This window comes from Microcaecilia unicolor, chromosome 5 (genome assembly GCF_901765095.1).
Source record: "Microcaecilia unicolor chromosome 5, aMicUni1.1, whole genome shotgun sequence".
NCBI lineage: Eukaryota > Metazoa > Chordata > Amphibia > Gymnophiona > Siphonopidae > Microcaecilia > Microcaecilia unicolor.
The window spans coordinates 93,252,135-93,324,223 of NC_044035.1; the positions used below are offsets into that span (position 1 = coordinate 93,252,135).

The 72,089-nt window shown below is 45.0% G+C and overlaps 1 protein-coding gene across 1 annotated transcript; it reads right to left on the reverse strand.

Moving 5' to 3' along the window:
• Positions 1-1,888: 1,888 nt before the first annotated feature.
• CISD1 (CDGSH iron sulfur domain 1) lies at positions 1,889-56,159 on the reverse strand. The gene is made up of 3 exons (XM_030203101.1): positions 55,978-56,159; positions 25,317-25,522; positions 1,889-2,706 (listed from the first exon to the last, which is right to left on the reverse strand). Exons 1-3 carry the CDS (start codon positions 56,000-56,002, stop codon positions 2,617-2,619), a joined length of 321 nt encoding a protein of 106 aa, XP_030058961.1. The 5' UTR covers positions 56,003-56,159; the 3' UTR covers positions 1,889-2,616.
• Positions 56,160-72,089: the final 15,930 nt, after the last annotated feature.

Genomic DNA, 72,089 nt, shown 5'->3' on the forward strand with positions numbered 1-72,089 from the left:
AGATGGTCCAGATGAACTGGTGGTGCAACAGGATGATTCTGTCTTCCTCGTGCCTGACTCTCAGGGGGCACATTCTACAGTCCGAGCTCTCAAGACAAGCCCCTTGGTCTTGAGAGCTCTCAGGCATCAGTTTATGGACCTTTGCCCTGATTAAGCAGGAAGAGGTAATCTCTAAAAGCTTCTATAGCTTCGGCCTACGGGCCACAGTTTGGTGAGACATTGGCTGGTGATGGTTCTGCAGTACTGCAGTCATCAGAAATGGCTGGGAGCCCCAAGCATGCTCCTGGAGGCCTTGGAATGACACTGTCTTGGCAGTGGTCCCATGGGGCCTCTGCCAGCAATGGGCAAGTACCACTCATGGCTCATGATGTTTCATGGGCCCCTAGGCCTCCCCCTTCCTCTATTCAGTGGTCTTCCGTACACTTTCTAACCTTGGTTCTAGCCTCTGATTGGATTTCCTCTGACTCTTCCCGTTGTCAGGAGTGATCAAGCTTTAAAAAATAAATGAAACTGAGGGGAGAGTATTTGAACCACAGTGCAAGGAAACTAATTTATTTTATTTTTCTCTAATACAGCCCAAGTGTTTCTTTTCCACATATACATAGTTGTGGATCTCTCTACTTTGTCTTACTTATAATTCACTTACTATTTATACCAGGGCTCCTGTCACCAGTCCAAATCAGGACTTCTCATTTTAGACAAGGATATCAGAACAGCACTGCCAGCACCAGCCCCCTTTTCAACCATCTAACCCTATGAAACTTGCTCAGCCTTTGTTCTTCCTACTGTGCCACTACTTGATACATTTACCATTGGAACTTGTGGACACAATCATGGCTTCTCCCCCCACCTTTTTTGTTTAAATATATATTAATACTACCCAGGACCTCTCAATCACAAGAGGCAGCTCCCTAAACATGCTGCCACTGTAAATACAGCCTCCAGCTTGGCTCATCTTTATTTATAGCAGCATGAAAAAACTGCTCCATCTGCAGGTATTTTGCCCAGCTGGACTTCCCATGAGTACTGGCCCCCAAAGTCAGTTTAATTTAAACTCTATTTTCTTTCATACAGTTACACATTGAAATGTAGCTCTTAATTGGAACCGTTAACTGCTCTGATTCACTGGGAAAAGCGGTATAGTAAGTATACTAAATTAACTAAACAAACTAAACCTCCTTTCTCATTGCCTTTCTCCTCTTATCTTTTCCTACTCCTACATACAAGACACAGACACAAAACACACAGATATACCCACAACTTCATGTAATATTTCTGAAACAGAAAAAAAATACATAAAATCTTAGTCTGGAGGTGGCCTCTAAATGACCTTCATTTTCAACTTGAAGCTTTGATTTGAATGCTAGGAATGTGCATTAAAAAAAATCAACATCATCATCCTAGATTTTCTAAGCAATATTACTTGAAATAAGAGGTCTAAAATGAGGTGAGGAAAGAAAGACTGCATAATTTACAGAGGAAGCACCATTTCCTTCCTCACCAAGTCAATGGAGATCTGAAGAAGTGGGAAGACTTACACAAGTCAAAGACGAGGATAAGAAAGCAGGCCTGGTTAGAATAAAATTAACTAGTTGGCTAGAACAACCATATTACTAATGTAGAAACAGAGAAATCATAGCAGATAAAGATCTATATAGTCTGCTTATCCATACCATGCTTTACTGAATTCAGGCATCTCCACCAACTCTATTAGTAGAGTGTTCCATGCATCCAACATCCTTTCCTAAAGAAATAGTTCCTTAAATCACTCAAGGTTATCCCCTCTCACTGTCATCTTATGACCCTCTTGTTTCAGAACTTCAATGAAATTAAAAGAAGCCACCGCTTGTGCATTTATACCATAGAAATATTTTAATGTCTCTGTTGTATCTCCTCTCTCTTGGCTTTCATCCAAAGAATACATATTTAGATATGTAAGTCTATCCCCATATGCTTTGTGAAGAACACTAACCATTTTGGTAGATGCCTTTTTGAACCAACTACATCTTATTTTTATTCCTTAAGGTGCAGTCCCAGAATTGCACATAATACTCCAAATGAGGTCTTACAAGAGATTATACAGAGGTGCTACTAAGTTTTCTTTTTGCCGGTCATTCCTCTCCCTATGCACCCATATATCCTTCTGGCTTTGACCATCACCTTTCATCATCAGATATAATCCTACTCCCTCCCATTCTTAAAACCCAATAATCAAAGAAAAATAAAGTCATCTCTTTCCAGTCTGAAACAACTTTTATCTGAGGAAATCTTAACATAATTAGAATGGCACATTTGTGCTTTTTAAATAATTTAATAGTTCAAACTTAAATGTACAGATCAGATTGCAAACTAGTGTCATTTTCATTTCGAAGAAATTAATGTATAGGCATTCATTTATATCAGAAAATTACCTAAAATCCACAAGTAACTATTCTTTTGAAACAACAAACATTCTATATACACCGTAGTGTTTAAAACAATTAATATTTGCCATGAAATACATGCCTGCAGTATTCCACATCTAAACTCAGTCAAAAACAGTTTTCACAGAGCTAGAAATAAAGCAGGCAACTTTAGGGTTTAGATCGCATTTTGGAAATCCCACAAGCATGAAGATTAAGTATCCTTTTTCTTGATAATCAGAGGTCCCACGTTGTCCCCAGTTTCATCATTGTGTTTTGTGTGAGATCCATCACAAAATGGAAACTTGGAGGGAAAAAAAACAAAACAGTGAATTACATTTCTATTTTACTTTAACAAAAACATTAAACCCAAAGTAGAATACAAAAAATTTTTTAGAATTCATTAGAAAATCAGTTAGTAATCCCCAATACAGAGAGGGGCATAATCGAATGGGGCACCCAAGTTTTCCTGAGGACGTCCCTGCGAAGGGGTGGGGAATCCCGTATTATCGAAATAAGATGGGCGGCCATCTTTCGTTTCGATAATACGGTCGGGGACGCCCAAATCTCAACATTTAGGTCGACCTTAGAGATGGTCGTTCTTAGAGATGGTCATCCCCGGTTTTCGCCGATAATGGAAACTGAGGACGCCAATCTCAGAAACGACCAAATCCAAGCTATTTGGTCGTGGGAGGAGCCAGCATTCGTAGTGCACTGGTCCCCCTCACATGCCAGGACACCAACCGGACACCCTAGGGGGCACGCCAGTGGACTTCAGAAAAAGCTCCCAGGTGCACAGCTCCCTTACCTTGTGTGCTGAGCACCCCAAACCCCACTCCCCACAACTGTACACCACTACCATAGCCCTTAGGGATGAAGGGGGGCACCTAGATGTGGATACAGTGGGTTTGTGGTTTTGGAGGGCTCACATTTACCACCACAAGTATAACAGGTAGGGGGAGGATGGGCCTGGGTCCGCCTGCCTGAAGTGCACTGCAGTACCCACTAAAACTGCTCCAGGGACCTGCATACTGCTGTCAGGGAGCTAGGTATGATATTTGAGGCTGACATAGAGGCTGGAAACAAAATTTTAATTTTTTTTTTTTAGGGTGGGAGGGGGTTAGTGACCACTGGGGGAGTAAGGGGAGTAAGAGGGAGGTCAACCCCGATTCCCTCCGGTGGTCAGCTGGTCATTTAGGGTACATTTTTGTGGCTTGGTCGTAAAAAAAAAAAGGACCAAGTAAAGTCGCACAAGTGTTCATCAGGGACGCCCTTCTTTTTTCCATTATTGGCCGAGGATGCCCATGTGTTAAGCACGCCCCAGACCCGCCTTCACTATGCTTCTGACACGGCCCCGTAAACTTTGGTCATCCCCTCGATGGAAAGCAGTTGAGGATGCCCAAAATTGGCTTTCGATTATACCGATTTGGGCAACCCTGGGAGAAGGACGCTCATCTCCCGATTTGTGTCGAAAGACAGGCACCCTTCTCTTTCGAAAATATGCCTGGAGTAACACACCCCCTACTCTCACTAGGGGCTGAAACAGACTACATCAGAGTTAAAAAAGAAAATCACATCAATACATTCTCCCCCCCCCCAAATCTCATACTTAAAAACTAAAATATAAACAACTGAATGCAGTAATACATAACAAAACATTGTAAAAAATGTCAATTTTGTAAACAGCTTTGTACTCATACAGTTTGAAGGGTGGTATATATCAAGAAATAAACCAAACCAAAGTAATGTGAAAGTTTCAAGGAAAATACATATAAAATCTCAAACTGACATATGAAAGCTAGAATTCTATACACAAACATTTAACCCTTTAGTGTCCAATGTTCCCATCTTATTACGGGAACACTGGACACTAAAGGGTTAATTTCATGGATCATATTCACAGAAGACCAAAGTGTTTATTTAAAAATATTTATATCCTCCTATTAGTATTAGTTCCGATTGATTTTTGTTAAACACATCACTAAACGGACTGGCGCCTGGGCACTCCAGAAACTAAAATTTGGTGCATCGTGCTTAGCACTGCTCCATGTTTGAGAGGAGATATATCCAGCAGCCATAGGTAAAAAGTGCTGCTCTCTTCCTACAATCTGGAAGGGAGACGGGGTAGAGGAGAGAAGGAGAATTGTGTTGTAAAGTGGGAGCACAAATTCTCTTCAGGCTCTCATTTCCCTAGGAGAAGCCCTCTGCCACTTGACTTCCTGAGAAGAACTGAAGCTCTACTCCTAAATATTTTTGCAGGTACCACTTTTCTCTAAAATATTTTTCAGCTGTACTATCAAGGACACCCATTTAATTCAAGTAAAATCTCTAAAAATAAGGAGAGAAAGAAGAAGTGAAATGGATGACTGCTGATATGTTAACCTACCTCTTGCCACAAGTTTTGTTTTCATGATACTCACAATGGATATATTTATAATACATATTTTAACACATTTGGTTAAAAAGTCTGGTTACATTGCTTATTTTGATTTACTATGAAAGCTAGGACTAGTGAAGTTATTCAAAGCATAGATATGGGAACAACTGATACAGAAAACACTTGCTATTCTATAAAGGTGGCAATATACAGGACGAGGCAAAAAAAAAAAAAAAATACAGATTTTTGCAGTTCTCAGCAACCGCTTTGAATTTCAATGAGAAATTTTATGTACTTATTTAATCATCATACTTATGTATAACTATCAGGGGTGGCCCTATAATGAGGCGGCACTCTTAAGGGAGCGCATTTGCTGCTTGTCAGCTATCTCTGCTACCCAGCGGAGGGGTGTGCATCTCCTCCCTTCCTTCCCCAACCCAACCCCCCAAGCGGCATTTCCTCCATTCCCTAGCCTCCCCCCCCCCAAGTCTACCTTCAATTTGCTCTAAAAGTCACCGGGCAGCACACATGCTGCCCTGCCGCTGGCCTCGACATACTCTCTACTGCGGCCTGCTCCAGCGAAAACAGGAAGTTATGTCAGAGAGGGCAGGCCACAGTACAGAGACGCCGGGGCCGAGTGTGTGAATCAATGCTAATGCCTGGCAACTTTCAGAACAAACTGAAGGTAGACTCGAGGGGGGGGGGGGGGGGGGGAGGAAGGTAGATGCCAGATTGCAGCCTGGTGGGTGGATGACAGAGTGTGAGTGATGCTGGATTACAGGAGGCAGAAGGAAGACATGTTGGGCTGAGGGAGTGCTACAGAGGAAGAGAGAGAGATAGACTTGGGGAGGGAGTGGGGAAGAAGAGAAATGTCAGACTTGGGGGTGGGGTAATGGGAGGAACAGATGTTAGATTCATGGGAATGGGGATAGGAAGAAATGAATAGGGAGGGTAGGGGCAGAACAGCAAGAGGGAGAGATGGACTTTAGAGAAGGCAGGGAGAGATGGAGAGAAAAATGGACTTGGTAGCAGACAGAGGGGGCTGAAGGGTGAGAGGGAAAATGGGAGTTGGTGAGGGTGGAGGGCAGAAAATGGGGAAAAAGGGAGAGATGGATGAGGTGGTGTGGAAGGGGAGAGGGAGAGACAGACTCAAGAAGAGCAGGGGGGGGGAGATATGTCAGACTCGGGAGGAGGGGTGGAAGAGCAGGAAGGAGAGATGTTGGACTGGGGGGGGGGAGAGAAGTCAGGTGGGAGGGAGGAGATGGTGGGTTATAAGTGAGGAGCAAGGGAAAAGGAGGGGAGTTGCTAGGACAGTGGATCCATGTGGGAGACACCGTGGAAGGGTTCTCAAGGAGATAAGTGAGAGGAGAATAGTGCACACAGAGGGTAGAAATGTGGCAATGGGGAACATATAAAAGGGAATTGGAGGATGGGAAATGTGAGAGCTAGGGGATGAGAGAAGGAGGAGATAAAAAGTTGATAAATTGATGAAAAGTGAAAAGAACTAGAGCAAGAGGATAAATTTGAGTGACCAGAGGTAGAAAAGAGATATTTAAAAGGAAAGATTGATATGTCAGAGATAGATGTAGTGAGGGAATGTAACAAGACAGGAGAGCACACTAATCTTTCAAAAATTTCAAGACTGCAATAAAAACCTGGCTTTTTCATCAGGCCTACAACACAACTACCTAAGGCTGGGAGTACTCACTGAGTTATCACAGATTTCTTCCCTTCCTGCTCCCCTTTTTCCTTTTATAACTTACCCTTTTATTTTTTTTGCCCCTACCTGTTTACCTCTTGTTTGTTACTCTTTTATAGTACAACTGTTGAGTTTCTATCCGTTCTTATGGAATGAACGTTGACTATCTTTCCTATTTTACATTGGGAGTTCCTTTCCATCTCCTATATAATAATTTGTCAATCTGCGTCCCTGGATGGCTGGGTTTGTAACCGTATGCAAATGAGGTATATGTAATTGGCTCGCCTCCAGCCTTCCCTTCCCTCTCAGTGTCCCACCCTCGCAGAAAGGGGAAATTACATCAGAGGAGGGCGGGAGACAGAGAGATGGAAAGGGAAGGCTGGAGGCGAGCCGAGCCTGTCACTTTCACCAACACTGCTGCGACTTCAGGTAAAATAAACACTTTAAAGGAAGGGCGGCAGGAAAGAAAGAAGGGCTGTTGTGGGAGAAGAGGGCGGACAGGTGGGGGCTGGGGCGAGTCATTGGGCATGGAGGGGAGGGGAGAATCGCTGGCATGAAGGGGAGGACAGGGGAGAGACGAGAAATCGCTTAGATGACAGCCTTCCTTGGGCCCGTTTCATTTTTGCAGAAACGGGCTTTTTTGGCTGGTCTTTTATGTTTTTATTGTACACCATTCAGGTCTGCCAGTTTGTGTGAGCGGTACATTAAGTTTTAATTGATCACTGTATCACCTTATGGAATCTTGAATCTTTAATAAAAATGATTTCAACATAAACAAACAAGAGGAGGAAAAAAACAGACAGCAGTCTTTGGAAACAGAATTAGCAGAAGAAAGGAAAGCAGAAAAGTGAAACTGGGACCAATTTGATGGGAAAATAACATGCCCAGACACACAAAGATAGAAAAGAAGTGTTATTTTGAATTTATTAACTGGAATGTGTTAGCTTTGGGACATGAACAAAAAAAGCAACACTGGGCATTGAGACAACAGGAGTATTTTATTGATAAATGACCCGACACAAGCCGTGTTTCGGCGTTAAATAACACCTGCCTCAGGGGTCGAGGATCGATTGTAAATAGTGTTAAATTTGTGTCTATCCAATGCTAAGGTTCTGTTGTAAAAAAATGTCGCAATAAGACAAGGCTAACACAGGAGTTTTCCCTATATTTCGGCTGTCGGTTCTGACAGCCTCACTTGGTTTTAAAGAGATTTTTTCCATCCCCTCTTTCGGAAGCATTGGATAGGCACACGTTTAACATTTTTTCAACAGAACCTTGGCATTGGATAGACACAAATTTAACACTATTTACAATCGATCCTTGACCCCTGAGGCAGGTGTTATTTAACGCCGAAACACGGCTCGTGTCGGGTCATTTATCAATAAAATACTCCTGTTGTCTCAATGCCCAGTGTTGCTTTTTTTGTGTACTTTCTATGTATGCTGATTACCCTCTCTGTTTGGCTTGTAGCTTTGAGGCATGTGCATTGCAGATGCTTATGTACTATGTTCAGTACAAAAGGAAATGCATTTCTTTCTGTATTTCCAGTGTGGCAGTATATGCTCAGCTTAACTTCTTAGGGTTCCCAGTTCAATATTTCTCATCGTATTTCTATCTCTAATTTGGGATCCCTTGTTCAGTATTTGGTGAGGGTCTGTCTGTGTTTTGCATGTGACTGAGGTTGGATATTTGTTTGCATATAGTTTGTGTTGAGATCTGTAGCATACCCACTTGTTCTGTTGTACTTATACAGATGTTTTGGTGTTTTAGAATCCAGTGTAATATTTGTAGAGCTGCCTATACATAAGTTACTCCTAGGGGAATTATGCACCATTGCACAATGCAGATTTTGTGCAGAATTCTGCAATTGCCTTGCAGATTCTACACAGGGAACAGAAGAGAACAAAAAATGTTCAGGTATCTGATCCCTCTCCCCTTGCAGCACACAACCATAGACTGCTCGTACAACCCCCCCCCTCCCCCAGCTTACCCTGTCCTCCCGAATCATGTTGCATAAGGAAGAAATGAGTGGCTGTGCATCAGCACTTCCTTCTCCTCTGCTGGTCTGGGCTCAACTGCTGTACGGAGTCCCGTATGGTTCAAATAAGAAATGGGCCCATTTCAGCAGAGGAAGTGGTCTGATGTGAAGCTGCTCGCTTCTTCTTTATACCACAGTATCAAGGAAGAAAGCACGGTAATGTGGAGGCAATGAGAGAATACAGAGAGGCAGAGGTTGGCGACTAAGGGGAGAAAAAGAACTAGGAGTTCAAGCTAAATCAGGGCTAGGAGGGTAGCACCTGGAAAGTAATATTACTGGTGAAGGAAGTAGCTAAGAGAGTGGTTAGGCCTTATGACTAGGGAAATTCTGCATAAAGAATTACAGACAAAGATGCAAAATTTTAAAATATTGCGCACTGAATTTCCAACATTTTCATTTTGCACCAAATTTCCCCAGGAGTAATAGGTAGGGTACTTGCTTTTTGAATCATAGCATTAATTCTACAGTTGTATAACATGTTTGCTAAATGTATGTTGAGTGGATTTTCTTTAGATTTTGCATTTCACAATGTGGCTGGTACAGAGATTTATGATGCTACTGCTCCAAAGACATGGGAATCAGAATAATTGTATTATTTCTTCCATGGAGAAATATCCTAGTTATGAACTGCACTTGTTGGGGTGGGGGGGAAGAGGTTGGACTTTTGTGGATTCAGAGCATGGCAACATTTAACTCAAAGAAATGCTATATTGTGTTGTACCAAAGGTCCCCGAGGGTCATATATGCAGTGTGTCACATACTCAAGCAGTATCCAACCAACTCATGATGTACTGTAAGCCACATTAAGCCTGCAAAGAGGTGGGAAAATGTGGGATACAAATGCAATAAATATATAAAAAAAAGTGGACAATCTTTGCCATAGAGTTTCTGCAGCACTTAGAAAGCAAAGCATGCAGATCCTTCCAAAATTTATACCCAGGATGCATCAGTAGAAAATCTTACTCAAATGTCACTCTTTGGGATGGGCCGCCCTTTTCATATTGTTGTGGTGTACCAGCCTCTTTTGGTTCCATAAGAACATTAAGAGTAGCCATACTGGATCAGACCAATGGTCCATCTAGCTCAGTATCCTGTTTTCCAAACAGTGGCCAAGCCAGGTCCCAAGACTATGGACTTTTTCTCCAGGAATTTGTCCAAACCTTTTTTTAAACCCAGATACACTAACCGCTGTAACCACATCCTCCAGCAAAGAGTTCCAGAGCTTAAATATTTGTTGAGTGAAAAAATATTTCCTCATATTTGCTTTAAAAGTGTTTCCATGTAACTTCCTCGAGTGTCCCCTAGTCTTTGTACTTTTGGAACGAGTTAAAAAAAAAATCGATTTACTTCTACTCATTCACACTACTTATGATTTTCTAGACCTCAATCATATTGCCCCTCATCCGTCTCTTTTCCAAGCTGAAGAGCCCTAATCTCTTTAGCCTTTCCTCATATGAGAGGAGTTCCATTCCCTTTATCATTTTGGTCGCTCATCTTTGAACCTTTTCTAATTCCGCTATATCTTTTTTTGAGATACGCCAAAACTTGTGCCAGCTGCTTGGTCTGGTGCCACTAAGAGGCAGATGCAGCAACCAAACGTAAAAAAATCTAAATCGTTAAAGTCCCTAACAATTTTAAAATAACGAAGAATGCACCAAAAAAAAAATCACACATGCTGGGATCAGTATTGAAACGTACAATGTATCAAAGAATCACAATACACATCGTTAATCGGCCCCCAAATCATGCGCAGAGCAGCCAAGCGTTATGTTAGCTGCTCTGCGCATGCCACAAACAGTCAAAACACAAGCACATGGCTCCCAAATCAAAACAAAAATTAAAAAAGGGTCGGGAGGGGGCAAAGGCGCTCGTCAGGAGCGTCCTGTATGGCCGTCCTTGCCCCCCCCCCACCCGAGGTCGCCGTTCCCCCTGCCCCACTTCCCCCTGCATTCTAAATTAAAAAGCAAAAGTACCTTTAGCAGCCCTGGCCCCCCTCCCTTCCTCACTACTCTGTCTCCCCTCAGCTCCGCCTCCCGACATCCTCCGCCCTGTGCCCCGCCCCCTCTTGGGGTCGTCGCCGCCATTCCCCTCCTCCATCAGGCCCCCCTCCCTCTTACCGGGCCCGTGCAGCGCCTCTCTCCTCTGTCCGAAGGCGCTGCACGGGCAAGAAGCTGATGCCTGCCTTCGCCCAGCTTCTGTCGCGTGTCTCTCTCCTCCTGGGCCCTACGTAGGTTACTGACATCAGACAGGGGCGGGCGCAGGAGGAGAGAGACGCGCGACCGAAGCTGTGCGAAGACAGGCATCAGCTTTTCTTCTTGCCCGTGCAGCGCCTTCGGACAGAGGAGAGAGGCGCTGCACGGGCCTGTTAAGAGGGAGGGGGGCCCGATGGAGGAGGGGAATGGCGGCGATGACCCCAAGAGGGGGCGGGGCACAGGATGTCGGGAGGCGGTGCTGAGGGGAGACAGAGTAGTGAGGAAGGGAGGGGGGCCGGGGCTGCTAAAGGTACGTTTGCTTTTTAATAATCCCTTTTGGTTCTTTTGAAGAAATCACAAGCCCGTAAGAAGCCAACTTTTTTTTTCTTAGGATCAATAGACTTTTCACGGTAACTTGTTTCAGAAAGTAATGCAAAAAGACCCCAGCAGGGATTTAATGCGCGCATACCAGAGATGTCACAGAGCCATCCGCACACACTCTCATGTAAGAATTAGTAGGAAGACTTGAAGAGGAATTGCTAATAGTGTCGGCCAGACCTAATATCTGGAGATTCTTCTTCGGCAATACACAAAACTTGGAGATCCCTAGAGCCTAAAAACCTGTATTTTTCATACGGTCTCAGCAAGCTGCCTGCACAAGGCTTCGCGGGTTAACGCCGCAGATTTGATTTTATTTTTGTAAGGAGCGCAGCAGAAGTTGATCAGGTGCCTGAGGTGACCTGGGGAGGGGGGGGGGGTTGTTCTGTCCACTAGTCTCTGTTCATTTTAATGTCGAATGAAATATGATTAAAAAAAGCCTGAACTCGCGAACTTCTCCGAGGTTGGAGCTCGCATGCGATATTTTTCACCAGTGCCTCTAGTCTTATATAATAATGTCGGGAGGCGGAGCTGAAGGGAGACAGAGTAGTGAGGAAGGGAGGGGGGCCGGGGCTGTGCGAAAACAGGGTTGAAAGATCTTGCAAAGAGTGGCATGAAGTTCTGGGGACCATTTCTTCCTCCTGCCCCTGGATTTATTGCCATGAAAAACGTTCTCTGTTGCTGATCGAGAGACAGATGATGAAGCCTTTATTTTTTCTCCTTCTAAGCAACGTGTGTTTTGTTTGCAGTCTGAGGACGGGGATGCATGCCTAGAAAAAAAATATTTTTGAACTCCTTGGGGCTTGTAGAGGCTTCTGTTTATGGATTGTGCCTTTCAGTTTCCTTTTGACCAATCACAGCGCTATTAGCTCTGCTAATGCGCTGGGATTGGCTCACAGTTTGTTTTTTAACTTTACTATTTTTCCTGGCACAGAGCTGTCCTAACGAGAGGTCCAGACCTTTCGTTAGATTTCCTGCCTTTTTCCTGCGTAAAGGCAATCGGAAAAGGTTAGTGCATCTCGTTTCAATGGGGTTTTCACACTAATTGCTCATCTCCATTCCGTTTTCGTTAGCTGCTGGCTTCCTCGGTAAAAGCCCTTTGATGCATGCAACGGATCAAATTTTCCTCGTTGGAGGGTCATTAAAGGCTCATTAAGCTTTAGTGCATCTGCCTCTAAATCAGCTATAGAGTGGGGAGCTCCTTTCTTCATTCCAGCTGCTCTGGCTGTCAGCACCACACAGCTGCTAAATCAGAGAATCTACTTTCTGTTTCATGTGTAGTACTGGAAGTATTTGTTCTCCATTTTCTATTCCTGTGTGGTGCCAGTGGCTTGAGCTAACAAAAGAGCTCCCTTCTCTGCAGTGGATTCAGTGGTGCTGGGCAGATAGGAGAAGGGGGCTGAGACCAGTCTGATTCTGCAGCTGGGGCTGGGAGCTAACATGGGGGCAGTTGAGAGATGTCTGGTAGTGGAGGGAATTTCTGTTGCTATCACTGATTTGACACCAGAGTTTGTTTGTTGAATTATAAAGTGAAACATTCTAGTTTTACTCTGTACCTCTTGTTGGGAGAGCTTTATCGGTTGATCTGGGAATGCTTCGTGAATGAATAATTATATTCTATATTCTCTGTGAGTACTTGTGTTCCTCACCCCAGGCCTTACAGGTGTGCAGCTAAGTCCTGGCGGCTGCCAGCACCAGAGGACTCCACCCTGGAGGAATGAATGAGACATTTTTCTTTTGTGTGTGTTTTAATTCTATTAGGCTGCTCCACTTTGGTTTTATGTGCATATAATATAAATATATATCGATATATATGGTTTATGTGTTTTCATGATTTTGTAATAATTCCGTGGCTCCTGTCAGTTTGTAATTTTCTATCCATCCCAACCACCTTACTCCCTGACTGTAGCTCTGAGAAGCGAGTTGGGAGAGGGCAGGATCTGCCTCGCCTCAGGCAGCAGATTGCCTTGGTCCACCCCTGATTACTATTTAGCAACATTTAATTATCTTAAGCTATGTTGATGTTACTATCTAGTGATTTTTGCGTGTTAAAAATGTTCAAGCTAAAAGACAGTAAAATAACATCATTCAAACGATACAATTAGCAATGCATCAGAATTTTGCAGTCATTGTAAATGCTCAGAGCGTTCACCCTCCCACCTTTAACAAAGGCCTCCAGTCACTTTGGGAAGTTCTTAGCCTTGTCGATCTGTCCCTGTGGCAGGCTGTTCCAGATCATCTGTATTGCTTCCTTGAGTTTGGCGATTGTTTGTGCTTTGGGTGGAGCATGCTCCCCAGACATGGTAGTCAAAGGGGTCCAGTGAATTTGGACAGGTGGTCCCGAAAGATGGGTGCTATGTGTGCTGGCGCACCATCTTGTTGGAAGATGAATCCGGTGGACAGCAGTCTATTGCAGTCCTTCACAAAATTAGGAAGAAGACTGCCCATCATAATATGCACAGTCAATTTTACCTTTCTCATCCACAAAGTGCAGTCATCCCTTGCCACCGAAACACATGCAAGCCAAGACCATCATATGCTGCACAAACTTTCATGCTGGACCAAGAAACAAGCTGGCTTGATGTCAACTTTCTTCCCACTCACCCAGACTTGGTTGTTTTAGTTATTGACAGGGGGGTTCAGATAGAAATTTTTCTCATCCGTGAAGAACACACGTTTTGTGTCATGAACTTTGAGCCAATAAAGCAGAGCTGTGGCTCCTTCTGTTTCATGGCATCGTTGATGACTTGTGCCAGCACACGACGAAAGGAAAGAGAGGAAGATCCTCCTTCAAGATATGCTGGGCGGATCTGTCGCTGATGTCAAGCTTGGCAGCAATCTCACAAGTGCTTAGGTGTTGCTGCTTTCACCTTCCTGGGATCAATCAGCTCCTCATCACATGCAATGTTTGTCTGAGTACACGGATTTTGGCTGACCACTGCGTTCCGTCGCAGAGCCCATTTGATTGATACACTGACAAATTAACTTCACAGTGCCGAGCTTCCAGTTCTTGGATGATATGCAGCCACTATCACCTTTGCTCCAAAATCTTGTTCACGCAGTGTCTGGATTCTCATTTTGTCTACTGCCGACACCTTGCCCACAATTGCTGTTCCAATCCAAAATACTTTTAAAAGAAATTATCTGTAAATTATTATATCATCAAATTCAAATTATTGTTTACAAAAGTCTATGCTGCTGTGATATCATTAACAGTAAGCTGGTACCCCCTTTTATTTTTGTTTCAAACAAGAAAAAATAACGTCTTACCTGAAAAATTTCTTTCCTTTGGTCCCAGCAGATGAATCCAGGAATTGGTGGATTCCTTAGCCTCTGCAGAAGATTAATCCAGAAACTGGCGGGATATAAAAAGCAATCCCTAAGTAGGGTGGGAAGCCGCCGCTCCCCTGAACAACGCTGTTGTGCCAAACACTGCATCTGCATGCGCAGCCACATCCAATCTCTAATGCTTTGAAAAAAAGTATACAAAAGTAGCCGCTGTACAGATGTCCTCCAGAGAACACACACGTATTTCCACCCAAGAGGTCACCTAAGCGAGAGCAGAATGTGCCCAAAGAGCTGCTGGCAGAGACAGACCCACCAAAACATAGGCTGAGGAAACTGCCTCCTTAAACCAACGAGCTATGGTCACCTTTGATGCCATACTGCCCCTATTCGAACCCGAAAGGAGCACAAAAAGATGATCTGAATGAGGAAAAACAAACATCTGCAGATAGCAGAGAAGCACCCTCCACACATTCAAGGACTGTAGCCCCGCAAAATATGCCAGATAATCCTCCCATCTAGAGGAAGAAAAAAAGAGCAGCTGGTTGAGAAGAACTTCATTTGTAAGGTACCACTCAGAGAACCGAAGAAACTGATCTCTGCATGACAAGGCTTGAATCTCCATCACCGCCATCGCCACCAAGAACACCGCCTTCAGTGCGAGGCCTCTCTCTGAGGCCCCTCGCAACGGCTTGAATGGCACCCCCTGCATAGCCTTGAGGACCAGGTTAAGATTCCAGTCCGGATACGGCTGATGAAGCAGCAGATGGAGGTGATTAACTCCTTGCAAGAACTGCACCACATCCAGATGCGCCGCCAGAGAGGTACCCGACGTGCACCCCTGATAACAGGCGATAGCAGTGACCTGCACACAGAGAGAACTATAACCCAAGCCTTTCTACAGATCATCTTGTGAAAAAGCCAACAACTGTGGCAAGGTTGCCAGCAAGACATCCCAGGCATGAGCTGTGCACCATGCCTCAAAGTTATGCCAGGGACGCTGTCATTATCGACCTCTTCTTCGCTCGAAGAGGAGTTAATCACCACGTCCGAATAACCCTTCCTCCTCGGTCTCAACCTCTCAAGAGCCAGGCCGCAAGACCAAAGCAGGAGGGTGTTTCCATCTGAACCAGACCCTGCTGAAGCGGAAACACTGTCAGACGAAAAGGCTCATCCACCAGAAGCCGAATCAGATCCACATACCATGGATACTGGGCCAGTCCAGAGCTACCGGAATGATAACCTCCTGTGATGCCCAATCCTGTGTAGGACCCATCCTATCAATGGCCACGGGGGACAGAAGTAGACCAGCTCTGCCTCCTGTCAGGGCTGTAGATGGGCATCTAGGCCCTCGGACCCAGATTCTCTTCTTTGGCTGAAGAACCTGGGCACTTTAGTGTTCACTCACATTGCCATGAGATCGATCATTGATGAGGCCCTCCCTTGCTCTATAAGGTCCCCTCAGACAGCTCCCACTCTGCTTGATCCAAGACACTATGGCTGAGAAAGTCCACTGGCACATTGAGGCTCCCCGCTATGTGAGCTGCTGAGAGGTACTGCAAGTCGGCCTCCACTCACTCCAAGAGGCCTCAGGCCTCCAAGTGTTAACAGACTTTGTGTTCTGCTTTGATGATTGTCTGACAGGATGCAAACCAGCTTGCTCTCCAGCACATTGTGAAAGGCATGCAGCGCGTTCATCATCTCCCGCAGCTCCAGTGATTGATCATCCGCTTCCAACTTGGACCAGAGCCCCTGTGCATAGCAGTGGAGGCAATGAGCTCCCTAACCCAACAGGCTGGTATCAGTCACCACGACTATCCACTGTGGGGAGGCCAAAAGCCTCCCCCCCAAAAAAAAAGTTGGGGGCGTGAAGCCACCAACCCATATTGGCCTTTGCCTGAGGCAACCACCGAAGATGCCAATGGTAATCCTGAGACACTGGCGACTACAGACTCATAAGAACACAAAAACAGCCATACTGGGTCAGACTAATGGTCCACCTAGCCCAGTATCCTGTTTCCAACAGTGGCCAAGCCAGGTCACAAGTACCTGACAGAAACCCAAATTGTGGCAACATTCCATGCTACAAATCCCAGAACAAGCAGTTGCTTCCCCATGTCTGTCTCAATAGCAGACTTAACAGAGACTACTGCAATGGACATGTGAGCCTTTGCTCAGGGCACCACTTCCAAGGTGGCCGCCATCAATCCCTGCACCTGCACCTGCACATAATCCCAGGCTCAGGAACCCAGCATTTCTAACAGGCTCCGAACCCGAGCCTGAAGCTTGGCCATTCTGAGATCTGGCAAAAAGACCCTGCTCTGGGCAGTGTCAAACCAGACCACCAGATACTCCAAGGTCTGGGATGGCACCAGAGAACTCTTGGGAAATTGACCACCACATCCCAGGGACTGCAAGACAGCAATCACCTGGTCGGTAGCCAGCCAACTCTCTTGTTCCAATGCCATCCCTATCTCAATGACTGATTGTCTTCGAGATATGGATGCACCCATATCCCCTCCTTCTGTTAGGATGGCAGCACCACCACCATGACCCTGAAAAGGTTCAGGAAGGCAGTAGTGAGGCCAAAAGGCAGGGCTTGAAAATGAAAGTGCTGCACCAGAATGGCAAAGTGGAGATAACACTGGTGTGGAGGCCAAATGGGAACATGCAAATATGCCTCCTTGAGATCCAGAATGGTAAGAAACTCCCCCGGTTGCACCGCCACTACCACCAAAGATATCCAGAGTGGTAAGAAACTCCCCCGGTTGCACCGCCACTACCACCAATTGCAGCGTTTCCATGTGGAAGAGTTTGACCCGCAAAAACTGATTCCACTTCTTGAAATGTAACACGGGATAGGACCCTCCCCCCATTATTTTGGGAACCACGAAATAAATGGAATACTGATCCCTTTGAACCTCGAGAGGGGGCACCGGTACCATGGCCCAGAGGTCAAGCAAGGACAGTAGCGTGGTCTCGACCACCAAATGCTTGAATGCAACGGTGCACAGGGATTCTAAGAAAAAATCTCAGACGGGAGAGAACTCTAGCCTGTAACTGTTTCTGATATCTGTAACCCACTGATCTGTATTGATCTTGGTCCACACCCTATGGGTCCCAGGGGAGAAGTGGAGCCCGAAGCCCACTTGTCATCTGAAAGGAAGAGTGCTGTTGGTATCTGGGATGCTGAAAGGACATGGAAGACTGGCCAGGGTGGTACCGTCTTGCATCGCGAAGCCAAGGCCTCACTGCCCCAGAACGAAAAGAAGACTTAGGCTTATCCTCCGGGAGCTCTTGTGACTTGGAATCTCCCAAATCCTTCACAATTTCTCCAGATTCTCTCCAAACAGTAGCTTACCTTGATAAGGCAATTTAGTGAGCCACTGTTTGGATGCCATATCTGCTGCCCAGTGGCAAAGCCACAACAACAACCGGCATGATGTGACTGCCAAAGCCATCTGCTTGGCTGAGGCCCACACTAAATCATAAAGGGAGCCGGTCAGGTATGCCAGACCCGATTCCATCCTAGGCGGACAAGGAGGGGACAGACTCCTGAACCTCTTCCACTACTTGCTACACCCAGTTAGGGCATGCCTCAGCTGCATAAGAACAGAGGACTGCAGGGCGAGAGCAGATACCTCAAAAGAGTGCTTCAGCGAAGCCTCCAATCTCCTATCCTGGACATCTTTCAGCGTCACCCCCCCCCCCCCCCCTCCACTGGGAGGGTAGGTCTTGGTGATGGCCACCAACAGAACATCCACTTTAGGCAGTACAAACTTGTCCAGGTGATCCGCACCCACAGGATATAGCTGAGACATCACCTTTGCCAATTTCAAACCCCAAATCAGGGGTGGCCCACTCAGCTGTAATGAACTCCTGAATCACCTCATGCACCCTGGAAAGCCTTTCACAGCTTCCTTGTGTTAGCCATTTTCAGGTTCACATGGAGGCTGCCAATGCATCCGTGATCAAAGGAGGCTCTTCCCTATGGAAAATGCGTATAGCCGTGGGGTCATCCGGTCCTCCAGAACGAGCTCACTCACCTCCAACTCGCCCAATTGGGAAGGGTGAAGTAACTTCCCGGGCATAGTGGGTTCCAAAGGGGGGGGGACGCAGGGCCCTACTACTCCACCTCAGATGTGGACGCCATTCACCTCCTTTTTTGAACTGGATCTTCTGGCAGGCTCTGCACTGCTTACCATAACTCCCCTGTGGCCCCCACGGCGACCACCAATGCAGGTGGGGAGCATACCTTGAAGCAAAGTCCACTTGAGCAGGTATGCAAAAGTAAAATAAACTTGGAAGAAAAAAAAAAAAAAAAGAGATCCCCAGAGCCCTGGAAAACCTTCCCAGAGCCCCAGCCAGCACTGCAGGAAGTCCTCTCTGACGCAGGACTTCAAGAACCACCCTCAGAGAGGGAAAGGGTCCCTGACTGACATGTTCATTATGGTTGTGGAGGCCTGCATAGGGGTTGTGTTGGCAGAAGAAAATAGCAGAGTGAATGTGCCAGATGTCTCAGAGTGGGAAACTGCGATGTCGGCAGGAAGAGCAATGCCATTCCCCACTGTGCAGAGTTCTGCTGCCAACCTCCTCTTCCCACAGTGAGAGCCTCTTTTAACTGCTTCCGCCGCCATGCACCTGAACTTGGCTGCACCTGCGCTGCCCGATAAAAATAAAAAATTTAAAGGGCCACTCACCACCATCTCAGAGCACCGTTGATATGGGTCTCTGCCAAGCCAGCGATCCCCCAAGCTGGAGCCAACTGCCCAGACCGGCCACCCAGGCCCAACTGTGCCAGACCGCTGCAAAGTGCCTCAGCCTGTCTGCCTTTTTTTGTGAGGAAATCCACAGACTAATAAGGCTAAACCGGGCAAGGGGTATTGGGCAAGGGGAACATAGGGTGAGGCAGGGACCCAGGAGTGCCAGGTATGCCCCAAAGTTGGCAACGTGAAGCCAAACATCCCCTGGCTCAAATGACTAGAGAACTAGCACAGAAGCACCTCCAAAACTAAGAAGAATCCAGGAGCTGGTGAAAAGTAATCCATCGCCTGCTGGAGATAGAGATATACTGATTGACTAGGGGGCTGGAAGTGCTATGTCACTATCTTCAGTACAGTACTCTATATCCACCTGCTGGTAGATGGACACAACCCACCAATTTCTGGATTAATCTGCTGCAGAGGCTAAGGAATGGTATTACAGTGCAAACATTTATGTGCAAGAATTGCTGGGTGGTCACACTATAAAGTCTGTAACTTCACCATATTTAAAAATAATCTCATTCTACTCGGCACATAAATGTAGATATTAAGAACAAATAAACCTGTAAAACTTTACACTGAAATTCCAAGCAGTTGCTGAGAAAACATTAAAAAAACAAAACTCTAGGGAGTTTTGTTTTTTTTTGCCTCACCCTGTATATGAGAATAAAATACAATTATACTTGGGGAAACAGATCCTCCACAGTAAAATAAAGTAGCACAATCAGCACCAACCTATTGAAAAAGCAACTTAACGTCATTAACTGCAAAACCATTATGAATATGTGCACATGTACGTGAAACAAACTTTTATATAAAAGTAAATTATACAAAAGAATATATATAAATGGATTTTTTTTTAAAGTTCACAATCATATGTCCTTGAATCTGCACTAATCTGAAAGCCACTCACCCTGTATGAAAGTGGAACAATGAGTGTACTTTTGTCTACATTTTCACAGAGGTACTCCTTGGACAAGGACGTTCAGGAGAGCCAACATTGCACCTAATTTTGTATTTACAAAGCTATGGGGCCTGTTAAGCAGCCAGTGAATGTTTTTGCATGGTGGCAACATTAGCACAGACCTGTACTAATGTGTAAGGCACTATTAAAACGTACCAGCATGGTAAGGTCACGTGACGCCATGCTCTGGGGAAGCCACTGAACACAGCTTCTCCCACAGGGTTTCTACCTTGAAACCCTGATCTTTTAGTGCAACAATCGATCCCCAAACTCCATTCTTTAACGGGTAAAGACTCAAGACATCATGTGGAACAAAATCGGGACCACTACTGTGTGTACGCCCCTCTTCCTTTAAGTGGCTCCAACTTGTTCAATCCACCGCAGTTCGTTTGTTTCACTGTTCAAGTCCATTCGATCATGTCACACCACTGCTCCGGTCAGAACAGTGGTCGCCCCTCTCTGCTTGAATCCAATGCAAACTCTGAATTCTTGTCTTTAACTCTAGTCTTCCCTCAATACTTGACTACTTGTCATGCCTCTTTATATTCTATGCACCCTCTAGACCACTTCTTTCCTGTGCATCCAGTTCACTTTGGTTACCCCCTCCTTCTGTTATTCGCCCCAACATCACCCGTTCCACTGCTATTAGGTATACCGGACCACGGCTCTGAAATTCACTCCCCACAAACCTCCGCATAGAACCCTCCTATGTTAAGTTCAAAGCAGTTATGAAAACCCACCTTTTTGAAAGTGCATACCCCACTAAATCAGCAACTTTGTATATGTTTACTCTGTTTTCTTCCTCTTTTCTTGGCAGTTTAATTTGATTTATTGTGAACTGCATAGAAGCCAACTTTGGCCTTTTGTGGTATATCAAGACACTGTACATAAATAAAATATGTATGATGACAAAATCATTAAGAAAAGCATAAGGAGCGGTCCTGGATGGGAGAGGACAAGATGGTGGCCCCAACTGTTAATTCTACATGGGTGGCTGAGGTAGCAGAGGAGGTAACCATAGTGATGGAATCATTGCTGGATTAGAGAATACTCCCAATACGAAACTGGAACGGGTTCATGACCAACTGGAAACCCTACGTTGGGACTTCATGCAATAGTGAACTCGAGGAGCACATAACGATGATAGAAGATTCCCAGGCTCAGAAGCAGAAATCAATTGTGGTTTATGAAGAGAAACTTGAGGATCTTGAGAACAGATCCCAGAGAAGCAGTCTCCAGTAGGTGGGACTTCCAGAGTCAATTGAAGACAAAGAGCTTATTAGTTTTATAGAAGCCTGGTTTCCTTGCTCGCTGCAGTTACCAGACCACCTCAGTCTGCTTAGAGTTGAGCAGGCGCACAGGATCAGGGCCAGAGTAAGACAGCAGATAGCTACTTGATCACGAGTGGCGATTTAAAAAATTTTGAACTATGCGCATAAAGCTGCTATTTTACAAGTTATGCAGAATGGGAGACCTCTTACTTATGATAATAAGAAAGTCCTGTGCTTTCATGACTACTCTGTGAGGGTGGCCTCCCAATGCTACAGTTTTGCGCCAATATGTACACAGCTTGTACAGTGTAAAATACGCTTTGCTCTTTTATACCCAGCCCACTTAAAGGTGACTCATCAGGGCAAGACTCAACTCTGAGACAGTGGCAATGGCACAGGAATTTCTTGCCCAAGTTGCAGGTGGGGTGGCTGTTGTAGCAGCGAGCATTTAAGATCTGCCCTGTCTGGTATAAGCGGTAAGGCTGATGTGATACTGGCAGAATAAGTATAGCAGCATTGCAGTTGCTCATCGCTGTTGATAACCTTGTCATGATGGATTACAAACTTCCCACTCTCACGGAGGCTTAGTTATCTACCCCCTTATTTATTGTGGAGGGGCAGATCTGAACATTGTGCACCCTGTATTTGGGACCAGCCACAGACTTTACTGCACTTTTCAGGCAGAGGATCCAATTTAGAGCACTTTGATGCAGAAGAAATAAGAATGCTCATTTTTAGTATATTTCACAGCCACACTACTCCGTGAACAGAAAGTATTTTGTAGGAGGCAATACCTTCACTTGATAGGCTGAAAAAGCTGTAATTAGTGAATTGGCACCAGTCAATCAAGCATCCATCATGGAACAATGTCACATGACTCCCCCGTCCTTTGCTGTTCTTGAGCACTGGTCCTATGACATACAAACTAATCCCATCAGGTCGAAGGACATCCTGTCCACCTACACTGACATCACCAGGGATCAGAGCTGCTTACAATATCTCCCAGAGGTCTTTGGCTAACTTTCTGGATAGGCCTTGAAGCTTGTTAGGCTACTTTCCAGGTTTGGTCAAGAACAGCACAATGCTACTTACTAACAATGGCTATCACTGAAGGAAACAACCTCCTTCCTGTGAGACACTGCTTCTTAAAGCCCGAACCATAAGCTAGAAGAGATTGGGATCCTCTAACTCCACTGAGCCTGGTCTTAAGAGATAGTTCCTTGGGAAAGAGAAATCAGAGGTTCCACTTCCAAATGAATTAGATCTGTATACTATGGCCTTCGCAGTCAGTCCGGCACTACCAGGAGCATCAGGAAGGGATTTCATGCCATTCTGTGCAGGACCCTCCCAATCAGAGGCCATGGAGAAGATGTACAGAGAAGCTCCTGCCTGAGCCACTGTTGCATCAGGACATCTATGCCAACTGAGCCACCCTCTCTCCCATGGTTGAAAAAGAGCTCCACTTTGGAATTCTGCCTTGATGTCATCAGGTCAAAGATCAAGGAATCCAACCTGTTCAGCAAGAGCTGAAAGGCTATAGGGCTCCACTCTCATGGGTCCAAGGTGGACTGACTGAAGAAATCCTCTTGGATATTGTCCTTCCCTGCAATGTGGGCCTGCAATTTGGACCACTAAGAGGGCAGAGAGATACTGCTTGGCTCAGCTGCATATGCTTGCTACCTCCTGAGCCACCACCAGGCTCCTGGTGTCCCATTGCTTGTTGATATATACTACAGCCATGACATTGTCTTACATCACTGAAACAGAGGGACGAACTCCTTCAGGGCCAACCAGATGGCTCTCGTTTCCAGATAGTTGAATGTCCAGTAGGCCTCTGGGGTGGGGGGGGGAAGAACCAGCACCCCTGCACCACCTGTTTCAATCAACGGGATCCCCAGTCCAGGAGGCAGGCATCAGTGGTCCCCACAATCGATGTTGGAAGATCCAGAGAAACTTCTTGTAAGAGGTGCCAAGAGCTGTCCCACCAGGACTTCCTCCTGCTCATCCCGAAAGGCAAGCTTTGAAGTCCTGCATCTTGAGGCTCAGAGTAACAGCAGCACTGACCAAAGGGGGATCATGTGGGAGGGACTACCTCCAATGTAGCTGTCATAAAGCCCAGGAGCTATAAGTAATCTCATGCCTGTGAGGCCTCCAGAGTGCAAGACCTTCATCTCTGGCTTGCAACCCCAGGAGTGGTCGAATAGGACTCCCATTCTGTGACTAATGGAAAAGAAAGCTTAGTAAATTTGAGCAATAATGCAGGCTGCTGGAAGAAATATACAGGCAGCATCTCCCCTCCCTGCCAGTCTTACTCACTCTCATTCTCCCACCCTATCATCAACCAGTCCCTTCTCTCATTTCCCCACCTCCAAGCCCCTACATTCTCTGCAGCTAACCCGCATCATCCAGGAAGCCAATCATCCACCTCCTCCCAAACAGCTAACTACACCCCCACACACAGCACCTCCAGTCAGGCAGACTGTCCAATATAGCCAGGACCCCCCCTCACCACCACCACAAATAGCCTCATCACCTAGAAAGTCAGACTCTTCCCTCCCCAAGCCTCCCTCCCTTCTCATTCCCTCCACTACCCTCACCATCACCTAGAAAGTCAGACTCTCCCACCCCCAAGCCTCCCTCCCTTATCATTCCCTCCACTACCCTCACAAGCTTGTCACTCACCAACAAGCCTCTACTATTTCCCTCATCCATGTAGCCAGTTAAATTACCTACCCTGAGCAAGTGACTTCATAGCCATTGTGCAGCCAAGGCAGTCATCCTATTTTAGGCCTGCTCTACTCATCTTGCCATTGCACTCCTACCAGAACAGGAGATGCTTCTTTACTGAACTGCACAGCTCCCAGAGTCTGAATCCTTCTGCTTAAGGTTCTGAGCCTTATTAAAAGCCCATCTCTTTTCCCTGGTGCACCAGTGTGACATGGCTGTTTGGCTGAGTGGTTGAATGGCTTGGGAACTCTTTTGCTAGATGTTTTATTTTTCTTAGCTTCTTTCTCCTCTTTTTTCCTTTTTTAATGTGATTTGTAGTTCCTTTCTGTTTCCAATTATTTTTATTGTAAACCACTTTACTTGTTGTGAAAGGCAGTGCATCAGGTGATCAATAAACATAAAGGAGTTATTGCGCTAGCAAGACTTGGGGCTCCTAGACTGGCACAGCAACTCCTGCATCGCATGGCTCAAACTATCAGAGAGCCATCCAATTCAGTGAAGTAGAAGCTCCTGTTCGAGACTACAGCATCATTTAAAACTACTCATATATACAGTACAAGGAAACCCCAGGTGCCAGTGAGGAATTTCTAGTCACCATGGCAACCTGGAACCTTGGATTTATTGAGCCCTGATTTATAAACCAACCAACCAACCATAAACAGATCACAACAGTTCATAATAAAACAAAAAAAACACATCTTATGGCATAAATGACCATCTTTAACTGCACAGTAAGGGCCAACAGAACAGGGAGCTACGCCAGGGACAGAACATCACAGCACAACCTACTACCTGCTGGAAGGTAGGCACTACAGATTATAACAGATGATGTCACTGGTAGGATTCAGTTTTCTCTACCTCTATCTGCTGGTGGGAAGGGATAATACCCACTGATTCAGAACAGTGTAAGCTGATGCAAAGAAATTTTCTTTTCTCCACCAGTAGTACTTGCTATGCCAGTTTCTGTCCTCAAGTTACCAGCCAGCGCAAATCTCTCCCATGCATATTCATTGTGGGTATCCTGAAAACCTGACTGGCTAGATGTGTCCCAAGGACTGGGTTGAGAACCTCTGTACTATACTGAGGGAAGGTAAGCACAGTCATCAGGTTCACTTTATTATTTATAGATGTATTTGTAAGTTATAATAGAGATAGTTTAACAAATGTGCTAGCTAGATAATGTATGGGGGATAGGGGGGAACACTTTCCAGCAAATTTACCTTTTTAGATCTCCAACAGCGGCAGTACACTGCTTTTTCTCCCAAATCTTCTATGTCAAATGCATGAACTACCTTGGGGTTATCTTTCAGAATCTGAAGGTTTACCAAGGATTTTCCACCCCTGTCTTTACGGACATATGATCTATAAGCTAAATAACCAATAGCAGCTGCTCCAGCAGTCGCAGAGATTGCAATGATCCATTCAACTGCAAAAAGAAAAAAAAAATCACACAAATATTTATACTTAAACTTCAATGCTTAGATATTTTATGGGACCACATAAGAAGAAATCTACTATCTGCTGATCATAAAATGACTGAGGAAAGGAGAATCATAGCCTGCTGGCAAAAATTCTCTAAAACTTTTTAATTAAATCTTTTATGGAATAAAACATTTTCATTTACTTTCTTTTGTGCCATAGCATAATGACTGTCATTGAAGAATGGTATGTTTTGTTTTCAGTGTACAACAGTGAAAGGAAAAATCACATTAATGAACTTAGGGGCCCTTTTACTAAGTTGTGCTAAAAAATGGGATTAGCACATCCTTATTCAGGATTTTCCCAAGCACTAAGCCCAATTTTAGTGCGGCTGTCAAAAAGGTTTTTTCAGTGCAGATAAAGAGCAGATCAAATACACCAAACAGTGAAAGAGGTAGACAATTTATTAAAAACAGAAGATAAAACAGTGCCCGACATGACCACATTTCCCCCGTGTATACACTGTGTAGGGGGCTTATTACCGTCAAATATACATATCAAATTAAAAGGGGCTAGATTTGAAGCAGGGACCTTCTATGCTGAGATAATGTTCTCTTCAATTCTTCTTTACTATCTTTCTCAGGATAGCCTCTTTGTCAATTTGGTCTCCATGATTCTGGTTTGTTTTAGAAGATCATCTCTGTAGAACACATTCATCTTACCTTGCTTCAATCTAAACCCAAAAAGCAGAATGACAAAGTTGTTTGCACCTGCTGTATGACCATTTGTACTATGATGTCATTAGAATACTCAGGAAACATTGGTGTGTAACACAGATTTTACCCCACTTTGCTGGGAAGGGTGATATGGCTGCTTTTAAGAGATACAAGAACCTTAAAAATATTCTAGCACCTTCTGCTCTTCCAGCCCCTGTACAGCATAAAAGGACAGCCACTTTTACTAGACACTACCCCTGCTATAGTTGTTCTGTATGATTTACAAACAAGAACTTTTGTCCATCTGGTTACTGGAAACTGTCACAAACTAGGGCAGTTTTTGCAAAACTCAGAATGTGGTATATGCTGCAATCTGCCCATGCAGTTTGCTATATATTGCATATCTTTGAACACAAATGTGCCATCAAGAGAAAGGTGACAGAGAAACCACTTACAGAACATACAGTAACCCATACTCACATCTTTGAAGACCTTAGATTTCTGGTCCTGAAAAAAGATCAAAATTCATGGAGAGGAGGCAACATTGATAAGATTCTTTTACAAGAAGAACAGAGGTTCATCTCCAGATATAAAATAGTGAATGGTTTGAACAATAAACCAGATCACCAAAAAAATAAAAATAAAATCAGAGCCGAATAAAACGCGCTTAGCAGTATTCTATAAACCTCACCTAAGGTTAGGTGTGGTTTCGAGATGCTCTCACATGCATACTATGCTTGATTTTACAACAGACTGCCTATAAAATTTAGGTGCAGCCATTTATGACAACTAAAACCTGGTGTAAATGGCCACGTCTTATTTAGGCACAGATCGGGCATATTCTGTCATAGTTGAAGTAATTTTCAGGAAACCCCATGACCCGCCCATGCCCCATTTGTGATCCACACATTAGAAATTACACGGACCACTTAATGCACTTAGAAAGTTGTGCATGCAAATTCTAATTAGTAATGATAATTGCTTGTTATTGGCCAATTATCAGTGATTAGCTTGCTAAACAAGTTGCATGTGCAAATCAGCTACGTGTGCAGATTTGTGCATGCAACTTTAGTCGCCATTTACAGAATTTGGGGGACACTGACTAGTCTTTATTTTAATCATACTTTAGCTCACATGCATTATGCAGTGCACTGGAATTTTTAAGGCTGGACTTGATGCATTTTTGTTAATGGCATTTTATCATTTTATGCACAATTAGGCTTTAGGAGTTATTAATTATTCAATATTAACAAGTATTATTACATATTTATCTCTTAGGATTTTTTTATATTGTAGTGAGTGTGAAACGTTTCGTGCTGTTCAAATGTGGTCACTCGAGCCAAAATACCAAATCCCTATCCTGTCATCCTCAGGATACCGACTGAACAAAATCAGACCAGATCTTAGCAACCTAAGCTCTACTGAAAGAAAGAATACACCTTATCACCACACATCCAAACACTGGATATCAACCCACCAAAGCAAGAATCCCCAGGTGCCAACATAGGAACCCTCAAAAACCCAAATGACAGCTGATAACCATCAAATGTGACACCAACAATACTACCACCATCTACCAATCCCTCTAGCCTACATAAACGCCCGCTCTGTTACCAATAAACCAGAACTCGTCAGAGCATGGGTAGAAGATCATCTGGAATTAGCACTAATCACAGAGACCTGGCTACACACTCAAGATGACCCCATACTGAACGATGTATGCCACAAGGTTACAAGATACTACACATGACACAGACCTCAAAAAGAGGGGGCGGCCTTGAGGTTATCTACAAGGCTTTCCTAAATGTGACAATCATATCAAATCTCTTCAGTCCATCCCTAGAAATTCTAGTGTTCACTATAAACGACCCTACCCTCAAGGAGACACTGCTGCACATTATTCTACAGACCACCTGGCAGCTAGGCAAAAGCCAGAGACGATTTCACAGAATTCATTTCCAATATATATACTACCTACTCAAATGTTCTGCTCACAGGGGACATAAATATTCACCTAGACAACCTGGATGATCCACACACCCGGGAAGTCATTAACTTCTTATCATCCTGGGATATCCCCAAACCAATTAAAACCTCAATACACTGCAAGGGCCACCTTCTAGAACTTTTTCACACACAGACTATTGAGCCACAAAGACATACTCATATCAGACATCACCTGGTTCTGATCACAACAAACTCACCTTAACCCTAAACTGGAACAAAATAGCATTGAAAAAAATGAAAAAAAAAAAAAAAAAACAGCCCACCAAGGTTCCACAAGAGGCAAGGTAAAAGCTACCGAATTCAGGGATAAGACCGCAACCTTAAAGACTTCCTCATAAACTAGGACTTCTGGAGCCCAACCACACTAGATGAAATCATCTCTGTAAAACTGAAAAATAAACGCAATCACCATTCATCCCTCTGGTTTAATGAAGAACTGATTACCAAAATACACTGTAGACAATTAGAAATAAAGTGGATAAAAGACAGTATAAAAGAAAACAAAGAGGCATATTTTCAAAGCACTTAGCCTTCCAAAGTTCCATAGAAACCTATGGAACTTTGGAAGGCTAAGTGCTTTGAAAATATGCCTCACAGACATTTGGAGACAAGCAGTGAAGTCCTACAAACACCTCATTAAACAAGCAAAATCAAAATTCTACGACACATACCTAGGATCAGGACGCCCCAATACCAAGAAACTCTATGGCCTCATAAATAACCTCCTTGATGCTCAAACTGAGATAGCCACAAATGAAGACCCTCCAAATGCCATGAACCTAGCCCAATACTTCAGAAAGAAAGTGACCCAACATTAGATTGAGTCTTCCAATGACTATTCTCCCAGGATCCTTTGTTACTTATTCATAAGCCTATTATATTCAGTTCTGGTCGCCGTATCTCAAAAAAAGATATAGCGGAATTAGAAAGGTTCAAAGAAGAGCAATCAAAATGATAAAGGGGATAGAATGCCTCTCGTATGAGGAAAGGGTAAAGAGGTTAGGGCTTTTCAGCTTGGAAAAGACACAGATGAGGGGAGAGATGATTGAGATCTACAAAATCCTGAGTGGTGTAGAATGAGTAAAAGTAAATCGATTTTTTACTCGTTCCAAAAGCAGAAAGACTAGGGGACACTCGAGGAAGTTATATGGAAATACAAATAGGAGGAAATATATTTTTACTCAACGAATAGTTAAGCTCTGGAACTCTTTGACAGTGGATGTGGTAACAGCAGTTAGCGTATCTGGGTTTAAAAAAAGTTTGGACAAATTCCTGGAGGAAAAGTCCATAGTCTGCTATTGAGATAGACATGGGAAGCAACCATTGAGTGTACTTGTGACCTGGCTTGGCCACTGTTTGGAAAACAGGATACTGGGCTAGATTGGTCTGACCCAGTATATGGCTACTCTTCTGTTCTTATGCTATTACCCCCCTTCAGTGCCTTGCGATTTGAAGTTTTTCTTTTTGGCTAGATCAATATTGATGGCAAAAAACATATTTCGTTTTGTTGGTTTTCCCCCACAGCTCCAAAGATGCAGCAATTGAGTATCCAAATGTCTTCCCTTCTACGGATGGAGCGTTTAACTCTTCGGGATATAACCCTCCTGAAGGTTTATGTTTTCAAAATGTTTGGACTCACTTTTTGAATACATTTTCTCTGGTTGCTTGAAGTAGATTGCTGAACATGAAACTCCCTTCTTTGTGTCAACTACAAGAGATGGGATGGGAGGTGTTGTTGGAAGGTTGGACCTGTGGGTTATGAAACGTTCTGTTCTTTCAGTGTTGTATTTTGTATTATTTTCAATAAACAGACTTGAAACATAAGTTGGTGTTTGGTGGTTAGAGCACAATGGTAGTGGCTATGTAGATATTTTACAGTAGTGCTATTTGATTTTACTTTTTTTGTGGTATGTGATTGTTCTGTCCGATCCGATTTTGGCAATCCTTTCTTAATTTTATGTTTCTGTTATTTCAGCTTTGTAAACTGCTTCAACCTATCTGCAAAAGGGGTGGTATAGTAAAATAATAAATAAACTATATGTACAAATGAAAACCCAGGCTCAAATTATTGTTCATACCATTAGAAAAAAATTACACCTTTCATGTCACTAAGAGGCATATTTTCAAAGCACTTAGCCTTCCAAAGTTCCATAGAAACCTATGGAACTTTGGAAGGCTAAGTGCTTTAAAAATATGCCTCTAAGGATCTGATAAACCAAAATCCCAGTAGCTAGGTCTTCAAATCATTCATCCTGTCTATGAGTCACATCTCAATTTTTTGTACTGTTCAGGGCTTCGGTATGATTTAAAGACACACGTTGGAAAAGTTAAAAAAAAAAAATCACACACAAAAAACCAAACCCACTTTCTGTAAAATATTATTACAGAAAAAAAAACAGCATTGGTCTTTAATCCCTAAAGATTATATGTATTGATTGGAAAGTATTTCTTGGACTTTTCCACTCTGAGTCTTTAAATCATAGAGAAGCCCTGATTGGCACAAAGATCGTTGGCGTCTTTTAAATCAGCAGGCACCATCTTTGTTCCTTTTAATGGCTGAATTATCAAAGTGAGGCCTACTGGCAAAAGGTACCATACAGAAAGAAATCCATAGAGTAAATTACATACCACGGTACAACTGTTTGAAAATTGTCTCTCTTATTTTTATTGTAAGACTTTGTGGTGGAGGTATAGGTGAAGCTCTTGAGAAAGCTATTGCGAAACAGTAGTGCTCTGCTGAGCAGGATCAAAGGACCTACAAGCTAATTAAGTTACTAGTTATCAGCCAAGACTTATTTATTTTTTTTGTATCAACAATTTCAAAAATGATCAAGCAAAAAAAACAAACCTTTGTACAGAAGGGAAAATTAGGTTCTTACCATGATAATTTTCTTTCCTTTAGTCATAGCAGATGAAGCCATTACGTATGGGTTGTGTCCATCAACCAGCAGGGGGGGATAGAGAGCACTCAATTTTTCACAGTGCCTCATGGCCAGCTAGCTCCACTGCCTCTTCAGTATTTGAAGCTTCCAAAGCAGTATGGCAAACCGCAATGGGAATAACATGAATTTTCCTCACAGCGAACGATGGCCCCTTAACAAGGGCATAAACTCCAAAAAAGGAGGGAATGAACTCATCCTCCTGGAGGGAATAAACTCGTCCTCCCAAAACATGAACTGGAGGGAATGAACTCATCCTCCTATAACTGTAACAAGAATCCTGAAGACTGTTTTCCAACTCCCCAAGGAAGGAATATAACTTCAGGAAACAAGAACAGCACCTAAAATCAGAATCACTGCAATACAGACAATCATACAGGGAGGGCTCATGTCTTCATCTGCTATGACTAAAGGAAAGAAAATTATCATGGTAAGAACCTAATTTTCCCTTCCTTGTCATCAAGCAGATGAAGCCATTACGTATGGGATGTAACAAAGCAATCCCTAAATAGGGTGGGAACAAGCCACACCACGCGCCAGCACCTGTGCTCCAAAACGCGCATCCCTCCTAGCAACCACATCCAGCCTGTAATGTCGGGCGAAAGAGAGCTTAGAAGCCCATGTTGCAGCACTGCAAATCTCATGAAGAGATAGTGCTCCAGTTTCCGCGCAGGAAGAGGAAATCGCTCTTGTGGAATGTGCCTTAAAGGCTTCAGGCGGAGCTCAAAGATAGCTTCTTTGAGCCAACGGGCAATAGTGGCTTTAGACGCTGAAGACCCTCTACGAGGACCTGCAAACAGCACAAAAAGATGATCAGAGGTCCTGAAAGAATTTGTAATTCGCAGATAATGCAACAGAGTCCTGCGCACATCCAAAAGGTGCAACTGCCCAAATGAATCTGGAAACTCCTCCTCAACAAAGGAGGTAAGAACAACAGGCTGGTTTAGGTGAAACGCTGAAACCACCTTAGGCATGAAGGAAGGCACGGTCCGAACCGTGACCCCTGACTCTGAGAATTTCAGAAAAGGGTCTCTACACGACAGCGCCTGGAGCTCTGACACCCGTCTCGCCGAGGTAATGGCCACTAAAAAGACGGCCTTCAGTGTCAAATCTTTCTCTGAAGCACGCCGAAACAGTTCAAAGGGAGCCCCCTGAAGGGCCTTCAATACTAACCCCAGGTTCCAAGCTGGACAAGGTGCCCGCACGGGAGGACAGAGCCGAAGCACCCCTCTAAGAAACCGTGCCACATCTGGATGAGCAGCTAAGGACACGCCTTCAACCTTGCCACGCAGGGAGGCCAATGCTGCCACTTGCACTCGCAGGGAATTATAGGCCAAGCCTTTGTGTACACCATCCTGCAAAAAGTCCAGAATCGGCGAGACAGGAGCCCGCAACGGAGAAAACGCTCCTGAAACACACCAGACTTCAAACTGGCACCAAATCCTGGCATAAGCCACAGAAGTGGAGCGCTTACGGGCCTGCAGGAGAGTGGAAGTTACCTTATTTGAGTAGCCTTTCTCTCTCAATTGCGCCCTCTCAATCGCCATGCCATAAGACCAAAGCGGCAGGCGTCCTCCATGGCCACCGGACCCTGTGACAACAGGTGCGGAACCAGAGGTAACGGAAAGGGAGCCTCCAACAGCATCTGTCGGAGGTCCGCATACCAAGGCCTCCTGGGCCAATCCGGGGCGATGAGCACCACTTCTCCTGGATGCAGCCGAATCCGCAGGAGCACTCGCCCTAGCCACGGAGGGAAGACATACAGCAAGCCCAGGGGCCAAGGATGAGCCTAGGCATCCAACCTGGCAGAGCGAGGATCCCTCCGTCTGCTGAAGAAGCACGGGACTTTGGCACTGGAACTGGTCGCCATAAGATCCATCACTGGCTTGCCCCATTTGGCACATATCTGCAGGAATACATCGTCTGATAGTTCCCACTCCGCTGGATCGATCTGATGCCTGCTTAGATAGTCGGCTTACACGTTGCTCTGACCTGCAATGTGAGCTGCTGACAGGGACTGTAGATGCAGCTCAGTCCAGTGGCAAATTTGTTCGGCCTGCGCGGCTAGAGCTCTGCACTGAGTGCCGCCTTGTCAATTTATGTAGGCCACTGCTGTCGTGTTGTCCGACATCACTCGGACAGCCAATCCTTCCAGGGTCACTTGAAAGGCCAGAAGAGCCAGAAACACCGCTTTCAACTCCAGGCAGTTGATAGACCACTCCGACTCGTCGGGCGTCCACAGATCCTAGGCATGCTTCCCCTGGCAATGTGCGCCCCAGCCCTTCAGGCTGGCATCTGTCACCATTAGGCACTAATCGGGGAGCGCCAGCGGCATTCCCCGCCGCAACATGCTGTCCGAGAGCCACCACTCCATACTGAGGCGGGCCGCAGGGAGCCAAGAAAGTCTGCACTGATAATCCTGAGATACTGGAGACCATCGTTGAAGTAGAGAATACTGTAGAGGTCTCATGTGCGCTCTCGCCCATGGCACCACTTCCAAGGTGGCCGTCATCCATCCCAACAGCTGGACAATGTCCCAAGCTTGCAGGCGGGGCATCCTCAGGAGCAGATGGACCCGATTCTGAAGCTTGCACCGCCTTTGCTCGGGAAGAAACACATAGCCCGAGGCTGTGTCAAACCTGGCCCCCAAATATTCTAGAGATTGCGAGGGGGACAGGTAACTTTTGGCCATATTGACGACCCAGCCCAGAGATTGAAGGACTGAAACCACTCTGGCTGTAGCTAGATGACTCTCTTTTTCTGAGTCTGCTCTGATGAGCCAGTCTAGGTACGGGTGAACCCGGATACCCTCTCGCCTGAGAAAGGCAGCTACTACCACCATTACCTTGGAGAAGGTTCGGGGAGCTGTGGCGAGGCCAAAAGGCAAGGCCCAAAACTGGAAATGTTTTCCCAACACCGCAAACCGCAGAAACTTCTGGTGCGGGGGCCAAATTGGTATGTGCAAGTAACCTTCTTTCAGGTTCAGAGACGTGAGAAACTCTCCTGGCTGAACCGCTGCAATGACGGAGTGCAGGGTTTCCATGTGAAAATGCCGCACTCGTAAGGACTTGTTTAGCTCTTTTAAGTCCAGGATCGGGCGAAAAGACCCGCCTTTTCGTGGCACCACAAAGTAAATGGAGTAGCGGCCTAGACCTTGTTCGGCGGGAGGCACCGGGGTCACAGCCCCTATCCGGCACAGACTGAGCAAAGTCTCCTCTACCACCGCCTGTTTGGCGGCAGAACCGCATCGGGACTCCACAAACACGTCTCTCACCGGGGCATCGAATTCTATTCGGTATCTGTCTCTGATCAGGTCCAAGACCCACTGATCTGCGGAGATTTTGGCTCACTCCTTGAAAAAGAGGGAAAGTCTTCCTCCGATGACAGGAAACGAGGAGGGGGCCAGCGCACCATCATTGAGAGGGTCGCCCCTAAACTCCAGGCCTTGAACCGGCAGCTGCGGAACGTTTGTCCGAGTGAAAGGAGTTTATCTGCTGAAAGCGGGCATGTGAAGTGAACCCAGCAGCACGCCCCGGGCGGTACCTTCTAGTTTCACGGAAGCGAGGTCTGTAACAGGAGCGGACCGCCTGACCCTTAGAGGAAGGCTTCGGCCTATCTTCGGGCAAGCGCTGAGGTTTGGAATCCCCCAGGCCTTTAACAATGTTTTCCAGCTCCTCACCAAACAGGAGAAGGCCTTGAAAGGGCAACTTCACCAACCTTTGCTTAGAGGCCATGTCCGCCGCCCAATGTCGTAGCCAAAGAGTGCGGCGAGTCGCCACTGCTACAGCCATTTGTTTAGCCGAAGCTCTGACCATATCATAAAGGGCGTCAGCCAAAAAGGACAAGGCCGACTCCATCTGCGGAGCCACTTCAGATAAGGTCTCCGCTCCATCACCGGGCGGTTCCACTGCCTGATGTAACCAAGCCAGGCAGGCTCTAGCAGCATAACAACTGCATGCAGACACCCGAACAGTGAGACCTGCCAAATCAAAGGACCGCTTCAGAGCTGAATCAAGCCTGCGGTCTTGAATATCCTTCAGGGCAACACCTCCTTCAACAGGGAGGGTAGTTCTCTTTGTCACAGCCGTGACCATGCATCCACTTTAGGCATTGCAAAGCGAGCCAAATGTTCCTCACTCAGAGGGTATAATTGCCCCATAGCCCTGGCAACCTTCAAAGGTCCCTCGGGGTCAGCCCATTGAGCCGAAATAAGCTCTTGGATGGAGTCATGCAAAGGAAAGGCTCGAGCAGGCTTTCTGGTACTAGCCATCCTTGGATTAACAGAGGAGGCTGTGCCACTCCCAGGATCTTCAATCGAGAGGGCTTGTAAGGCATCTGAAATAAGCGCTGGCAGCTCCTCACGGTGGAAAATCCTCACCGCAGACGGATCATCAAGCTCCTGTGGCAATTCAGCACCCGACTCTGGCTCCTCAGCCCAAGAAGTTCTGCCAGACCCCTCAGAATCCTCATAGCCCGACCACGGGGGGGGGGGGTGTGCCACACTCAGAAGGAGAATTAGCCCTTCTGCGTTTATCAGGAGGATAAGAAACAGGCAAAGCCAACGCCAAAAGGCCAGGATCCACCGGGGGGGGGGGGGGGGGGGGAGGCAGAGGGTCCAAAGAACCCTGTGGAAGAGCTCTTTTAAGCATGTACGTCCTATGCAGCTTTAAAACAAAATCAGGGGAGAAAACCGCTCCCTGACCGCCCGGATCCTGCCCAGGGCTATCAGCTCTATTAGCCTCACTCAGAGGACCCCCCCCCCCCCCGGATTCAGGGCTCTCCGTCGCAACGGAGGCCGCGCCATGTGGAAAATCCAAAATTGCGTCCGCTGCCAGCTCAGAGCACAAAAGATCGCCGCTCGCCATGCTTGGACCGGCTCTACAGCAAGAATTACAGAGCCCCACTGCTGATTTGCGCTTGCCACATTTAGAACAGCGCTTTACAGTCTCCGCAGCCATCGCCGAAAACGGCGGTAAAATTAAAAAATGGCGGTTTGCGCCAAAAACGTCCCGATCGCGGGCCCACCCCGGAGGAGTCAGAAAACACTCTTACCTCACTAGACCGAGTATCACAGCACCGGTCCTGCAGAAGAATCTCAAGAAAAAAAAAACTCTTTTCCAAGATCGCTGCACTAAAGCGCGACGCGACTTTAATTTTATATATATATATATATATATTTTTTTTTTTTTTTACCGCTGTGAGGAAAGCAGAGGCAAAAGAGGTAAATAAAAACACTCAGGAGGCTCAGATAAGTGGGAAAAGCAGGGAAAGGCGAACCAATGTGCCTGCATCCACTGAGTGGGAAAGGACAGGGAAAAGCAAGCTAATATGTCCACATCCACGGGGGCATGGGTAAGGCAGGGAAAGGGCTGACCTATGTGCCTTCAAAGTGAAGCTGCTATAGCCTTTAACACCCCGGCTAACAACTGGCAAGCCAGGAGCCACCCCCAGGCAGATTTTTGATGGAGCGCGAAGAAGCTGCAGCCACCCTGCTTGGGGAGATAGAGAATACTGAAGAGGCAGTGGAGCTAGCTGGCCATGAGGCACTGTGAAAAATTGAGTGCTCTCTATCTCCCCCTGCTGGTTGATGGACACAACCCATACATAATGGCTTCATCTGCTTGATGACAAGGAAAAGTATGATTAAACATTTTAACTTATATAAGTATTAAATGAAACAAAAAGAGGAAAAATAATATGAAAATCATACTAAAGTCCACAATTTGGGATCCAAGATTACAATCAATGGAGATTCTAGTTTAGAAGTAAGATAAATAAAAGTACATTGACCTAACATATCACAAGATTCCTATTCATCAAAAGTGAAAGAAAGACAATCACTAGGTGTATACTACCCCCACCCCCCCAGTGATCCGTTTAGCTGATAAGAAAGCTGTAAGATTGGAAGGGTCATAAAAAATATATTTAACTGATTAGTATCTGACTACACATTTACAAGGGTAACAGTAAAAAAAAAAAAAGTAGCCCCTAACTGAAGAACACCTGGCTTCATTAATAGGAATTGCTGACGTCTCTTCTGGATGTCTCTGGAAATATCCGGAAAGGTTTGAATTTTCAATCCCAAAAAAAGTCTTCTCCTTATTTTTAAAGAATATTCTCATTAACAAAATTTTATCAGGCGTCAACACCACAGTAGTCACCAAGGTTGATGCCGTAACTAAATCAGTACCTAAAGCCTCTAAAAGAGCAGAAACATCCAATAATTGAATATCTTGGGATTGCTGATTAACTGCTGGTTTAATAGGCAAACAATAAACTTGTGAAAAAGGTGGCATACTTTCTTCAGCAACCTCAAGTATTTCCTTAATATATTTTTTAAGCATATCTTGAGGAATAACTACAAATTGTTTAGGAAAATTCAGAAATCTAAGATTACTAGTAAAAAAGGCCCGTTTCTGACACAAATGAAACGGGCGCTAGCAAGGTTTTCCTCGGAGTGTGTATGTTTGAGAGAGTGTATGTGAGAGTGACTGTGTGTGTGAGAGAGAGTGAATGTGCGAGTGTGTGTGTGAGAGAGAGAGAGAGTGAGTCTGGGTGCGAGTGTGTCTGTGAGAGTGTGTGTGTGAGAATGAGAGTGTGTGCAAGTGCGTATGTGAGACAGTGTGAGAGAGAGAGAGTGTGTGTGAGACACAGACTCTCTGTGAGACTGAGTGTATGAGACCAAGAGAGTGTGTGAGTGAGTGTGTGACACATAGAGAGTGAATGTGATACAGTGTGAGACATAGAGTGTGTGAGAGTGTGAGAGAGAAAAAGACATTGACTGTGAGAGAGAGAGTGTGTGTGTGATAGAGATACCTCCCCCCTCCCTCTCTCTCTCTGGTGTCAGGCCCCCCCCCTCTCTCTCTGGTGTCTGAGCGTTACTGTGCGGGATGCTGAGCTCTGGCTGTGCTTCAAGGAACTGACCAATCCTATTTAATAGAATGCACCTCCAACATTCTGAAGCCGAGAAACCTCGTGTGGTTGGTCACTTCTGCTTGTGACGAACCCGGAAGTACGTGATGTCAATTCAGGAGATGGATACAGAGAGCAGGAATGCCTCAGCCATGCAGTCAGCTTCAGAATGTTGGAGATGCATTTTATTATATATATACTAGTAAAAAAGGCCCGTTTCTGACACAAATGAAACGGGCGCTAGCAAGGTTTTCCTCGGAGTGTGTATGTTTGGGAGAGTGTATGTGAGAGTGTCTGTTTGAGAGTCAGAGTGAAAGTGTGATTGTGTGAGAGAGAGCGTGAGTCTGGGTGTGAGTGTGTTTGTGAGAGAGTGTGTGTGTGAGAATGAGAGTGTGTGCAAGTGTATATGTGAGACACAGTGTGAGTGAGAGTGTGTGTGTGTGGGCGAGAGAGAGAGTGTGTGTGAGACACAGATTCTCTGTTTGAGTGAGTGTATGAGACCAAGCGAGTGTGTGAGTGACTGTGTGGCACATAGAGAGTGAATGTGATACAGTGTGAGACAGAGTGTGTGAGAGTGAGAGTCAGAAAGACATTGTATATGAGAGAGAGAGTGTGAGCCGTGCCCTCCCAATCCATGGCCATCTGTCCCCTGCCCCCTCCATTCATCCTTTTCCAGCAATTCCCCTCTGTCCCTGAGCCCTGCCCTCCCAATCCATGGCCATCCATGTTTGTCTGTCACCTGTCCCCTCCATTCATCCCTATCCTGCATTTCCCCTCTCTGCCTGAGGCCTGCTCTGCAATCCATATCCATCCATGCCCATCTGTCCCCTCCATTCATCCCTATCCAGCAATTCCCCTCTCCCTGAGTCCTGCCCTTCCAATCCATGCCCATCCATGCTCATCTGTCACCTGGCCCCTCCATTTTTCCCTATCCAGCATTTCCCCTCTCTGCCTGAGGCCTGCTCTGCAATCCATATCCATCCATGCCCATCTGTCCCCTCCATTCATCCCTATCCAGCAATTCCCCTCTCCCTGAGTCCTGCCCTTCCAATCCATGCCCATCCATGCTCCTCTGTCACCTGGCCCCTCCATTTTTCCCTATCCAGCATTTTCCCTCTCTGCCTGAGGCCTGCTCTGCAATCCATATCCATCCATGCCCATCTGTCCCCTCCATTCATCCCTATCCAGCAATTCCCCTCTCCCTGAGTCCTGCCCTTCCAATCCATGCCCATCCATGCTCATCTGTCACCTGGCCCCTCCATTTTTCCCTATCCAGCATTTCCCCTCTCTGCCTGAGGCCTGCTCTGCAATCCATATCCATCCATGCCCATCTGTCCCCTCCATTCATCCCTATCCAGCAATTCCCCTCTCCCTGAGTCCTGCCCTTCCAATCCATGCCCATCCATGCTCATCTGTCACCTGGCCCCTCCATTTTTCCCTATCCAGCATTTCCCCTCTCTGCCTGAGGCCTGCTCTGCAATCCATATCCATCCATGCCCATCTGTCCCCTCCATTCATCCCTATCCAGCAATTCCCCTCTCCCTGAGTCCTGCCCTTCCAATCCATGCCCATCCATGCTCCTCTGTCACCTGGCCCCTCCATTTTTCCCTATCCAGCATTTTCCCTCTCTGCCTGAGGCCTGCTCTGCAATCCATATCCATCCATGCCCATCTGTCCCCTCCATTCATCCCTATCCAGCAATTCCCCTCTCCCTGAGTCCTGCCCTTCCAATCCATGCCCATCCATGCTCATCTGTCACCTGGCCCCTCCATTTTTCCCTATCCAGCATTTCCCCTCTCTGCCTGAGGCCTGCTCTGCAATCCATATCCATCCATGCCCATCTGTCCCCTCCATTCATCCCTATCCAGCAATTCCCCTCTCCCTGAGTCCTGCCCTTGCAATCCATGCCCATCCATGCTCATCTGTCACCTGGCCCCTCCATTTTTCCCTATCCAGCAATTTCCCTCTCGCCCTGAGTCCTGCCCTCCCAATCCATGCCCATCCATGCTCCTCTGTCCCCTGCCGCCTCCATTCATCCTTTTCCAGCAAGTCCCCTCTCGCCCTTCCATGTTCCCCCCCCCCCTCGCATCCATGCTACGCTCTCTCCCATGTCCCAGCCTGGCCCGCCCTCTTCTCCCCCCCCCCCCTTCGCATCCATGCCCCCCCCTTCGCATCCTTGCCTCGCATCCATGCCCCCCCCCTTCGCATCCATGCATCCTTTTTTTTTTTTTTATTCTTTTTAACTTTACCTCCGTGGCGGTTCGTGCAGCGAAGCGTCAGGGAAGGAGGCGGCGCTCCCGACGTCTAGCTTTCCCTTCGCTGTGTTCCGCCTTGTTGGCGGAACACAGCGAAGGGAAGGCTAGACGTCGGGAGCGCCGCCTCCTTCCCTGACGTTTCGCTTCCGGATTTGTTTGTTTTGTCGCGAGGGCGGGGCAGAGACGGCAGGCTGAACCCTTCAGCCTCAGCCTGGGAGTGACGTCAGATGGCTTCAAGGCTTCAGGCTTCAAGGCTTCAGGCTTCCGGCTTCAAGTTTCCGGCTTCACAGAACTCAGGCTTCCGGCTTCAAGTTTCCGGCTTCACAGAACGTGGCTTCAGAACGTTGAGGGTGCGTTTTATTATATTAGATTATTCCTAGTAAAATTTTCAAGCAATTCAGTTTTCCTCCTCAAGCTTAATAAATATTTCACTATATTAGTCTGAAGAACCTATATATTATAAAGATCTCTCTCTTGTAGCTTAGTTTACAGAGTTAAAGTTTCTAATCCAACATCTGTTTCCTTCAGCTTCCCTTCCAAACAGTCACATCTTTACTAAATTTTTGGACCTGGGAGCACAAAGCTTTACCCAGGTCTACTATTAAAAACCACAAACTGTCCAGAGTTACCTCAGCAGGCTTAGAAAATGATAAAGCAAATTGTATAGCCAGTACCTTAGGATCCATACTAGGAGCATAATCTCTCTCCTTACTCACAGCTTCCACCTCCCCTGTAAAAAATAGATGGAGCTGCAGCAGTCCCTGCTGGTGAAGCCGGCATCTCCAAGCTCCCCAGAACTCCCCTCGGGTTGATCCACTGCCTCTCATCACTCAAATCCTGCAGGACATTCCAAATACAGGGTCAAAGACGCTAACATCTGGGAGCTGTTGCCTCGTGGTTGAGGGGAAGAGGCTCTTATGTTGGGGCTGAGTGCCACCTCTAGCCCAGGTAGTGTTCCAGGACCTCCATCCACCCCGTGTTGCACCAGCGGGCTGCTCACCAACCCAGTATAGTTCTCTGCACTTAAGAATTCATCAAGCCAACAACAGAAGGGGAACCCAGCCGCTGAGAAGCCATAGTAGCGGCCTGATCTCTTCTCTTCGGCATAATGGCAAGAAACAACAAAGATTGCAGAGAGCACTTTCACACATCAGGTACATGCAGCAGACAAGATTTCTTACAATGAAAGAGTATAAAATTTGTCCAAAGAATCGTTTAAAGAATTCTTTAATTCATATAAGAATAGTGGAACATTTAAAATAAGAAAAAGAGGAGGAGGTTTTTTTACATCCGTGACAAAGGAGCTCAACGGATTACAAGGCAGCGATTGTACTGCAAGCTATGGACAGAAATAGTCGAGCGTCTGACGTCTTTTCCTCCTTCCCATCCAAAAAAAATATTAGCAGACTCTCTATACAAGCACTTGCTTATTACTGTGATTGTTAAGGCTAACACGCAAGTGGGAAGCCAGAATGAATATTATTTTCCAAATTACACATACATCTCAACTTACCACCACTTCACTCACAAACCATGATTTTTTTCAGCATGCATATATACACATATGTATGAAAAGGGCCGCACTCTTTTTAATATATGGAAAAGGCTTTTTATTTAAAAAAAAAAAAAAAAAAAAAACTCGTTTTATGCTTGGAAAAAAAAATCTTTAGAAAACTAGCCCCAACATGGCAAAAGCCTTTACTTTTTGTACTTTTACATAACACCTGCTCAAAATACTTTACAAATTACAGATAATTGATCAGTAGTAGGTGAAAATTTAAAATATGTCAAAGTTATTTTGAAAAGATAAATTTGATCCTAATTTAAAAGTATTCAGATTTAGTACATCCTGGCTAGAAAGATTTTATGAATTCCAGATGCAGAAAGCTAAAAAGAGAGAGAGACCACACAAAACAGAACTAATTAGTATATAGAAAAGTGAACAGAAAACAAGTATGAGGAACAGAGAAAACATTGGGAATGTAGAAAAATAATGATTTCTTAGGAAAAAGAAAAACAAAAGTGAAAGTGAAGATCCTTAGAGATCACAGAACTGAAATAAAAGGCCAATAGAGTGAAGCACACAGAGCAGAAACAGGAAAACAGCAGGAAGACTAAAAAGACAGACTGTGGAGTTTTGAAGTAAACATAGTAGATGATGGCAGAAAAAGACCTGCACGGTCCATCCAGTCTGCCCAACAAGATAACTCATGTTTGCTGCTTTTTGTGTATACCCTACTTTGATTTGTACCAGTGCTCTTCAGGGCACAGACCGTATAAGTCTGCCCAGCACTATCCCTGCCTCCCAACCACCGGCTCTGGCACAGACCGTATAAGTCTGCCCAGCACTATCTTTTTATCCACTACATTTCAGCCTCCTATTGTGATCAGCTCTTTTTTTTGTTGAAACTTCCTTGCTTCTGAAAAATATTTCCTGTGGGGAAGTTACCTGTTTTGCACTGCAGTTTTAATTTTTTCCTGATCGTTAGACCACTATACTCAGATTCACTGTGGTGTCGAGTGGAGCTGGACATGGTCCTTGCTGATGGGAGTGGAGAGGGAGCTCCACCCTTGCTTGAGGTGTCCTTAAGTCCAAATGCCGAGAACTTCCTTCTTCTTAAGATGAAGCCATAGTACTGAAGGCATTGAAAGGTGTATGCCCTGTTAGGAGTTTTGATATTTGGAGGAGGGTCCCCTTGATCCTGGAAGTGTTAGGCTGGTGGCCTACCCCTGCCCCCAGAAGTGGAGGTCAAGTTTAGTTTGGTTCCCAGTGAAGCAGCAAGTAGAAGTATTCAGTCCAGCTCAATGAGTAATCTGAGATAGTAGACATTGGTCTTGGTTAAGTCGGCTTAAGTCACCTTGGACATGATTTGATCAGCACCAGTTGCTTTGGAATGAAGTGCGAGTACCACGGTTGCTTCAATGGAAGGGGGTTTGCGTTGGTTGGAAAGACTTGTTGCAGAACATCAGGTTAAGGATTTAAGAATTGAGAACACAAATTGCTGACTTGGAAGGCTGACGTCTAACGGTAGTAACGTGAGACTACCGCTAGAGCTTGCAACAGAAATTTTAACACATGGATCTGCTAGAGGTAGGAGCAAGGGGGTATCACTCCTGCCCGAGATATCCCCACTGGACCACCAGGGATGTAGGTCAAGTATGTGAGAACAAATCATAAAGGCCAGCAAGTATGCACTGTAACAGTCCAATCAAGTTGTTAATGCAGCATGGATGAGAGTGACAGCTGAAAGAAAGTAACAGTTTGTGAATATCAGCATTTTTGTGTACAATATATAAATAAAAATGGAATTTAAAATCCAACTTAAATGGAGGAAAATACACAACTTTAGTCTTGGCAGCTTTCAAGGACAAAAATATAGAAGAAAGTCACGATTGAGAAACAATAGTCATGCTTTGTGGATTCCCATCATCATGTTATATTTTTCCTTTGCTCATGGCCTGAAGCAGTATGTGAACAGAATAACAAACTGTAGGCATTACATACAGAACAGAAACATTTACATAAATAAAAATAAATCTGAGGAGAAAGACAGACCATGACTAAAGATAAAAGGGATCACGAAAAGGACCTTAAGGTGCACTGATAGCAAAGACAAGGGGATCAAATTTACAATGGTTCAAAACAGGAGAATGGGAGGACATTATTGGAAAACACAGATAATTAAAGGGAAGAGCAATCTGATGGCATGGCAGTTTTTTTCTACAACATTCCTCCTCCTCAGTATTTGCATCCTGTGCGTTGAGTAAAAAAACATGGTGGAAAAAAAAGGCATTAAACAGGACAGAAAGGTGAGAAACAGCAGTAGAAGGGTCGAAAGTTAAAAAGAAGGCTGGAGAAAGTACGCAAAGATTTGACTGTTAAAATTATATATGAACTTTACAGACCTTTTGTAAAGGTCTCAGCTATTCAAAAATGATCCACAAGTCAAAATCTTAAGAGTATATACAGTTAGTCCAAATAATTTTAATGTAAAAAAAAAAAAAGCAAATTAACGAAATTCAAGCATTTGCCCATTAAAATAGTTGAAAAAGTTTGTGGAATTCTGGACTGATGTCACCAGGCTGAAAGAATAAACATGTGCCCACGATACCACAATACTTTACTTTAGGAAACATTTAAGGAATCATAAAATACAGCAGAAACTTGGAAGTTGTTTCAATAAAATATACATGAATTGAAAATGTTTCTGTTTTCTATGCAGCAACCACAGCTTCAAGGAGCCTTTTAGAATCACAATATCAGGGGACGTCACATGGCCTACACCAAGAACACCAAGATGGCAGCATGACTGAGCAGCTCCCGTCGGAAAGTAAAATATTACTAAATTTATCAATTCTAAAATTACAGTTTGTGACCAGAATCTTGAGATATATCACTTCTGCATGAAAATGACTAACAAATCATCTAAAAATGATCATTCTATATGAAACTAGATCACTGACCTTACCAACTGCATGCGAAGGAGTAACATTTGCATCCTTGGTGTCGCGCCCCTCACCGGTGGTGCACTCTTCATGACCTACCCGCTCTCCGGCTCCGCCTCGGTAGAGGGAAACGTCGGCCATGCTGGCCAGGCCGACGCTCCCATGCCGCACGCCGTTCACTGCTCGCCTCGCTGGCCGTCCTGGCGGGGCCAACGCTTTGCTTCCGCCTCCAGGAACGCCGGCCATGTTGACTACGCCGGCAGCCCGGGAGGATCTCTCCTCTTCCGGGCGCGGAGGCCCAGGAACTTGGACCATGCCTCCATCCCCCGGATTGGCTCTGGGCGGCTAGGCTCTGCCTCCTTCTCCTGCCAGTGGACCAATCCCGGGTTCCTTGCCCTGCCTCCGTGTCGCCCCGCCTCCTGCTCCCCGGGGTCGGCTCCGGCTCTTCCTACCCCTTCAACTGGCAGCCAATGAGAGCCTTCCTCTGCCAGCTGATGCCGGTCTCTCTGATGGCGGGGCGTGGAGTTCTTTCTCCAGCTGCTCCTACTCCCCTTGATACCAAGGGCTATTTAAAGGGCACTATTACACCACGTCTTTGCTTCGGCTTCTACTTTGGTAGATCGCTTGTTCTTCTGGGAGACTCTGTCTACTACTGCTTGACCTGACCTCTGCTGGAATCCTGACTACTCTCTGCTTGCTGCCTGACCTGACCTCTGCTTGGAACCTGACTATTCTCTGCTTGCTGCCTGACCTGACCTCTGCTGGAATCCCGACTACTCTCCTTTTGCTGCCTGACCTCTGCTAGAATTCTGACTACTACCTGCTCGCTGCGTGACCTTGACTACTACCGGTCCCCAGAATCCTCTCGGTTGGCTTATGCCTGCCTTGACTCGCTACTTGAACTTTGATCTCTTTCCACCTGTAGTCAGCTGCCGCCTGGCCCCTGTTCGTATCCTGAAGCCCTGTCGGCTGCCTGCACCTGGGGGCTCAACCTCCGGGGAATGGCAGTCATTACAGGTGAAGTCTTGGGGTTGTTCGGCTGCCCTACAGAGCGCAGGTACGAGTCTTCGCCCTGGTGCTCCGTCTGGGCACAAGGACTCACGACCGTGACACTTGGGCTCCCGGAAGCCCGCGAAAGCTCTGACATTTGTGCATTTCTAATAACTACTATTCCTCAACTTCTTGGATTGGAATTTAATCCACTGCTAGAAACTGAGCACGCACATAGGATTCCATCACAGCCTAGTAAAGGCTCTGCATTCCTGCGCCCAGTAATCATGAAGTTATTAAGATACAAACAAGCACTTCAAATAATCCAAAAAAGCACTTCAAATAATCCAAACTGCCAAAGCTAAGACCTATCAAGGTAAATAAGGAGAAATTAGACTTTACCTGCTAATTTGCTTTCCTTTAGTCCCTCCAGACCGGCCTAGGATTGGACTGATGGGTTGTGCACGCCTGCCAGCAGGTGGAGACTGAGAAACTTCTGACTCTAGAGGACCAATAAGAGCCCTGGCCATGTGACCCTAGACTCAGTATTTGACTAACAAAGCAGGAAAGACCAACCTTCTGTGTCCCATGGAATCTAAGCAGCCACAAAGCACTTATAAACGTGCTTAAACGACGGCAAAGCCATGTTGGAATGCTCACCAACAACTCCCCTGAGGAGAAGAGGTATGGCATATAATTTTTTTTTCAGAACTGTAAACTCGAAAAGCAGCTCCGTCCTAGGACACTGAAAGAACGGGACTCCAGAACTATGCACAAGCAACTACTCTTGAAAAAGACAGATGGGAGGGACCTGAGCCAGTCTAAAGGAAAGCAAATGAGCAGGTAAGATCTAATTTCTCCTTCCTTAGCGTTCCTCCGGACCGGCCCAGGACTGATGGGAGGTAACAAAGCAGTACTCCTAAGGGAGGGACCCCAGCAAACCCACTGTGAGTACTCGAGTCGCAAAGAACGCCTCCTGTCAGCACTGTACATCCAGTCTGTAGTGCCTAGAAAAAGAAATGTAGAGAGGTCCATGTCGCAGCTTTACAAATGTCTGCGGGCGGCACCAAGAACTACTCCACCCATGAAGCCGTTTGACCTCTTGTGGAGTGATTAACATCCTCTGGGACTGATCTCCCAGCAAGAATACAGGCAGAAGCTATGATCCCCTTAAGCCACCGAGATATAGTAGGCTTAGAAGCGGCCAAACCCTTACATACACCTGCCAGGAGTACAAGCAGACGATCCATGCGCCTGAAGTCGTCAATAACCGTCAGACAGCACTTAAGAACTCTCTTCATGTCCAACGTATTTAACTTCTTCTGAGCCTCCGTGCCTGAGGAAGATTCTAGGACAGGAAGGAAGACCGTTTGAGAGAGATAAAAACTGCCTTAGGCAAGAAAGAAGGTACTGGGCGCAAAACCACTCGCTGCTTGGAAAACTCCAAAAAACAGAGGTCTGAAGGAAAAAGCTTGCAGTTCCGAGACTCTCCTAGCTGAAGCAATGGCCACCAAAAATACGGCCTTGAGAGTTAAGGCCTTAAGGGAACAAGAAGACAATGACTCAAAAGGAGGCCCCGTCAGTGCGGAAAGCACAAGGTTTAGACCCCAAGCCAGAAAGACAGCTCTGACTGATGGACGAAGAAGGCTGACTCCCTTCAAAAAACGCGAGACGTCAGGAACACTAGACGACGACTTAACTCGCACCTGGCCTCAGAAATAGGACAGCACCGCAACCTGCACCTTAAGGGAAGAGAGAGACAAGCCTTTATCAAAACCCTGCTGCAAAAAAATCCAAGATCTCCGCTACCAAAGCCCGGAAGGGAGAAATACCACCATCTGAACACCATGCCTCAAAAATCCTCCAAGTATGAATACAATTCAGGGAAGTAGACTGATGACATGACTGTAGCATGGTAGAAATCACTGGAGCAGAATAGCCTCTCTTAGTTAAGCGCGCAGATAGTAGATTTTATGAACAGGAGGGTACATTTGTTCAGAGTACTTAAACTTCTCTCTCAAAAGTTTAAAGAACATCTTTTTCGGTGATATTAAGTAATTCAAAGGGAAATTCAGAATTCTTAGACTTTGATTTCGCAGAAAATTTTCTAAGTTTTCAATTTTTCTCATAGTCACCAATTTTTCTCCAACTACTTGGGTTTGGACTTCATTTAATTTTCTCAACTCTCCATCCATTTTCAATTGTTTAGCAGAAATAGTTTCTAGTTCAGTTTTCATAGATTTTACTTGTGTTGCCAGTAAAACAGGAAACGTTACAAGAACACGAACAAGGAATTCAAGATCAATCAAAAGATCAAGACGAGGGCTTGGACTTAACTACCTTTTTAGAACAATCCACTGAAGAGGAAAAAAAGAGATCTACATTAATTGTGAAGTTTGTCTTCCTCCAAGATAAGGAAGCTTTATTGAAACTTTATTTTCAGAGTACCAAGCCATGAGACAAAAATCGAGCCGGGTCTGGATGAGGTATCGGGCCTTGCGACAGCAGGTCCCTGAGAACATGGAGACGAAGCGGCGCAGACTGAAGACGCTGGAGATCCGCATACCATGGACGGCGGGGCCAATCCAGCGCCACTAGGATTACCAGACCCCCGTGAGCCTTGATCCTTTGTAAGAGACAACCCAAGAGAGGCCACAGAGGGAACACGTACAGAAGCCTGGGGGGCTTGTAAGAGATCATCTATCCCTGCTGCTTTTGGGTCTCTTCGACGACTGAAAAAGCAGGGAACATTTGTGTTGAGGCCAGAGGTGAAAAGATCCAGAACTGTAACGCCCCACTGTTCCACTATCAATTGAAACGCCCGAGGGCTGAGACCATTCCCCCAGATCGAGGGTGTGACGGTTGAGAAAATCTGCCTGTTTTCAACTCCCGCCACTTGGGAAGTCGAGATGGTGGTCAGGTGAAGCTCCGCCTATGCCATAAGGCTCGCTGCCTTCCTTTGCAAGAGCCAACTCTTCATTCCTCCCTGGCAGTTGACATAAGCCACTGCCGTGGCATTGTCTGATAGGATTCGCATCGCCTTGCCTTGCAACAGGGAATGAAACTCCTCCAGAGCTAAATGAATTGTTCTGGTCTCTTAACAAACTGATGGACAGGGACACTTCCAGGGCAGACCAGAGACCCTGAGCAAGCCTCCCTAACAATGGGCTCCCCAGCCCCAGAGACTGGTATCCGTTGTTAACGCTATCCACTTCAGCGGCATTCCACAGGTGAGACTGTCCACCCGCAGCCACCAGAAGAGGCTGTTGCGCTCCTGGGAATGCAGGGGCAACCTCACCTGAAGGGAATCTGTCTGAGGGTACCATCTGGACAGGAGAGAAGATTGGAGAGACCTCATGTGAGCCCTGGCCAGGGGACTACCTCTATCATCGCTGCCATGGAACCCAGAACCTGAAGATAATCCCGAGCACAGAGAATGCATTTGTGAAGTAACCCCTGAACCTGAGACCGCAACTTGAACACGCTGCCCTGGGAAAGATAAACATGACCCCGGGCCATGTCGAAGGTAACCCCTAAGTACTCCAGGGATTGCGAAGGTGCCAATCGGCTTTTGGCTGAGTTCACCACCCAACCAAGGGACTGCAGGAAACGCACCACCCAACCCGTGACCTGCACACTCTCCTTTCGCCCTGATGAGCCAGTCGTCCAAGTATGGGTGGACTAGGATCCCCTCCCTGAGGGCCGCAACCACTACCACCATGATTTTGGTGAACGTGCGAGGAGCTGTAGCCAAACCGAACAGCAGAGCCTGAAAATGAAAGTGCTGGCCCAGAACTGCAAACCACAGGAACTTCTGGTGAACGGGCTGGATAGGAATGTGAAGATAAGCTTCCGTCAGATCCAAGGCCGTTAGGAATTCTCCGGTATGGACAGCCACGATCACTGACTGAAGGGTCTCCATTCAAAAACTTGTGACTCTGAGCCCAATTGACAGCTTTGAGATCTAAAATAGGACGAAAAGATTCCTCCTTCTTGGGAACCATGAAGTAAATGGAATACCAGCCTTGTCTGTACTCTAAAGGAGGAACTGGCCAAATGGCGTGAAGGTCCAAGAGCCTCTGCAGAGTGTCCCTTACCGCACCCGCTTTGAGGCGAGAGCGACAGGGAGACTCCAGAAAGGCTTCTGAAAGAGGCTTGGCAAATTCTAAGGCATACCCGTCGAATAACCTCCAAGACCCACTGGTCGATGGTAACGTGGGCCTACCTCTGAAAGTACTGTGACAGACGAGCTCCTACACGAATCAGAGGAGAGACCCGCGCACATTCACTGGAAAGGACGAGGAGGGGATCAGAAAAAGGCGCTTAAGTCCCGACCTCCCCTATGGAAGCCTCGAAAGGACTGAGTTCTTTGGAAAAACCTGGACCTCTAAGTCTGAACTCCCCGGCCAGTGAAAACCTACGGTAATCCCTCGCCCAACCAAACAAAGAACCCCGAGTAGATGGACGAGGCCTATCCTGCGGTAGTCGAGGGACCCTTGTATCTCCCAAAGTATGCACCAACTTATCCAAATCATCTCCAAACAAAAGAGAACCCCGGAAAGGAAACTTACTCAACTTAGATTTGGAGGCAGCATCCGCCGACCAACCCCTCAACCACAGGGAGTGGCGGGCAGCGACCCCCAAATCCAAAGACTTGGAGGACGCTCTGAGCAGATCATACAAGGCATCTGCCAGGAAGGCAGAGCCCATCTCAATCTTAGCCACCTCCACATCAATAGAAGACAGATCGTCCAAGGACATATCTAGAACTCTCTAAGCTCAGCGGAAGCAGGCTCTGGCTACCAAGGAACCGCAGATGGCCGCCTGTACCGCCAGACAGGAGACATCAAAACTGTTTTTAAGGCAACCATCCAACCTCCCGTTCTGGACATCCCAGAGGGCCATACCACTGTCCACCGGAACCATATTTCACTTGGTAACAGCCGAGACCACCGTGTCAACCACTGGGACCTTCAGAAGGGACCTAGCCACCTCTGGCACTCGGTAAAGGCGGGTCATCGAAAGGAGGAGTCGGGAACATCCCACTGAGCCTGAATAATGTCCCGAATGTCTTGATGCATGGGAATGGTTCTCCCCGAAGACCTGGTGCCTTTGACCAACGGGTCCACCTTCTGGACTTCGGTGGCCAGGGTCTGTTCCTCTTCAAAATGTAGTGTGGAGGAGACCAGAGTGATGAGTTCCTCTAGGTCCTCCTTATGAAAACTCCAGACCACAGAGGGATCTTCTCCCGGGGTCTGCACTAGCCTCTGAAGGGACTTGGTCCTCCCAAAGCCTCTACTAACCCTTCCTCCTCTTCCAGGAAGGGCATCTGCAATTCCTGGTATGAAGCTGGTTCCTCTTCTGGGTCCCAGCAAACTCAAGCTCTTTTTGGAGGAGCAAAAGATCTGAAGGTGGATTCCCCTGCAGCCCCGACCCCCACACCTGACTTCTTCATTAAGAAAGCCTGGTACATCTGGAGGACAAACGCAAAGGGGAAATCCTCCTTCCTGAGGCCCTCCAGAGTGTATCAGGGACACTGCCTCCGGATTAACTGACGGGTGCACGCCAGAAGGGAGCTCGTGGGCTGCAGGGCCTGCCGGTGCAGACAAAATGGCGAACTTCCCCGCCACAACCGAAGGTCCAGCCACCTCCGCGGCTGAACAGGAGGGCGCTGAGGAAGATGCGGATTTTGAAGTGGCCGGAGGAAGAGGCACTGCTACCACTTCAATCGCAGTGCAAAACTTGCATGACCCGAGCGCGCCCACTCCCCTGCACTGGCATTGAGCTGTGAAGCTTGCCTCTCTGCGACTCGTTTGTAAAAAAAAAAAAAAAGCAAACAACCGCCGCTGTAACGCAAGGCAGAGAAAGAGAGAAAAGGAAATCCCGACAGAGCAGCTTGCTCGTTTATTTTTTATTATTAATTTTTTTTTAAACAGCAGCTGAGAGGCGGGAGGAACAGAAATAACAAGAAACAGAAAACAACTAAAGCACGACGGACCTGCTTGCTCGTTCGTGCCTTGGGGAGATAAAAGATCTTTTTTTTTTCTCAATAGAGCAACACCAAGAAAAAAATGGCTGCCTCTCCCAAAGGCTAAAAAAACTTTCCTCCGAAAGGGTTAGCCCTTCCCTGCCAGCAAAGGGAGATGGGGAGGAAGAGGGGGGAGGGACCCGGGGACCCCCCCAAGTGTAGCACCCCAGAGGCTGGAGAAGAAAAGACTCTTGCCTACCTAGCCTCTACAACTAGATAGATTCCCCAGGAACAGAAGGTTTTTGTTTTTTTTTTAAAGAGAGAGAGACTAATGGGCTCACCTCCTACCACCTGCTGGAGACTGAGAATACTGAGTCTAGGGTCTCATGGCCACGGCTCTTATTGGCTCTCTAGATTCAGAAGTTTCTCAGTCTCCACCTGCTGGAAGGCGTGCACAACCCATCAGTCCAATCCTGGGCCGGTCCGGAGGGACGCAAAGGAATTGATATTTACTCCTGATCTGGGTAAAACATATTCAAGCTGACATATGCTACATACAAGAATCTCACTTTTCTGACTTGTAGGCGAAAAAACTAGTTGGAAATTATTTTGAATATTGCTATGCTGCTCCAGCTCTGGGTAAAAGGAATGAAACAATCATCCTTATTAAGAGAAACATTGGCTTTCAAAATCAATCACAAAAAATTTATATTAATGGCAGAAAGATGCATTCAAGGCAAGCCCATCACATTACTTAATATCTAAGCACCATCTTGCATTTTTAACAACTTTATTTTCTACCAGCAATATTGCTAACGCCTCATATACAATACTGGGAGGTGATTTCAATTTTCCATTAGACCCTTTCCTTGACAGAACATCCAACTGTTGTCCCACCAAACTCAAAGCTAGATCTGTTCTGACTTCCTTTATGCAAGATTAAGGGTGGACTGATCCTTGGAGACTGCTACATCCTGATGATAAAGAATATTCCTTTTATTCTCCACCCCACCATACATACTCCAGATTTGATTACTTTATCGCAAGCAAAAACTTTATTCCACTATTACAATCTTCAAAGATTCATAATACCACTATAATCAGACCATGGAACTGTCTCCTGTATCTTGAGCTGGTCCCAAGAATCTTCAAAACAAGTCACCTGGAGGCTTAATTCTTCACTCCTTGCTGATCCAGACTGTTAATCATATACAACTACATCTGAACACTTTAACTATACTCCAGACATGAAATTCTCCATAAATATGGGAATCTTACAAAGCATGGCTCCATGGAGAAGTAATAGCTACAATACATTTCAAAAGAAGAAGAGAAGATCAGAATTAAACTCTCAGGAGAAAGAAATTCACTCACTAGAATCCACATTATACAAATGCCATAATACAAATACCTTCTAAACATGACAAACACTCTTGACTACAATCTTTAGCCAAATTGCAACAGATATCCACGTTAAACAGAGCTCTGTGTATTATGCCTCAGCCAACAAGGCAAGCAAACTACTAGCATCATATTTAAAAGGATGATGCACTGAACAAAGAGCATCTGCGATCAAACACCCTTCTTAAAAACTTCTACTTCTGATATTCTACAAGTATTCCAGACATTCTGCAATGACCACAGATTGGAATCAACTGCAACAGATGTTCATACTTCAGAATTTTTGGACTCCATCCAACTTCCCCATCTTGGCCAAAAGGCTTGTGACTTTCTCTCTCAAAATATCACCATCTCTGAAATACAACTGGCTATTAAAGCCCTTGCTTCCACCAAAGCACCTGGACCAGACGGCCTACCGGCTGAATCTTTCAAGACTTTCTCTTCCCTTCTCACCCCAAAACTGGAACTCTACTTTCAGGATTTGCTACAACATCCACACTCTACAGGGAGATTTTTGGAGGCTCACATTGTGGTCCTACTTGAACCCAACTGTGACCCACAATTAGTACAGAATTACTGCCTCATACCCCTATTGATTATAAAATATTTACCAAATTAATGGTTAACAGATTGGAAAAAAGTTGTCACATTATACACCCAGACCAAGTCGGATTTTTAAAAGGTAGATTTGGATCTGACAATACCAGATTATTTTACCACCTCCTCTTCTCGGTCGAGGCCTGACCCTCAGCTTACGGTGGTTAATCGATGCTGAAAAGGCATTTGACTGAGTGGACTGGACACCCCTTTTCTATGTTTTAAAGCGCTTTGGCTTTCCTGACCCATTTATACATATGGTCAAATTATTATACTCTTCTCCTTCTGCAAGGATCTTTGCTAATGGTGCCTTATAATTTATTCGCCTTACATACAAGCATCCCTGTGAGGGCTGTCCTATGTTCCCTCTCTTGTTTAATCTTGCCATCGAGCCCTTCGTGGCCAAGATTAAACAGGACCCTCTCATAACTGGTACTGATCTCCATCATTTAGAATTTAAGTTATCCACATATACTGATATCTTGTTATATACGTCTATCCCTCAGTTACTGCAATTCACATGCATTGTATTATTCTCTTCTCTTTCTGGTTACAAGTGAATTGGGACAAAACTGAACTCATGCTACCAAACACAGTATACACCCCTTTTACTATCCCAGATTGTCCATTTTGTTAGAAGCATACATACTGTTCAGGGAGCTGTTTGGCTATCCACTATTATTAATATTAACCCCAACACTTCAATACAAAGATGGTTACAAATTGAACAATTCTTGCTGTTCCCTATCCTATTACTTAGAACCCTGGTATGTCTCTTCAGACTCTCCTCTCAAGTTCTATATACAAGACTTCTTAAAGAGTTGGATAGTTATTTGGATATACCCTGGCCTCAATCCAAACATAACTCTATCAGGCATAATTCACACATTTTAACTCATTAAAAAAAAGTGACATGGGCCCGCAGGCAGGCTTTAGGGATATGGGATATTAGAGACTTAAGTTCACTGTGTGGGTTAGTGCAAGAGCATACCTCCTCTTCTTCTTCTGATAGTAGCAGAATTGTGCATATTTCTTTACCATGGAAAACTTTTGCTGAACTAAAATCAAGTTTTGTTCTCCCTAACTCCTTTTTCTACCAACGGCTTCAACTATTACTATTAAAAAATCAATATACACATACCTCTATGCCTCCCTCTCTTCTAACATATTGCAGACACTTTCATATATTAGGTCACTCTGCTTCTCATTTTTATAAACTACTTATACATATTAAGCATAAGTGTCTACTTGGGCTATAGGGTTCATGGCAACATTTAAATTACACTTTACAAGAGAAGGAATGGGAGACATTCTGGTCTACAACTTTCTCGTCCTCTAGGTCTGGTGAATGTAACAGTCCACGTACTTCCTAGCTCATAGGACTTATTGGACACCTGTCAGATCACACTATATTGATTCAACCTTATCTTCAAATTGCTGGTCCTGTGGTAAAGAGAGAGGTACATTGCAGTGCATATAATTTAACTGTAATTATTCTCTGAATCACTGGAACCTTATCTGGTCTACTACAAGTAACATTCTTCTTATTCAAGATCATTATGTTTTCAAATCATTTTGAATCAACATGAAAGCTCTTTATTAGGTACTGTACTTGCCATTGTACTCAAAACTATACTTAGTTCTTGGAAGGAGCCAACACGGCTTAACTATTCTTCTTGGTTGGATTCTGTTTGCCTTACCTACAAATATGAAGCATATAATGCCAGAAAATGTAATTGTTTTTCACAAATTTCTGGCCAAATGGTCATCTTTGTATGTACAATGTACCACCTAACTTCCATGCTATCATCCCTTGTTGTTTGTCCTTGTTAATAGCAAACTTTAAAGCTTTTTCATAAGCTAATATGTTTCTGCATAAAATCAATAAAAGAAAGTTAAACTTAAAGAATCTCAGTATCAACCCGAAATCTGTTCTCAGTCCCACGGGCAGTTCGCTCTGAACTGAAGCGGTGACCAAGTGAACGTTAAGGGAAAGAAGAAGGAAATATTTAATACTGAAGAAATGATGCGGCAGCTAAGGATGAGTTTGGGAACAGAATCGCCAAGCAAGTTCCAGAACACACAGATCACCAATTAAAACTAAGGGCAGAGGATAACAATGACCGAAGTAGATGAAAGTTCAGGCAGAGGTGAAGGTCAGGAACAGTAACGGCTTTCAGACAGTATACGGGGCAGCAGAAAAGTTTAAACAGCCTGTAGCCACCTCCTACCTCTAACCCCGAAGACTTTACTCATCTTCGCGGCTTCCTCTCCCGCACTAGCCAGCTTTGCTGTGTGACAATTTGAAGGACACCGTAAGAAAAGCCAAATGACACTTGCGTCACAAGCCTGCGCCAAAAATTAAATTCCTCCACAACCACAGCAGAAAGCAGATAGGAAGAAGACGGCTGCGGCAGGAAATGACGTTCTCACGTACTGGTGCGATGGGCGTAGCTACTGAAAACGAGGACTGGAAGCACGAAAATGACGTAGATAGATGGAGAAGAATTCGAGCTTTGAAATACGGTGTACAGCTTGTATGTATCAAAAACCGGAATTTTTGAGTTTCGGCCAGCTTTACATTAGTGATGTTGGGAAATGCACTTCATTCGTCTAGTTCTGCTTCTTTGTACCCAACGCCCATACATACGCACCCTTTCTTCACCTCCCCCTCCTCCCAAATTTCCAAACCTAATACCCATAACACTGCTTTTTCTCTACTCCCCCGCCCGGTCCTTTTCAGTTTTTATTCCCATATCTTGGTAGGTAGGTTAAGGTTATATATTTTTTATTTTTATTTTTTATCTTCGAAGCCCTTTCTTGCCCAGCGAGTATCGGGCAATCTTGGACCAATGACGATTCTGTGTTCCTTGAAAATAGTTTATTTGGGAACATATCCATCACTGGCCTAAATAAAGTTTTCTGGTATAATTGTTGTGACATTTTAGGGTCTGTTCAAATTGTAAATTAACATCTACCGTTGGGATTATTACATAGGCGGTCGGTGGCCCAACTGTTTGGGGAGGCTAAAGGGGGCGGGGCTTACATCCATAATTGTCTGACAACAGGTAAAAATAAGTCACAATTAATACCTTTTATTACATTTAGATATTAAATATGTATCATGTCGAAGAATAAAGTGGTTGCTCAAAGTATGTACTAACCACAATTGCTCAACTGTAAAACACTATGCACAAATTTATGCAAAAACACACTCAGAACCTTACTGTACCATAACACTGGGCAGACCATAATAAACCAATATACCACCCATACGGAAAATGCAGACCGTCAACAATATGAAACAAGGGATCATAATATCACAATTCTCATGTAGAGCCACAAAACACCCTTTTAGGGTGGATAGTGTTCACAATGAGCTCCTTTTATGAACGACTATATGTAGATCCTTCAAGAGGTAGTGTGTCATAATTTAGGCTCTAAAACCCTTTCTGATGTTTTGGTGCCACCTCAGTAAGGCCAATACACAATCTCTCCACTGCAAAACACTATACACAAACTTGTGCAAAAACACACTCATAACCTTAGCAAACCATAACAGCACTAATTCCAAGGACAGGACGAGCTACAACCTTATGCGTGGAAAGGCAGCACTGTAATTACACTGGGCTCTAAAACACCAGTACACAACCTAGTGAAACAAAAAAAAAAAACAAAATGGGCTGTAAATACTACACACTAGTAGAATACTGCACCTTGATTACACATGAAAACCACATGACACAACAGATATGAAGGCAAAACTGGAAAGTTACCTCAAGAAGTCAGACTCAGCATGGAGCAATACTAGAAAAATTGAAACTTACATGCAAAATATCACAGATGCACATTTCCAAAAGCTGACATATTCCAGTTAATAAATTCTGAATAAAATACTTTTTTTCTACCTTTCTTGTCTGATCATTTAGTTTTTCTATTCACTTTGGTCCCAGTGTCTTCTGTTTTATGCAGTGTCTTCTTTCCATTTGATATTTTTTCTCTCACCATGTCCACCATCCTCCTGTGTCCTTATGCGTCCTGTCTACCATCTGTAGCCCTGTCCCTATCCTTCAGTATCCCGATCCAGCTCTTAAATTCAACAGTTTTCCCTCCACCCTCCATCCATATCCAGCATTTCTCCTCACTCCCCTCCATCCATGTGCATATACTTCCCTCCCCTCCATCCATGTCCAGTACCTTCCCTCTTTCTCTCCTACCATTCCATCCAGTGGCATCCCTCTTTCTCTCTCCATCCTTCCACCCATTACCCTCTCCCAATCCTTCCGTCCATTGTCTTCCTCTATCTCCCCTTCCTTCTAGACAGTTCTCTCTCTTGACCCTTTTCCATTCAGCATGTCCTCTCTCACCCCATCCTTCCAGTGTCTTTCCTCTTTCCCTCCCTACCAGTTTCTTCCCTCCTTCCAGCATTTTTCCTCTTTCTCCCTCCTTTCATCCAGCCAGCATTTCTCAGTCTGACAGCTAGGGTCTCCCCCAGTTTCTCCCCAGCAGCTTCTCTCTCTCTCTCCTGACCATGTCCCCTCTTTCTCTCCCCATCTATTTTTGGCTCTCCCCTGCTTTTTTCCATGTCCTTGGCTCTCCCCTGCTCTTTTCCATGGCCCCTCTTTCTCTCCCCATCTCTTTCTGGCTCTCCCCTGCTTTTTTTCCATGTCCCTGGCTCTCCTCTGCTCTTTTCCATGGCCCCTCTTTCTCTCCCCATCTCTTTCTGGCTCTTCCCTGCTTGTTTCCATGTCCCTGGCTCTCCCCTGCTCTTTTCCATGGCCCCTCTTTCTCTCCCCATCTCTTTCTGGCTCTCCCCTGCTTTTTTTCCATGTCCCTGGCTCTCCCCTGCTCTTTTCCATGTCCCCTCTTTCTTTCCCTATTGCTCTCTGGCTCTCCCCTGCTCTCCTTCTCTCTCCTCCTACCGTTTCCACACGTTCTCTTCTCTCCCTCCGGCCCGGGCTTCTTTACAGCAGCGCTGACAGAGAAAGAAAAAGAAGCGCGGGGCCACAGCAGCGTTCAGACATGCGCTGTCGACTCTGCCGGTCCTCTGCCCCCGGAACGGGAAATTGACATCACGGGGCAGAGACCGGCAGAGCCGACAGCGCATGTCTGAACGCTGCTGCGGCCCCGCGCTTCTTTTTCTTATGTTATGCTGGCTCCGAGAGAAGTGGCTGACGCTGCGCTGTTCAATAGAAGCGGCGGCAGCAGAAGATTTAGTCGTCGGGAGTCTCGGGGTACATTTGGAGAGGGAAGCAGGTGGGGCCGCCGCGAAGCTCACAGCTGGGCTGGGGAGGCTTAGCCTCCCCAAGCCTCTTATACGGGGCGCCTATGATTTTATACCCCATTACGCTGGTTCTAGCCAGTTTAGCACACAAGTAGGTTATCAATAGAAATCAAACAAAATAAAACATGGAAAAGAAAATAAGATGATACCTTTTTTATTGGACATAACTTAATACATTTCTTGATTAGCTTTCGAAGGTTGCCCTTCTTCCTCAGATCGGAAATAAGCAAATGAGGTAGCAGATAGTATATATGAGAGAAACATCAAAGCATTACTTTGACTGTCTGACAGAGTAGGAGGGTGGGGGTATGCATGGGGACATCAAAGCATTTCATTGTTATTGTAACAGAATGGGTGTTGGTAGGTGAGAGGAGGGTAATAAACAGAGAAATACAGCTTTATGTTTTATAATTAGTTAGAAAACCCAGATCCTTATTAAGTCCTGTTTGTTGGGTGTCAAAATATTCAATCATTCTTATTTCAAAGGTCTTACGTTCCTGTATTGTTTTAAAATTACCTTTCAGTATTCTTACTGTGAAATCACTGGTGCAGTGGTCTGGTCTTGTGAAGTGTTGGCCCACAGGGATGGGGGCCTGACTGACATCACATGAAAATAGCCGGTGCCAGGTTTTCTAACTCATTATAAAATATAAAGCTGTATTTCTCTGTTTATTTCTCTGTTTATTACCCTCCTCTCACCTACCAACACCCATTCTGTTAGAATATCAGTGAAATGCTTTGATGTCCCCATGCATACCCCCACCCTCCCACTCTGTCAGACAGTCAAAGTAATGCTTTGATGTTTCTCTCATATATACTATCTGCTACCTCATTTGCTTATTTCCGATCTGAGGAAGAAGGGCAACCTTCGAAAGCTAATCAAGAAATGTATTAAGTTAGTCCAATAAAAAAGTATCATCTTATTTTCTTTTCCATGTTTTATTTTGTTTGATTTCTATTGATAACCTTTAAGAGTGGACTAACACGGCTACCATACCTCTCTACGCATGCAAGTAGTAAACCGGGACATGCACAAACGGGTTCTCCGAGCTTTTTTCCTGTCACCGTAGCAGCTAACGAAAACGGAATGCAAATGATCTACAGGTTATTATAATGAGCTAATTCAAGAGGAGCTCAATTATAAAGATGAAAAAATAGACGGAAGGAACAACAAATAGCTAAGACCGAGCAAATGAGGAGAGGGCAACAAAAACACCTGCTCCTCACATGGAAAAGAAGAACTGAGGAGACCACATTCTTGCGACAGGCAGGAAGATGCTCGCGCTCCACAAAGCTCTTTTAGCTATAGCAGATGCTGCCGGACTGGGCAACTCGAATCAGTGTCACCCACTTGTGAGAATATAGAAGCCTGCTTGTCCTCGGAGAACCACTATAACATCAGAAACTCTCTCCCCATTGTTAGCACCAAGTCCAGTACGGTCCCATCCTTGTGGATTCCATTACCAACTGCTGGAACAGAGCTCCCTGTAGAAAACTGAGTATCTCCCTACTTCTAGGTGACCCAACAGCAGGGATGCCCTAATCAGCATCCCAAAGCTAGCTGTTAATATACCATTTGAACAGACCCTTAATGTCAGAACAATTATAGTTGAAAAATTTTTTTAAGGCTAGTTAGGGGTGGATATGTATCCAAATAAACTCTTTCGAAGGAACAAAGTACTTCACACAGAATCATCATCGGTCCAAGTTATTTTTTTAGTCTTTTCTAGAAATACCCATTCCATTTGGCCATATGCTATGACTGTGGAGAGTCTGCTATGAAGGAGACTGGATGCTCTGAAGCAGACACTAAAACGTATCTATGTTGGCAGTGGCTCCCCCAATGATGAAGCAGATTGAATCTCCTGTACTTTGATTGATGTGTCATTATAATATCATGATATGATTTTTTTTTCGCCAGTGAATTGATATTGAAAATATTTGAACTGAATTGAATGGAATTATACAAAAATTGCTGGTTTGAATTGAAATTTGAACTCAATCAAATGGAATGGATATTTCTAGAAAAGACTTTTAAAAATCTTGGACCAATGACGATTCTGTGTTCCTTGAAAATATTTTATTTGGGAACATATCCATCACTGTCCTAAATAAAGTTTTCTGGTATAATTGTTGTGACATTTTAGGGTCTGTTCAAATTGTAAATTAACATCTACCGTTGGGATTATTATAGATTTATATATAATTTTACACCCCACTATAATATATTTGGACTGTTAATCTGCTACTCATCCAGCATACTGAAATCACCTATTAGTAGTACTTTCTCTTTAAAAGAACTGCACAGCTGTGGGTCAAAGAAGATACTCCTTGGTCAGTAAAGTCAGACTTCAACAAATAAATGCCACACCAATTACCAAAGCTCTCCTGAAATCTGTTTCACTACACAACATATATTAAGCAGTGTAATAACTGTAATCCTGGTAGCAAACCCTCAGGGGGATGGTGGGCTCCCTTCAGCAGTCCAAAAACAAAGTCCTTCCAGACAACACAGCTTTTAGTTCAAAGCAGTTTATTTCCCCTCCTCCACAAATCTCAGTTCAAAGGGGTTAAGGTCCCATTCAGTTCCAAAACAAAACACAAAAAGGAAAAACATTCCCTTAAATCCAAATTTTCCCAGTTTCAACCGCCTGGGTTTCAGCTTTAAAAGTCTCTCCTCTTGGGTGGTTGCAGAATGGCAGTACACCCCACAACATAGCTACTTGACTCCTGTGACCACCCACTGCCTTCAATCCCTGCAACTCTGCCCCAGAGTACAATTACAATCCATGTCAACCGGTTCCTCCAAACCTGGTGTGCTTGCCCTCCAGACTCTCCTTCCTCCAAGCACTCCTTTAACTCTGCTTCTCTGCTAGGCTGTTGGTTAGAGACCTCCTCCCCGTCCCAGGTGGAAGGAATCTTGTACTGATTTCTGACCCAAGGGAATTGAGCTTTGTCATCTCGGGGCTCCCCCTTCTGGCCCTCGTCTGCCATAGCAGCTGCTCTTTCCAGTCCTTTTCCCCCTCCCTTCCACGTGGTGTCCCTACCGGGTTTTGGGACCTACCCCCCCCCCCCCCCCCCCCCCCCCGATTCCTTCTCTCAGGGCCTTGTGGGGAATGTAGTCTGGCCCCATATCTCCTCCTGACCTGCTTAGAACCTCCAACCTCCTTACAGCAGCTAATTGGACCTTGCCTCATACCTTCACTAAACACTACTGCTTGGACAAGTCTACTACCAGAGATAGTATATTCAGTCCAGCTATTTTGGACAATCTATCTTTTTTTGTGACTAGTCTGCACATGGACAACATACAAACTACAGATATATTGAGTAACTCTGAACTTGATAGTAGCCCACTTGTGTGGCTGACTCAGTTCTGCCTGACAACAAAACAAAAGTCTCTCACCTGTAACAGGTATTTTCCATATATAGCAGGATTGATCAAGCACACCCCCTGAATTCCATTTCTTCTTGGGCTATGTAACAGGAGTCAAGGAGACCACTGTTCACATGCTGAGAACTATACACTTAGTTCTGAACTCTGGGAGAGCTGTTCATTCACCCCAGTGTCATTGGATATCATCTGTGAATCTAATATGAGTTATCTTGTTGGGCAGACTGGATGGACCGTGCAGGTCTTTTTCTCTACTATGTTACTATGTAATCAATTCTGTAGTTTATGGGAAAAATCTATTTCAGATGATAATCAATACATATCCTTTAAATCTTTATAGTATTTAATTAATTCAAAATAGACTTCCATGACTATTGTATGTTTGGTAGTCCAGGTTCTTGTCTTCGTTTTGTATAATTTGTCAGATCAATTCATTAGTTTCAGAACTACAACGGGTTTCCCACAAGAGGTCTTACCCATGCTATGCAATGTCTGTCTCCTATCTCCACTCATCAGTATTGCTCAGTTTGGATAACCAATACATCAAATTGAATGAAATAAGTTGGCTAATACATTTACAATTTGCAGTGTGGAATGGATAAATTAACTGGGCAGTTCAAATTATTTTATCTTTATTTCTGGTATTTTTGTCATTTGAACTCTTTTAGCATTTCATTCATCCAACTTAAGATATCCACCTATACCGTACAGTATGTTTGGTAGCCAAGGTCTTGCTATTATTTTGATATATATTATGTCTAAATTGGTTCATTAGTTTTGTAGTTTTTACCCATGCAATTTGGTGACTTTTGACCCTAAAACTGGCCTTTGCACCATATGTAGAACTAATTTAGCCTAGGTGTCAGTTTTTAACTGGCAATACCCAGGAAACTATACAGACCTTTACGTTCTGGAGTGGAGGAGTAGCCTAGTGGTTAGTGCAGTGGACTTTGATCCTGGGGAACTGAGTTCAATTCCCACTGCAGCTCCTTGTGACTCTGGGCAAGTCACTTAACCCTCCATTGCCCCTGGTACAAAATAAGTACCTGAATATATGTAAACCGCTTTGAATGTAGTTGCAAAAACCTCAGAAAGGCGGTATATCAAGTCCCATTTCCATTTTCCTTAAGAACAGAAGGGACCTCTATTGGCTCTACTAAGGTTTTGGAGTGTTGACCTTTTGATTTAGAATATTCTGACAGATTCTGGAACAGAGCACTGGTTATCATATCTACAGCTGACAGTGATAGGAGGATGTGGTAACAGTGGTTAGCATATCTGGGTTTAAAAAAGGTTTGGACAAATTCCTGGAGGAAAAGTCCATAATCTGCTCTTGAAATAGACACGGGGAAGCAACTGCTTGCCCTTGAATTTCTAGTTTGGAATGTTGCCATGTTTTGGGTTTCTGCCAGGTACTTGTGACCTGGCTTGGCCACTGTTGGAAACAGCATACTGGGCTAGATGGACCATTGGTCTGACCCAGTATGGCTACTCTTATGTTCTTATTTACCCTTTGAAAGGAATAGTGCTGGTATAAAGGAGTAGACTTGTATGACTCCTAATTCCCAGTCATCATACCACTATAGCAAGGGGAAGACGCTTCACCTTTGCCTAATAAATAAAGAACACCTACTGAGAGGAAAGAGTGTGAGAAGCTGCACAAGGAGAAGCTGGAATAGAGAACCAAGCCTCCACCACAATTCCTGCAAGATCAAGCCTTAAGAAATCAAAGAAGGGTCCCAGGAGAAACAAAACAGTGAACCAGTCACCTAAAAGGGCTTCGTACCTGAAGACTCAGGTGTGCTAGCGTTTTTAGAATGTGCTAAAAACAAGCATGCACTAAACATTAGAGACATCCATATATTTCTATGGGCATCTATAGCATTTGGCGCACCTTTGTAAAATACCTCCTGAAAGCGCCGCTTTCATTTGGAGGAAGGATCCAGAAAGCAAAACCGTAGAGGACTTATCTAGAACCTCTACCAAAACAGAATATTAATAAGGAAACCAACTAAAAAGCCTGTGTTTGAAACTACTTTGTAGTACTACTGACTCTATATAGTTGCAGGGAGAGAAAAAAACAAACAAGAAACCAGGTGAGAAATACTTAGCATCAGCCAAGTTTGAATAAACCTTTTGGTTCAGAACTGCAGCTTCTAGCTTAAGAGTGATTTATCAGATGAGAGTGCTGAATATGTGGATTACTGTGCCGACTATAACTGGCCTACCATTATAAACTAGTCCTGATCCTGACATCATAATAAACACACTCCAAAATATACTTACAGCCAGATGCACTAACTCCACAGAAAGAGCCCTTCCCTTACCGATTCCTTAGTGAATCAGTAAAAAAACAGGCATGCATGAAGGAAATCGCTTGCAAATGAGCTGCTCGCTGTTAGCTCATTTGCTCACGATTTCCTTCCTAAGGAGGGGAAGCCAGTCGGCCAGCTGAGCATGCGCAGAGCAGCCAATCGTTATGCTGGCTGCTCTGCACATGCCAAAGACGTCCTTCACAAAAAAAAGGACATCCCTGACGAGCACCTGAACGTTCTATTTGGATGTCCCTCCCTCCAGATCTCTCTCAGCCAGTCACATCACGTTTAGCTGATACTGGTGACAGCTAAACGTGCTGTGATTGGCTGAGAGAGACCTGGAGGGAGGGACGTCCAAATCAAAAATATGATGAGCACTTGGATGTTTTTTCTGCTTTTGTGATGGGCGTCCTTTTCTGTATGAGTCCCGCTCAGCAGCCCCAACGAGAGGTGCAGACCTCCCATTAGGTTTTCCACATTGCATGGAGTCAGAAAACGGTGAATGCCAGAGCCTAAGAAATAAGATGGGAGAGTTAGAATATATTGCACTAAATGAAAAATTTGATATAATAGGCATCTCAGACCTGGTGGAAGGAGGCTAACCAGTGGGACACTGTCATACCGGGGTGCAAATTATATTGTAGTGATAGGGTGGATCGAATTGGTGGAGGGGTACCATTGTATATTAACGAGAGTCTTGAATCAAATAGTTTGAAAATTCTGCAGGAAACAAAAACACGTCTTGGAATCACTGTAGATTGAGATTCCATGTGAAAAGGGGAAAAGGATAGTGATAGGAGTGTACTACCATCCGCCTGGCCAGGATGAACAGACGGATGCAGAAATGTTAAAGGAAATTAGGGACACAAACAAACTGGGCAACACAATAATAATGGGTGATTTCAATTACCCCGATATTGACTGGGAAAATGTAACATCGGGGCGTGCTAGGGAGGTAAAATTTCTTGATGAAATCAAGGACAGCTTTATGGAGCAGCTGGTACAGGAGACAACGAGAGAAGGAAAAATTCTAGACCTAGTCTTTAGTGGAGCGCATGATCTGGTGCGGGAGGTAATGGTGCTGGGGCCGCTTGATAACAGTGATCATAATATGGTCGGATTTGATATTAGCTTTGAAGTAAGTATACATAGGAAATCAAATACGTTAGTGTTTAACTTTAAAAAGGGAGACTATGATAAAATGAGAAGAACGGTGAAAAGAAAACTTAGAGGACCGACTGCGAGGGTCAAAAATTTACATCAGGCGTGGATGCTGTTCAAAAACACCATCCTGGAAGCCCAGGCCAAATATATTCCTCGTATTAAAAAAGGAGGACGGAAGACCAAACAGCTGGCATGGTTAAAAAGTGAGGTGAAGGAAGCTATTAGAGCTAAAAGAAAATCCTTCAGAAAATGGAAGAAGGAACCGACTGAAAATAATAAGAAACGGCATAAGGAATGTCAGGTCAAATGCAAAGTGCTAATAAAGAAGGCAAAGAGGGACTTCGAAAAAAAGATTGCGTTGGAGGCAAAAACAAATAGTAAAAAATTTTTTTAGGTATATTAAAAGCTGGAAGCCGGCAGAAGAATCGGTTGGACCGCTAGATGACCGAGGAGTAAAAGGGGCGATCAGGGAAGACAAAGCCGTACATAAGTAATGCCACACTGGGAAAAGACCAAAGGTCCATCGAACCCAGCATCCTATCCACGACAGCGGCCAATCCAGGCCAAGGGCACCTGCCGAGCTTCCCAAACGTACAAACATTCTATACATGTTATTCCTGGAATTGTGGATTTTTCCCAAGTCCATTTAGTAGTGGTTTATGGACTTGTCCTTTAGGAAACCGTCTAACCCCTTTTTAAACTCTGCTAAGCTAACCGCCTTCACCACGGTCTCCAGCAACGAATTCCAGAGTTTAATTACGCGTTGGGTGAAGAAAAAGTTTCTCCGATTTGTTTTAAAGTTACTACGCTGTAGTTTCATCGCATGCCCTAGTCCTAGTATTTTTGGAAAGCTGTGAACAGACGCTTGACATCCACCTGTTCCACTCCACTCAATATTTTATATACCTCTATCATGTCTCCCCTCAGCCGTCTCTTCTCCAAGCTGAAAAGCCCTAGCCTCCTTAGTCTTTCTTCTTAGGGAAGTCGTCCCATCCCCGCTATCATTTTAGTCGCCCTTCGCTGCACCTTTTCCAATTCTACTATATCTTTCTTGAGATGCGGCGACCAGAATTGAATACAGTACTCAAGGTGCGGTTGCACCATGGAGTGATACAACGGCATTATAACATCCTCACACCTGTTTTCCATACCTTTCCTATTAATACCCAACATTCTATTCGCTTTCCTAGCCACAGCAGCACACTGAGCAGAAGGTTTCAGTGTATTATCGAATGGAGAAATTAAATGAATTCTTTGCTTCGGTCTTCACCGAGGAAGATTTGGGAGTGATACTGGTGCCGGAAATGGTATTCGAAGCTGACGAGTCGGAGAAACTTAATGAATTCTCTGTAAACCTGGAGGATGTAATGGGGCAGTTCTACAAACTGAAGAGTAGTAAATCTCCTGGACCGGATGGTATTCATCCCAGAGTACTGATTAGAACTGAAAAATGAGCTTGCAGAGCTATTGTTAGAAATATGTAATTTATCCTTAAAATCGAGTGTGGTACTGGAAGACTGGAGGGTGGCCAATGTAACGCCAATTTTTAAAAAAGGTTCCAGAGGAGATCCAGGAAATTATAGACCGGTGAGTCTGACGTCGGTGCTGGGCAAAATGGTAGAGACTATTATTAAGAACAAAATTACAGAGCATATTCAAAAGCATGGATTAATGAGACAAAGTCAACATGGATTTAGTGAAGGGAAATCTTGCCTCACCAATCTACTACATTTCTTTGAAGGGGTGAACAAACATGTGGCTAAAGGGGAGCCGGTTGATATTGTGTATCTGGATTTTCAAAAGGCTTTTGACAAAGTACCTCATGAAAGACTCCATAGGAAATTGGAGAGTCATGGGATAGGAGGTAGTGTTCTATTGTGGATTAAAAACTGGCTAAAAGATAGAAAACAGAGAGTAGGGTTAAATTGTCAGTATTCTCAATGGAGAAGGGTAGTTAGTGGGGTTCCCCAGGGGTCTGTGCTGGGACCGCTGCTTTTTAACATATTTATAAATGACCTAGAGATGGGAGTAACTAGTGAGGTAATTAAATTTGCTGATGACACAAAGTTATTCAACGTGGTTAAATCACAAGAGGATTGTGAAAAATTACAAGAGGACCTTACAAGACTGGGAGACTGGGCGTCTAAATGGCAAATGACGTTTAATGTGAGCAAGTGCAAAGTGATGCATGTGGGAAAGAGGAACCCAAATTATAGCTACGTCTTGCAAGGTTTCACGTTAGGAGTCACAGACCAAGAAAGGGATCTAGGTGTCGTCGTTGATGATACATTGAAACCTTCTACTCAGTGTGCTGCTGCGGCTAAGAAAGCAAATAGAATGTTAGGTATTATTAGGAAAGGAATGGAAAACAAAAATGAGGATGTTATAATGCCTTTGTATCGCTCCATGGTGCGACCGCACCTCGAATATTGTGTTCAGTTCTGGTCGCCATATCTCAAAAAAAGACATAGTGGAATTAGAAAAGGTTCAGAGAAGGGCGATGAAAATGATAAAGGGGATGGGACGACTTCCCTTTAAGGAAAGGCTAAAGCGGCTAGGGCTCTTCAGCTTGAAGAAAAGGCGGCTGAGGGGAGATATGATAGAGGTCTATAAAATAATGAGTGGAGTTGAACGGGTAGATGTGAAGCGTCTGTTCATACTTTCCAAAAATACTAGGATTAGGGGGCATGCGATGAAGCTACAATGTAGTAAATTTAAAACGAATCGGAGAAACATTTTCTTCACTCAACGTGTAATTAAACTCTGGAATTTGTTGCCAGAGAATGTGGTAAAGGCGGTTAGCTTAGCGGAGATTAAAAAAAGGTTTGGACAGCTTCCTAAAGGAAAAGTCCATAGACAGTTATTAAATGGACTTGGGGAAAATCCACTATTTCTGGGATAAGCAGTATAAAATGTTTTGTACTTTTTTGGGATCTTGTCAGGTATTTGTGATCTGGATTGGCCACTGTTGGAAACAGGATGCTGGGCTTGATGGACCTTTGGTCTTTCCCAGTATGGCAATACTTATGTACTTATGGTGTCAATAGCATGAAGAGGGATCTAGCAAAGTTTGGTCTAGAATTTTGCAGCTAAGAATTAATGCTAAAAAATGCAGGGCTATGCATTAGGGCTGCAAAAACTACTGCTACTACTTATCATTTCTATAGTGCTACTAGGCGTACCCAAAGAAGCAGTACATTATAGGGGATGAAATAACTTCTGTGCATAAAAGAAGAGTGGGACTTGAGATGATCATATGTGATGATCTTAAGGTAGCCAAACAGATAGAACAAACGTCAGCAAAAGCCAGAAGGATGTTTAAGTGCATAGGGAGAGGAATGGAGTCGGGCCAGAAAGCGGCTACTAAAATGGTCGGTGGTCTTCCTCATAAAACGTATGGTGACAGACTTAAAGATCTCAATATGCATAGTTTGGAAGAAAGACGGCAAAGGGGAGATATGATAGAGGCATTTAAATACCTCTGTGCACAAATGTAAAGAAGACAAGTCTCTGTTAACTGGAAGAAAGCTCTAGAATGAAAGGGCATAGGATGAAGGTGAAAGGCGATAGGTCCAGGAGAAATCTGAGGAAATACTTCTTTACAGAAAGGATGGTGGATGTGTAGAACAGCCTCCCAGTGGAGGTGGTGGAGACAAAGTATGTATCTGAATTGAAGAAAGCATGGGATAAGCACATAAGATTTGTTAGGGAGAGGAAAGGACAGCAGGTGGTAAAGATATGCAGGCTGAGTTGGCCATATGGTCTTTAACTGTCATTCTTTTCTATCTTTCTATTTTGATAATAAGTGAAAGCCCTTTTTCAATCCAGTGTGTAAAGTGACTTCATAAATGGATTCTTATGCAATTTAAGTCAAAATATAGGAGCACTTTTCCTCATAGACATGGAAATGCGAGGCCACCTTTGGTAAGAACTTAGGATGAGTACACAGAATTACTGTATTTTGTGATGAAATTGACTATATGGTTCATAGATGACCAAGGTTTGATGTTCATGTATTCTTCTAGCTGAAGTAATTGTGCTAGAAAGAACACTTTTCAGGTAAGATGCTTGAGTGAAGGGACTTCATTCTATTCTGTTTTGTATACCAGCACATTCAACATGGATTCGTAGTGGTTTACATTCCAAGAAACCTCAACATCTGAGGAAATATAATCAACTAAAACATTAAAAACCCATCAATCCTCAAACAAATAAGTTTTTATTTAAATATGAGGTCATTTGTCTTAGTTCATGAAGTAGTATGTTCCAAATTTTCGCACCTTGAACCAAAAACATATGATCATATATAGATTTGAAATATTCTTTAGTGAAGGATATGCAATTTTTAAAGTTTGCATAAAACAAGAATTTTGTCTATACAGTGGAATAGCAAGCAGTTCAATAACCTTTCCTGAATTATGAACATACTAGTAAAAAAGGCCCGTTTCTGACACATATGAAACGGGCGCTAGCAAGGTTTTCCTCATAATGTGTATGTTTTGGAGAGTGTATGTGAGAGTGAGTGTGTGTGATAGAGAGAGTGAAAGTGTGAGTGTGTGTGTGTGAGAGAGAGAGTGAGTCTGGGTGTGAGCGTGTCTGTGAGAGAGTGTGTGTGTGAGAATGAGAGTGTGTGCAATTGCGTATGGGAGACACAGTGTGATAGAGAGAGAGAGAGTGTGTTTCACACAGATACAGTGTGTGCGTGAATGAGAGTGTGTGTGAGGCACAGATTGTCTGTGAGACTGAGTGTATGAGACCAAGCGAGTATGTAAGTGACTGTGTGACACATAGAGAGTGAATGTGATACAATGTGAGACATAGAGTGTATGAGAGTGAGAGACAGAAACACATTGTGAGAGAGAGAGTGTGTGTGTGTGTGACAGAGATACCTCCCTCCCTCCCTCTCTCTCTATGGTGTCAGGCCCCCCTCTTTCTCTGGTGTCTGAGATTGCTGCCACTGCACCTAAGCAATTGGTGTGCTGGAGGAGAGGAAAGAGAGGAGAGAGAGTGTGTGTGTGGGGTGGGGGGGGGATGTGTTGGAGGGGTTCAGCTTGGAAGAAGAGGTGTGTGGGGGATTCTGGATGTGCTGCCAGATGAAAGTAAGTGAGTATGTGTGTGTGTGTGGGGGGGGGGGGTTCAGGAAGCAATGGCAGATGACAGAGTGGGGGAGTGTGTGTGGGGGGGGCAGGGGGTACAGGGAAGCGCTGCCAGATGCGAGAGTGGAGTGTGTGTGTATGGGGTTTCATGAAGCGCTCCCATCCTTGAACCCCCTCCCCACCTCAGTCCCCTTTCTCTCATTTCAAGACACCCCCTCCCAGTCTCTCCCATCCAAAAAAACCCCAGTCCCCTCCCCACCCGTCCCCTTCTCCAATCCGAGAACCCCCTCCCCAGTCTCTCCCATCCAAAAACCCCAGTGCCCTTCCCACCCGTCCCCTTCAAGCATCCTTGAACCCCCTCCCCACCTCAGTCTCCTTCTCCCATTCAAGAACCCCCTCCCCAGTCTCTCCCATCCAAAAACCCCAGTCCCCTCCCCACTCGTCCTCTTCAAGTATCCAAGAACCCCCTCCCCACCTCAGTCCCCTTCTCCCATTCAAGAATCCCAGTCCTCTCCCCATCCGTCCCCTTCTCCCATCCGAGAACCCCCTCCCCAGTATCTCCCATCCAAGAACCCCAGTCCCCTCCCCACCCGTCCCCTTCAACTATCCAAGAACCCCCTCCCCACCCCCTTCTGCTTCTCCCATCCATGAACCCCTCCCACCTCAGTCTCCTTCCCATTTGAGAACCCCCTCCCCCCCACCTGAGAGCCCCACACCCTTCTCCCATCTGAGTCCCTCCCCACCTACCAGCTCCATTCTCCTGCCGCCCAGGCCCACCACCCTCACTGCCTTAAAAAAAAACCCAATTTGAAGCACTGGAGTAACAGGCAGCAGCGCCTCGCGTCTGCCCTTCTACTAAAAATCTCTTCCACGACGTCATTGGGCCTTCCCACATTGAGTCCCACCCGCCCTCGCGGTATTGGAAGTTACCTGAGGAGGGCGGGACTCAATGTGGAAGGCCCAATGACGTCGTCTGAAGAGATTTTTAGTAGAAGGGCAGACGCGAGGCGCTGCTGCCTGTTATTCCAGCGCTTCAAATAGGGTTTTTAAAGGCAGGACAGCGCCGGGAGCGGACTCGCAGCACCCCCCA

What these genes read in the sequence shown, in the direction of transcription:
- CISD1 (XM_030203101.1), bottom strand. Translation starts at nt 56,002, where the DNA reads ATGAGTAAAGTCTTCGGGGTTAGAG. An exon ending in TAAAGTCTTCGGGGTTAGAG is followed by an intron (nt 25,523 to 55,977) that starts GTAGGAGGTGGC and finishes TTCTTTTTGCAG; the next exon opens with TTGAATGGATCATTGCAATC. An exon ending in GCTGTTGGAGATCTAAAAAG is followed by an intron (nt 2,707 to 25,316) that starts GTAAATTTGCTG and finishes TTTCCCTCCAAG; the next exon opens with TTTCCATTTTGTGATGGATC.